The 57,303-nt window shown below is 43.0% G+C and overlaps 2 protein-coding genes across 2 annotated transcripts; one reads left to right on the forward strand and one right to left on the reverse strand.

Annotated features, from left to right (window-relative positions):
* The first annotated feature begins 4,887 nt into the window (after nucleotides 1-4,887).
* Nucleotides 4,888-6,551, forward strand: cfap300 (cilia and flagella associated protein 300). Its single transcript, XM_076106438.1, has 7 exons — nucleotides 4,888-4,997; nucleotides 5,118-5,199; nucleotides 5,401-5,470; nucleotides 5,613-5,770; nucleotides 5,863-6,035; nucleotides 6,179-6,245; nucleotides 6,420-6,551. Exons 1-7 carry the CDS (start codon nucleotides 4,888-4,890, stop codon nucleotides 6,549-6,551), a joined length of 792 nt encoding a protein of 263 aa, XP_075962553.1.
* Nucleotides 6,552-7,358: 807 nt separating this feature from the next.
* Nucleotides 7,359-52,091, reverse strand: kcnq4 (potassium voltage-gated channel subfamily Q member 4). Its single transcript, XM_076106222.1, has 14 exons — nucleotides 50,876-52,091; nucleotides 24,474-24,564; nucleotides 23,259-23,385; nucleotides 22,919-23,094; nucleotides 22,149-22,274; nucleotides 21,374-21,484; nucleotides 21,167-21,262; nucleotides 20,982-21,070; nucleotides 19,823-19,948; nucleotides 16,745-16,974; nucleotides 16,559-16,658; nucleotides 11,590-11,721; nucleotides 11,313-11,451; nucleotides 7,359-10,726 (listed from the first exon to the last, which is right to left on the reverse strand). Exons 1-14 carry the CDS (start codon nucleotides 51,175-51,177, stop codon nucleotides 10,529-10,531), a joined length of 2,043 nt encoding a protein of 680 aa, XP_075962337.1. The 5' UTR covers nucleotides 51,178-52,091; the 3' UTR covers nucleotides 7,359-10,528.
* Nucleotides 52,092-57,303: the final 5,212 nt, after the last annotated feature.

Here is a 57,303-nt window from a genome sequence, read left to right on the forward strand (position 1 = left end):
TGCTGTTGTAAACATCACTGTCGCTGCTCTAGAAACAATATTTAGTTATTTATAAATTAAAATGAACTTCTAATCCTGTTCTGAATTTATTTGTTTTTTAAATTATATATATATATATATATATGTTTTTAAAATCAATAATTTAGTTATGAAAAAGAACCGAGTATTTATAAAAGTCCTTGCAGTATAATAAAATCCACCGTAGTTCTCCGACATGCTTGGAAAGGGAGGGGTGAGCTATCTGCAACCTCGCCACAAGATGCCACTAAAACTTACACACTGTTCCTTTAACTGCTCACAACTCATGTGCACATGAGGCATGAAAGTTACTATATTTTAACAGTCAAATGTATTCTTAACTTATTTGGAAAGTGGATTTTCATCAAATGAACGGTAATCCCTAAATGATAATTTAATAACTCAATTATTTAGCACTATTCTTAAGAGTGTAAGTGCTTAAGCAAATCACCCTGCACATCACTAGTGGCACCAAACAAGGAGTGCAGGTGAAGATTAGCGTTTACATCTACTGCAATATGTATGTATATTTCACACTGTCCCTATTAAATAAATAATAAAGTTAAATAAAACAGTAAAACAAACATTGTTAACAATAAAATAGGCTGAAGTATCAGAAGAGAATCAAACACAAAGCAATAACAGAATGAAGGACATACAAAAATCGTATTTAGATATTCTCTCATTGTGTAAAAGTAAATATTTTGATTCTAAGGGTTGTCATCGCCAAGAGAACTGCAAACACAGGAGCAACGGCCACCTGTTTAACAGAGATAAACCAGAGATTCAATGTATGTATCACACGCTCTAAAATATCACAATATGCCATACAAACACAGGGGCAGAGCGCAGAGTGACAGAATAACAAAACTTCCTTTGGGACCCACAGCCTGCGCAGCCTGACCCTGAAGAGAATACAAAGAGCTCAGTAGCAAAGTTCACTCTCGTGACATCATGAGGAAAAGTTTCAGATACAGATACATTTATTATCTAAACACTCCAGCAGGATTTTTCCATTGCTCTACGAGTCTGGGCACCACTCTTTCCCTCGGTTCTTCTCTCTTAATAACAGTTGCGTATATTATTGTACAGTCTACTTTTAAGCATGGATGGAATATTGTACTCAAGTAAAAGTATCATTAACTAAATGCTTTTTATAGAATTCACTGTACACCAGCTGCATCGCCAAATCATGTCACGGGGTAAAGTGGAGAAGGGTCCGGCTGAGGCCTGCAGCTCATCACACTGCAGTCATCGCGCATCAACTCATCATCACCTGAACCCTAACCCCTCTGTAGCTAAAGGGGGCGTGGCTCAGCCTTCATATTGATCTCAATACACACCTGTAAAATGTTGTCACTGTCCCAAAATCTGTCCACAGACAGATATATAAACACCTGGCAAAGTACTGAAAAGTGCTTCTGTTGGTTGTTACCGCTACAGTTGGCGTCTCCAGGACCACATTTGACATGATGACACACGCACGCACGCACGCACACACACACACACACACACACGCACACACCCGAAACCAGCCACACACTGTCGCGGCAGGTAAACGTCACCAAAGAAATGACACAGAGATGCACATAACCTCCACATCAGCTGCAGACACACATATTACAACTGCACAGTTATCACACACACAACGTTTACCAATTAGCCAGACACAGTGCACCTGCTGATGACATCAAACACAATTAACTTGCGTCTCTTCCGGGGTGTCAGCAAGGCTGCTAAATGAAGTCGTACTACGGGATACGTTTGCCTTCAGGGCTTTCTGCCGGAGGTTTAGGCAACAAACTAACTTGATTAGGTTTAGGAAAAGCTCACGTTTGGGCGTAAAATAAACCGTTAAAGTAGGCCACTGTGACACTTTCTCTGCGCACGCACCAGTAAAACGAAACAAACATGTTTGCGTTAAATCATGCGCCAGCCAGAGACCCTTTCAGGAAGTGCTTATCAGATTGTACTGCGCATGTGTAAGGCCTAAGTACAAAATAAAATCCGTATATTTTTTTAAATACGAGTTTGTTACAGTAATGAGAGTAAATGTAGTTGCTTTTAAGTCAAATGTTCACACATTTCTCTCTGTAAAGTGTTATTCTCCTGTCATTCTGCGTTATTGTCTCAATCTGAACTGAACTCACAGTTCGTAGTGGAGATGATGACATGGCTTGAAGCGGTCCTCCTGAAGGCTTTTCTGCGTGGGAATGTTGTGAACTGGAGACACCTTAACCCTCTAACTTGTTTGAGTGACATTTGGGAATACGAAGCACAGCCTGCACTGACAGTCCAGGTCAGATAATGACATTGGGCCTGGAAACATGATCAATTCAGCACTTACCAACCTGGAGTCACACCAATGTGACTGAGTGCAGCCACAGGCCCTCTCCACCTGAGAGTGGTTTTACCTAAATATCGTTATCACTCACAGCACCTTGACATTCTCTTTTCCATCTTTCTCTTTCTTTTTCCACATTATCTCATCGTTAAAACAAAACACCTTCATCCTGCAGAGGCACGGGTGAATGACATTTGCCAACATAATCTCTTGTGCTGGTCTGAGTGCAGTGATGCAGAGGTTTCAGCTGTCCTGGAAACATATGATCACAGAGAGCAAACATTCCTCAGCTGTTACGTCGTCTCACCTGCCTCGCCTTCCTGCCTGCCACGTTTTTCTGTTTTGATCCTAATGAGCATGAATCAAGTGCAATTACCACATAGCCATCTGCAGACAATGACGAATAACACTTTTGCTTTAATGATGTGACTCAATTATGTCAGGCTGTACGCTATCAAAACATCAATTTGGCACAATTTTCTCTCCTTTCAATCCCCTCGTTGGGCTGTGACAGCTGGATTTGGCCCCATCTTTGGCCCGTCATACATCCTCTGCATTAAGCTTGTCACCGTCTAGACAGACTACATTATCCCAGGCTGTCTGTTTTTATAATGAAAGTATAGCATTTAAATACAATTCAGTTTATTTCTCCAATTATCATCAGTATTTTGAGGATGGTCTAATATGGCTAATAAACAATGGTCTTACATCATAATACATTTCATGAGTCTAGTCAGGCAGAAGAGAGACAGTGTTACATTTTAACATCTACAACCTGCAACTTTAACCATTAAATGACAAGACCAAAAGCAATTGAATCAAAGAGACAACACAACATGGTTACATTATCAGACTTCAGGGTGTCCACGCCGGATATTCTTGTCCCTCCTCATGGGGAGGATCAGGGTCTGCTTCCTATGCTGGAATGTGGATCAAAAGGATCCAACATCCTCCAACATCCAGGAATGTTTGGAATGAAAAGAGTATTTGAGCCAGGATGAATAATAATATGTGTAGGAATCTGTAGGGAGTTACAAGGAGTAGTCGGGGGGGGGGGGGCTATCATCAGCCTATCATCCTGAGCTGGTGAGAGGCTGCAGAAGACACAGTGCCCTTTGGATGTCATGGGGAAAGAAAGCAATAATCTATGACTGCCCTTTTTGCTCATGAAGCGCAGGTGTTCTTGTGAGATTGAACAAAATTTACAAGAGAACATTTAGTCATCCGAGGCAAATGTAAAGGTTGGGTAAAAAAAAGAGAAGACCTGGAGATAAATCTGTGCTTCACTTCAGGCAGCTAAGATTAAAAAAAAAGTACACATTAGCCAATACTGACTGAGCATTGATGAAGAAAAAGGAGAGGAATGTGAGACAGCGGGGCTGATAGAGTGGATGAAGATATAAATGCTTAATAATAAGCACATGAGTGAATAAAGCATTAATAGCCTGTACAACTGTCTCACTGAGCTTTCTGTTGTTGTCGTTATTGCCTTGTTTTTGCTGCTTTATCTGTCAAAGCACTTTGTGAACTCTGTTTTTAAAGGTGCTATATAAATAAAGTTATTATTATTATTACTATTACATTCTATTTTAACAAAACAATCTCAAATCAAGCTCCACTCACTCACTTGGTCTTGTGAACTGTTCAAACTTTTCTGAGCACATCAATAGTTGGACCTCTCACACATGTTGGTGCTTTCGACTGTGTCACATGGTCATCATCCAGAACAAGGAAGCCAGTTGAGTTGAGATTGTTTTGTCAATAATTGTTTCTTGAATAAAATGTGATATCCTTATAGCTGAGCAGCTTATTGTCCTAATTACAAGGGGTTACCGGGGCTTTTATTTCTCATTGTACGACAAGGTTGCACAGCAGAATTTAGATTGTAGTCCCAATTTGCGATAGGAAAGAAAACAAACAACAACAAAAACCACTATATTATATATGGAGGGTGGAGGATGAGTTAAGGAGTCTCACAGCCAGAGGAAAGCTGTATTAAAGTCTGGTGGTTCATCAGCTGATAAGGCAGCAGGGTGAGCAGCTTGTGTCTGGGTGGGTTTTGTCTTTAAATATAAACTAATCACCACCATAGCAGGACATCTAACTCACATTATGACACAATCCCTGCTGTGTGAGAAGAGGAAAGAGGGAGGAAAAACCCCAACAACAAAGCAGAAACACTGCAGCTAGCAAAAGCAGAGTTTCTAAAGCAGGACGAGGACGCTCTCTGGTGGCTGTGAAGAACACGTGCGCTTTGACTGTTTGGGCCAAAAGCGTCCGTTGTCTAAGCAACAGGTACACGAATCTTCTGAGAAGAGGGGGAAAAGCAAGGCCACCACTCCGCCAACATTCCCGTGTCACCGGCACAAACCGTCCAAAGAAGACGCTGATTGGCTGTTAGTGAGCACACCTGCCGCTGATTGGCCTGTGAACGCCTACAACTGTCCACGTATTTGCGACCACGAGTGAGTCTTCACTGTTTTTATTTTGTAGGCTTAACAACAACTAAGAGACAGAGTTAAAACATGGCAGGAGAAAAGTGTGCGTTTGAGCAAACCTTTTCTTTTAATCATCTTCCCTCCAAGAAGCCGTCCTTCCTACAGGACCGAGACGTTTTAAAACTCTTAATGAAATGGTAAAGTATGGAATTTAGCTAACTTTAAAATCCTCTGTCAGTCCAGTAACTGTAGCTGTGGGTTAGGTCTGTTAGCTCCTGGCTGTATGATCGTGTAATAGATGTGTGTGGTAATTTCAGGTCCATGCTGGGCAGGATTTCAGCTCGGTCCTACAGCTTTGACCAGTGCTTCTACCCGTACAACAGTGAAACGTTTGCACTGGTAAGACCCTTCGTGAGATCACAGTATGACCACTGACTGACAGTGATGCTGATCTTTCTCAACCCTGTTGTGATTGATGTGTTTAACCGTGTTTCTTACATGAGGAACTTGATGTTGAATTACAGGTTGTCTGTCCCGATAAAGAGTCTTCGTGTGTTCAATCATTGTTGAATGCTTCTGATGTCACTCTGTATTATGCAGTGTTTCTTCAGAGATCCCAACGTGGTATCCAGTCTGAGAAAGATGGAGGCCGGAGCCTGGGTGCCTCTTGGTATGTCATGACCTCCAGAAAGCCTTTCATTACTGATAGTAGGAAATTGATCTCATCTGCTGGACAGTATTTGCCGTCAAATCTCTGTGGAATGTGTTTGACTTGTGTGTGTGTGTGTGTGTGTGTACTACCTGTTGTGTAGACAAGCCCGTGGTGTCTGTTGACGTGGAGCCGGTGCAGTGCACTAAAGTCTCCATGGAGCTGTTTGACCCAATCTACTCTTGTGGGATCGTGAGGCCCTCTGGGCATGTAGTTAAATGCTTTCATGATGTCTACCCCGACTATGATGAACTCAGACAGGTCGCTCTCTCTTTGCTCATCCACTCGTCTGTCTGTCTGTCTCTGTCTTTACTTGCCATGGAGTCAGTCCAAGTCTCCCTCTGCTCTCCTAGATGTTGCAGGAGGAGGACTCTGAGCACCACTATGCGGTTGGGAAGGAGGAGCGAGGAGAGTTTCTGTTTCGCCTCTTCAAGCACCTGTGTGTCGGGGGAGAGCTCTGTCAGTACGAAGACACCATCGAGCCTTACATCAGCACCACGAAGCAAATCTACAAAGACCTGATCAGGTGGGCCGAATCTGACCGTGCATTTGCTGCCACACCTGAATCCATTCTGTCCAGCAATACAAACACTTTAACAAGTATTGATCAGGTTATTAAATACGTCACAATCTAATAATAACGTTGTAATTCTGCCCTTTACGACGCAGTGTTCAGAAGGATCCAGAGACTAAAAAGATCAGCGTTGTCTCCACAGTCCTCAAAGTCTGTGCCTATGTAAGTGACTGGTTGAATGCCTGTTTGTGCCACCTGCATGCATACAAATGCACAAATGTAATTGGATTAACTTGGGCTGCACCTTTCACAGCTGTCCTTCACACACACACAAGAGGCTTACTTGAAGTGTCCTCATTATTTACACAGATATAATGTATTATTAATCCCCTGTAGGATGAGTCTGGACCATGTTATCCCCAAAGACGAGAGGAGGAGCAGACGTTTGCCTATGTGATTGTCGACCCCTTCAAACGACACATGACTTTGTTCTACCACGGCTACGGTGTCGGAAACTTCACACTGTGACGGAGAAGAACTGGAAGTCGTCTTGTAGAGTTTTTTTAGATTCCTTGTGCACGTGTGCATGTACAAACAAGTGAGCTCAGACTGAGAGCCGTATCCAGAAACTAGTTGTACACAATGAATTCCCAGTTTGAGTTACAAAAGAGAAGAATTCATTCTTTTGTTCTATTTAAGTATGTCAATAAAAGGCTTTTAAACAGCCTTAAAATGACTCTATGCCTGTCTGTACATGATGTTGAGCCTTTTGTTGGTTCTCCCATTGTGTACTAATAATACCTTGAACAGCTAACATCCTGTTACAACTAAATGTTAGAAAACTCAACATTTCAATAAAACAGTTGAACATAAGATACGGTCATGATTGTGGTCCATCTTTCACTTTTGAATTAGGATTTAGAACATATTTAATTATAGCATAATTTTAATAAATGGATTACCCCCTTGCATATTAACTATTTTCCATGTTCTTTTCATTATTTTATGAACATAAATTCCTTGGGTATGTCCAAATATTATATAATATAATTATATCATTTTGACACCTGATTTCAACCCCCTGCAATAGAAGCCTGTCACTTTAAATGTCAAACATTACACGGTATAGGCCCTTTTCACAGCAGCCATTTTGACACATCATAGCAGGGTAAGCAGGTGTAATTGATAATCTAATTTGTGTGTCACGGCCGCTCATAATTAATGTCATTAACTACACCTGTGTTTACCCTGCAATGACATGTCAAAATGGCTGCGGTGTAAAGGGTCTATTGATTCATTGGAATAGTTTTAGACAAAAAGAGGCCAAAGTCAATGTACAGTCCAAAGAACTTTATTGAAACAAATAAATTAATAAGTTAGTCAAGTGAGCTAATTTTATCCTCAGCAGATACTCATTTGTGTATCTCTTTAAAAGATCAAATAGAGGTGTGCATTTGATTAGAAAATAACATAACCGCCATATTTCATCAACCAGTAGCTACATCAATTGGAGTCGTTAGACTTTGTTGGCTTTAGCATTTTTCTTATTGCTTTGATCGGTTTCATTTTAACAACAGTTCCAATACCTAAGAGCAGTTAAAGGGCAACGAGCTGGAATGTCAAATGGCAGCAAGTCAGTGAAGGATGGATGGTCGGGCGTCGTGAAGGAGAACAGGGTGAAAAAGAGAACGTGCAGATTGAGTCATGCATAGCATTCAGTCAGTTAGACAATCACTTACGGTTTCTCATACTTGGGTTTCTAGACTAGCGCCCCCTAGTGGCCTCAGAGGTAGTTGTGTGGAAGCCGTACTTCTCTATGTGACATGCTTATGGCAGGACGCATGCCTGCAGAGTTTCCTGCGACGATACGAATGTCCATGCCTCCAGATCTGACTGGTGTTGAAATACAGTAAGGGTGTCGATGCGAGGAGGTCCCGGGCAGAGTTACAATGATATGCTGAGCGTACGGTAAAATTCCCAGAATATATCAAAAAGTTGCAGCAGTCATGAAAGACTGATACCCTAAAAATTACATATTCAGAACAATGTATTAATAATTAAGTTTGAGACAGAAAGCTGCACCGTATCAGTTACAGAACGAGGACATAAAAGGCACAGGTCATTTCCTTTCATGTCTTTACTCAAGACTTCACAGGAGACATCCGTAAGTTCTTCTTTTCTTCTAATACCGGGGCCACAACAACAACAACATGCAATACAGTGGTCTCACGTACATGAAGCTCAACATTCCAGGTGACAATGAAGTGACAGCACTGTTGAGTCTAATAATGCCTCTAATAAGTCTGCGATAGTTTAGAATGAAGCTTCTCTATGAAATGAATGCAAAGAAGGATGTTCCATTTGATTCCTGATGGCATAAATAGATCTAAATAGAGCGACCAATGAAGTACATTCACTGTTTGAAGTTGAAAAATGGAGCACCTGAGTCAACTGGTTTGACTGGAACAAATGAACCAATCACTTGCAGGGGACGGAAGAACTGTTCTCACCGGCCGAATACAGTGTTGTGAATGTTTTCTTAGTTGAAGCTGGCAGCAATTATCTGATGACGTTAAAAATATATACATATGAGCTCTGCGAGTGGTGAGCGTGAACCTGATCAGCTGTGTGTCGTTACAGTTGTGTCATCCATGATTCGATTTGACATAAATGCTACATGTATATAAAGATCGTATCTAACTGTATTAAATATATTAACTTAAGTCCTACATTCACTTTAAGAACAATAATCATTTAAAAAAACAGCACTCTGCCATTATGGGTTACAAAGCAATCGAGTGCTTTAACATAATCACAGTAATCAAATCAAAACACAAAGATAAAGATAAAAAGACTGTGCCAAAGTATTTAAGTAAAAGAATCGCTTTCATTTTGAATGTGTGTATGTGTGTGCATTTGTGCACGCTCCAGTTTTGTCCATAAGCACAGAGCGTTAACTGTGCATCAAAACATCTCCAACAAAGAACCAGAAAAGACAGAAGAGAGTAAAGTGGACATTCAACGACAGTCAGTAACACCTGTGGGTGGCCAGACCTGCACCCTCTGCTTGTCGGGAAGCTGTGAGGCTGGAACCATTTCCTAAGACACGTGCATTCATGAGGATAACGGCCTGGAATTCATGCTGGACACCTCACAGGTTGTTTAAAACTGGCCAAAAAAGTTTCTACATCATCTCCACAGCTGCTGCGAGATATCACATGCCATCTGGTGACGGTGAGAGTGAGAACTATCCTGTAAGAGAGGCGGACCAGCTGCCATGGTAAACCTGATCCGAGGCGAGATGTGAGTGATGAGGAGCAGTGCAGAAAAATGTGACATGAATGCCTAAATTGGGGATCAGTGAGGTTTTATCTACAGTAACATGCATATCTGGGGGGGGGGGGCGGCAAGACAGAGAGGCGTGTTGAAAACACACATTAGGTTCCTGAAATCCTCAGAGAGATACAGTCACCTTTAAAACATTTCATGGGATCTTGGACCTGTGAAAGGCTCTATCAAATCCTTAAATAAGTCGGGGGCATTCCTTACTTAAATGCCAGCCAGACAGGGAATAACGGGTTTTTGCGGGTATTTTTGCAAGTGGGCTTGTTGGAGACAGAACGTCTGAGAGAGGGAATGGAGATGAAAACAAACAACAATGTACACTCCGACATCAGTCACTCCAATGTGTTCTTCCAGCTCAGTTTTCACGTGACAAGTTTGGGTAATTAAAGCACGATTTACACATTTAAAACTCCCCCCCCTTGTTTGGGTGTGAAGGTGTACCGTGGAGGTTTGGTGTCTGCCCGTCCAGGTCCGAGGGAGCAGAATATTTCTGTGTCAACGTCTCCTTCGGCGCTTAATCGCTTGTCTGGTGGTGTGAAATTTTGCAGGTGGGACTCATTACATTCATCACAGCTATCCTAAGGTACTGGACAAATGACTGGCATGACACTTGCAGCACTGTTTATGACGACTGAGTCAGCAGACTTTCATTCATTTGATTCAAGCAGCCAAGAAAAAAACTAAATGAGGGGGGGGGGGGGGGAAGACAAGATTTCTCCAAAGATTTACAAAACTTCAAAGCCTAAAGTCTGATTATCTACAGTTGACCCTTTAAAGGAGGCATAGACATATAGCATGAGCTGAATGGGTGGAAGTGGTTCAGTAGTCAAGTCATGTGCCCTCTCTTCATCTTCCTCCTCATCTAGTGGGTTGAGAGGTGTGTGTGTGTGCGGTGAGCAGCTTTGGCTGAGGCTCCTTGTCAGGTGGAGCCTTCTGGTGGCCTCTGTCTGTATCAGCTCTGGAAACACATCCACTTCGGGGGAAAAGAGTAGAGGGTGCCGATTTGAGATGGAAGGGTAAAAATCGTCCCGGACAGATATGAAATGATTGATGACATTAATGCCCGGCTGCTCCAAGTGAGGACTCAGACGCAGGAAGACGTACTGTAAAGGGTTTCGTGTCTTTGTTCGAACAGCCCTGGGAGACTGCTCGGCTCACTGTCATTCCAAGTTGCTGCTCTCAGAGATGTTGAGAGTGTTGGCGGAGGGGAAGAGGTCTCTTTGGTCCGTGGGGCTGTGGTAGTCAGACGTCAGGTCGGGGTCCAGGAGGGAGGACAGGGTGAAGTGGGACGAGCCTTTCTTCAGGCACTGGGAGTAGAAGCTGAGCAGGAGGTCCAACTTGTTCTCTATAGACTGTACCTGAGCAAACACACACATAAACGTGTCACGCTTCTTTGCTACGCTAGTTTATTGTTATGGTATCGACTGTCTCACTGAGCTTTCTGGTATTGTTATTATTGCCTTGCTTTTGCTGCTTTGTCTGTCAAAGCACTTTGTAAACTCTGTTTTTAACGGTGCTATATAAATAAAGTCATTATTATTATTATTATTATTAATATTCTATTTCATCAGTCTTTCCAATGAGATGAAGCATGTGGAGTTTTCTGTCCATGACAATAAATGTCCTTGGGTATTTAAATTTACACTACTTTTATATTACTGGACTTTTGTTTTGTTTTTATGTTTGTTTCCTGTCTTTTCTCTTATTTTGAACCTGTTTTTGTATGTTGTTGTTCTGTCCATAACTCTGGTACATAATGGTAAATGACATCATTTCCTGCTCTCAGTTTATTTCACTTCCTGTACTTTGTACGGCAGCGGGTATTTTTTTTATCGACCAGGGTGAATGAAAGCAATCCAGTGAGATTTTGAAGTTGATTCACATGTTTAACTAAGAGCACACAGTTCCACACATGCTATATAAATGAAACTCTTCCTCTGTTACCTGTTTCTCCACCTTGACAACACGTCCCATCATGCTCAGCTCATCCAGTGGGTCCAGTTCTGGCGGCGTTTTCTCTCCCTTTTCAGAGCGCGCTTTCTTATCGGTCTGAACGGCTCCTCGCCCAATTATCTGATCCACCCTTTCACACAAAAGAAACCAAACAGATTACCATCAATATGATGAGGACTTAGACTTACCGGACAATGCTATTTTTTTTTGAACAGTTTTTTATTGATTTGGCATAAGCTATTTTTTCAGAGCAGTAGTTGTAACATACCGCATCTGCAGGCTCTTGATACGGCCCAGCATATCCAGGTGTCCAGCTGAGTACTGCTCTATGACGTCCTTCACGTCATACGGACGCAGCGTCTCCTTAAACTTCCTCTTGGCCACAAGGAACTTTAAGATCCTACACAAACACAACACACTCACTGTTATCACTCCTCTGAACACCTTTAAAGGGCCTCACACTGCACACCCACATATGTGGACGTACAGTAAACCTTTGGAAAAATGCAGGAGCAGGACAAACGATGAGGGAGACCCTGAAAATAACAAGATTAATTACAGTCAGAGTGACCTTATCATTCACCAGCAGCCCCATAAAGAGAGCAGAGTCGCCCCCCTACTTAACCATGTGGATGTATTGTGATGATGACACATCTCCCAGAGACAGTCGCTTATCAGTGCTTGCTGTTTCAGCAATTAGCACAAATCCTAATGGGTAACACACACACACACACACACACCTCCATCGGAGCTTTCCCCTGTTCCTCCTCTTTTGTCAGTATGACAGCCATGTTTGTGCCACTGGTGGACCACAGCTGCTCCTACTCCCAGTGCACACATCACCACCCACATTTCAATGTGGGGGAATCACACCGAGGAATGTTGGCCCAGCACTACTGCAGCCGGCAAAAACATATCGCTGACATCCTCTTTTGCCAGAGTATGTCTGGTTGGGTGTCATGCTGTAGGGAGTGGAGGATGTGCAAGAGATAATGGGAAGGGAGCGAAGGAAATGTGTGCATGTGTGTGTGTGTGTGTGTGTGCCTCTGGCTTTCTGTGTTGGGTGGGTCATTCAATCCTCCTTCTTATCACTCATGAGATAGGCAGCTCGGAGATGCTTGTGCCGCAGAAGCACCGGAAACACCAAATGTATGCGAGACAAAACATGCACACTGAAGCTGTCATTGTGGATTGTGCTACAAGTCAGCTGGGGGAGACGGAGGAGTGAGAGAGAGTGGAAGGGATATTCTTTTTAAACTAAGAAACCCTATCTCGCACAGCCAGAGGACTAAATCCACTATAATACTCCCACTTTCCTTCACAGGAGGAAGAAAAGAAATCACATCAAAGGTCTGAGAAGCAGAAGATCAGGAGCACTCAGCTGTTCTGAGAAAACGTCACACTTACACACACACACACATCTGTGTACACAACCGCACACACGCACAAAAATACAAAAAAAAAAAATAATGCCACAGATGCCTACACCAACACACACTCTGGGTCAAAAGTATGTACACACCGACACAACTACACACACCTGGGCTTAGTGGGAGCAAGTGAAATCTGAACTTGAGAGAGGGGTCAGCTTCTGAAATAACCACTGTAACCTTTGTTGAGGTCTGCAGCGCTTGCACTTACAGCTGCCACATACAGCGCACCGTTGTGTGTGGTGACCAATGCTGCAACAAAGAAGGAGAGAAGGTGTGAGGGAAGGAGAAGAGGAGCGAGAGGAGGAGGAGTGGTGGTCTTCGGCTGGTGGCATAGCAGCCGTCAGCGCACTCTTCCCCACACGCAGCACTCTGTTTATTGATGACTCCTGCATTTGGGGTATTTTTGCAGGCGGTCTTTTTCTTATTTTGCTGGTAGATGCAGATTTTTTTCGCCAGGGTGGGTCTCAGGTTTGGGTAAAAGAAAGGCGGTGGAGGTGGAGGGGGGGACTTGGGGGACTTTTCATTTGGATCCTCCAAGGGTTTCTTTGAAATGCTGACTCTTTTTCTCGGTCATTGAAATGGCTATTATAATACATGGTCTGAGTGTGGCCCCCTCTCCCCCCCCAGAAAACGTCCACCTGTGGTGCAACAGGGTCAGTGGCAGTAGTACAGTACAGCTGGCAAGGCTCACTAAGACATATTATACCTTCCTAATGTAAGGAAGTTGAGACGTAACAGCACAGCAATGATTGGAGGGACAGGAAGTGTCATCTGTGCCCCAAAATGCTTGCATAGCTAGTGCAAACATTTTTGCAATTCAGCAAAGGTGATAGTCTCCAATGGCAGGGTTTAATCTGTGCCTTAACAATGACTGTTATGCTGACACCAATCCTACGTGGGCCAAGAAGGGTGAGCCACTGCAGGGGCGAGTCTGATTCTTCACCAGATACGACTACCTCCCTGCTAAGAGAACAAAATCTTCGCACATTCAATCATTCCTACAGAGAAATATACGACGTAAACACTATTTGAGTTTAAAAATATTACAGCTGATACGATACAAAAACTGATGACGATGACTAAGGATCAAATGGTTATAAATTGAAAGCATGTCCAAACTATTTGTTTAATAAAATAGGAGCTTCATCCAAGACTGCAAACGTGCAGAATTTTTTGTGTTTTGTGCAGTATTGGATTTGCGCGTGAGGAGAGTCACAGTAGAGAGAGCACAGAGAGATATCAGGCCTTGTGTTCCCATCCTCCCCTTCTTCTTCTCTTGCTTCCTCCGTACACAAACAGAACACTGAATGCATTTATCCGGGCAGCCAGGCACTGATAAACTACATGTGCCTCTCCGAAGTGAAGTCTCAGCACTAAGGCCTGCTGCGAAATTCTGTGTTTCACGAACATCAATCATGAAACTCACCAAGGCGACTGCATGTGTGTGTGTGTGTTACCACAGTGAAGCACCTGCTGTTTACACACCTGCACTATCTATAGGAACTCCCTCTCTTCTCTTGTCTGCAGCACAGAGCAGCTGAGGTCACAGATGTCTGCTGTGTCGAGTGCAAACCAGAGGTGAGGTCATATCATACCCTATCAGTGGCATAATGAAATCAAAAGACTATATCAGGCCGTGTATCTACACAGAAGAAACGTTCAGTTAAAAGTGATATTTCTGATTTCTTTGAAGTGGGTTAAATGAGATACTTATTATCAAAACGAATCCCTCTTCGTGTGCTCTCAACATCCTGCCCGTGAGAAGTATATGGATCTTTCAGTTTCTATATTCTCCCATTTTAAAAATGCCCTTTCTTTCTAAGGTTATAGAAAAAGCTGTTGCTCAACAATTGATTGCTTTTTTAAAACAGAAACGAACTCTTTGAGAGATTTCAGTTTGGTTTGGGGTTAAACCACAAAAATATAATTTTTACCTTGCAGAAGACAGGAGTTGCTAGTGCCTCGATCGGTTGGTTAGTTTGTAGTATTGTGTGACTTTTTAAAGGGTTAATTTGGATCCACACAGTCACACAATAACACAAACTAACTAACTGAATGAGGCAGCAGAGGACCAGCAACGTCCCTGTTCTGCGAGGGATGAATGTTTTTGTCAAAGGAGTCCCGTGGCTTTGAAGGGAGCATAAATAGATATAACGGCTTCAGTTCCCCGTCTGACAGCAAGATATGCTTATTATCTCCACAAGAAGGATGAAGCGATCGGTTGTGCGAAGACAGCACTGTTGATGATGTGATTATACAGTATGCATTCTAACAACTAGGACACCAGGATGCCCAACACAGGGTTTATTTCCAGGCACAAACCGAGCTTCACAGAGAGCATATGGAACCACACACACAGCGCTACCATGAGGAATGCTGTGAGGGAACAGCCCTGACATCAGGGACCCAGAAGGTAGTCGTTATAATCCGCTGTCATCAAACCTCACTGGAGACCAGCCTGGCCCCAGCACCAGATGTTTGCTAGCAATTGTAGTTTCTGCCACCATCAGTAAAAAAACTCTACGCTGCTACTCTGGGAGTATGTGCGTGCGTGTGTGTGTGTGTGTGTGTGTGTGTGCGTGTGTGTAGGGGGAGGCTGCATTCATGATATTGTTGGTAACCCTATGGGATATCTGCACATTTCAGAACAGAAGGTTATGTATTTGTGCATTTTGCACACGAGTAATTACTAATTATTTTAATTGTGGTATAGATTTGCCAACAGAGCATTTCGTCACTCACACACTGTCCATGATTTAAGAGTACCTAGTTTATACGTGCAAAGTTTTTGCTTTTCTTCATGACTGTGTACGCTGAATTAATTCAAAGTGTCTAAGCAGACATTGTGTAAGGACATCCATCACTGACATACTACTGCGACATTACATCAAAGCTTGTAGTTGATAAAGAGAATGACAGCAATCAACATCAGCAATGCTCTTAATCAATTGTTGTTACAGCTGTCCTTGTCTACGCTGTACAATATCATTGGTCTCTGCACCCTCGTAATGTACTGTGATCCTCCATCTGTACGGTATTTGTGCGTATGTGTGTGTGTGTGTGTGTACTTTACTATCACACCACATGTCTGGTCTGAATGAGCTGTGCTTGCTGAGTGACAAGGTCACACAAGGGAACTAACCCTGCCTGCAGGAGGGCTCAGTTACCTCTCCTAAGTGGACATTTCTACTCCGTCGGCCGAATCTGCTCACGCCAGCACCTAAATGGAGGTGCCGCATGTTCACCAAATATTGCAGGCAGTGAAATTCCACGAGAAGCGCCCATGTCTGAATACACATGCATGGGTTGTTCATCTGACCAAAGTGACCTTATTCTATAAATAACCAGAGGCTCAGCAGCTCCAGCTTGCACCTAAAGGAGCTTCGTGCGCAAAAAAAGGAGACACAAGCTTTTACTGCCCAAAAAGTCCTGCTAGAGGTTTTCACATGTATATACATTTGAAGCCTTTAATGGTACAATACTCTAAATGATTTGGTCGAGTTATAATTGTATTTATCTATATATGTGTTGTATTTAACTCTAGTTAAACTAGTTGTATCTATGTTTCATATGTCAAATGTAAAACGTTTTATCTGTTGGGTTTTAGACATTGCCATGGCCATACATACATGGCCATACAACTATTATTTTAATAACAGATCTCAACTGTTCCATTGCTATTAATTGGGTGGGTCCATTACAGGGTAGCAGAAGGACCAGCGTACGTGTACACATTTATAACAATAACAATTGTAGGTTTTCCACTGCAGGTATAACTAATATACTGTTGATGGCAGGACTCACCTGACAGCCCGTATGAGCGTCTTCACTGCTGGGATTACCTCCTCCATGGACACGTCACAATATGGTTTGTCTTCTACACTGTCCTCCCCAATCCCCTCTACTGAGCCAAGACAGAAGGAGAAACATTATCAAGCAGCAATGATCCTTGTGAGTGTAACGTGTTTGGGATATGTGTGCGTTGCCTACCATCAACAGGTGGACGTGGTTTGAGGCGAAGGGAGGTGCGAAAGCGCGTGCGGTCATTAAAGCTCCAGCTCTTCTGGACCTTCCCGGGGCTGGTGGCCTCGGGGACGTTCTCCTGGCTGGGAGAGCTGCGGACACTGGAGCCCGGGGGCAGCGGTGACGCCTTGCTCCTCATGGTTTGGGATGATCGGGAATTGTTCATCCTGATCCGATCCCGAAAGCCCATTTTACTGCTGACAGTGAAGATTACATCGTCAAACATCTGTAAGCGCATTATTCTTTTTGGATCAATTTAGGTTTTTCTCAATGATCACAATGTCCATGCCTTTGACCTTAATGGAAAACTAAGCTGTTAGTTTAGAAAAGAGTTAGTTAGTTAAAGTGAACAAAACATGGCCTCTGACTTTTACAACAATCATCAGAGAAACTCCACAAACAGACAAAACAGGGACACAAACAGACATTTACATATTGTCTCAAAGAAGGACAGACTAGCTGACTTATCATAAAGGCTGTTTGACCACAGGGACCAGGCAGTATTGCTAAAAAACTGATTCTGCCCTGCAGATTTGCTAATTTAATATGCCTATCATAGCACCTGATTCAGCAAAATCAGATTGAAACCTGATTCAAGACTTGCAGTAGTGCTGGGCCGGCGGAAAATGTTCCAACCACCGTCACAATAACGACACGCTTTCTTAATCCCTTCAACAGAGTGAAAAAGCATCAAAACATCGGCTTCAAAGTGCAGCCGTGCAGAAGGTGTCTCTCATTAAGCACTCTGTGCCACTCACAGCAGCCCAACGCAGGCCGGTATGTGACGTCATCTATTTACAGGAGGAAAGCTATTTGGCACCCATTCTCTCCAACAGATTGACTCCTAACGTGGCTGTAATAGCACGCTCTTGAGAGCACTCCTCTGCAGGCACTTTCATGTTGCACGCTGTCACGGATCCATAAGGCAAGGCAAACATCATGCACCACAGAGCAATTCCAGCCCGCTCGTTCACCCCCACATGTTTACGATGATATACTCTTTGTTGTGCGTGTGTGTCAGCTGGCCATTTAAATTAAAATTTAAATAGTTATGGGGGGGGGGGGTTAGTGGGAACAGCATTTCATACAAGCAAGCTGAAATGTTTCAAGCAGACTGGAGGAGAAGATAGAGGGAAAGAGCTTTGCATGCTGTTGGGAGAGCAAGCAAGTGATTTAGATGCATTCAGGACCATGAACTTCACTGAATCTTTCCAAAACGTTGAAAGAATATCGCATGCAAACAGAAACATTTTAGCACTTAAAAAAACCTTTTGAAAATACAGCACACAAACATACTGATTTTATTGAAAGGTTACATGACTAATCTCAAACAGGGAAGCGTTCTGAATCATTTAAACCGTCTCTCCAAGAAGGCTCTATAAATGATCCAAACGACTGAATTGAAAACATAAAGCAAGTCAAGGGCAGGGCAATTCTTTTGAATAGATGAAACATTTGATGTTAGCTAACTAGGAACAGGTGTTTTTGTCACATTGTCATAAACTATTGAGGACTTCCGTTGTGTTTTCAACACATGGTTTATCCTGACTTTCAAGCCAAACCAAGCAAAATCAGCCCTCGTTACTCCAGCAGGAAAGTCTTAGCTGGAGTAACATCATGTCAGAAAAGAGGATCACAGCATTTCTTCACAGCGGAGGATCCACTCAAGCATTTGTGGACCAGAGTATAGTGCCCGTTTAAAGTATTTAACTGATAAGTGCAGGATGTCGTTAAAAAATAAAACAACAGTAACAAAACATTTAGCGAGCCGCTGCACCGGTCCACAAATGTTTGAGTGTGTGAGGCGAGGTGTGGAGGATGCGCGTTAAGTGAGAAACAGTAGTGTTATCGATTTATAGCGTGCCCCGTGCACAGGCTTGCTGCCATGGATACCTCTGCTTGCGGCCAGCGTGAATCCGGAAGAGACCCCGTTTTTTAGAAAGGAGTTGACTGAGGAAAGACACAAGGCAGAGGGAGAGAGGGTGAGGGGAGGAGAGGAGTGGAAGGAGGGAGGGAGGGAGACGGGGGATGAAGGAGGACGAGAAGTTGTGGGACACAACCTGGGTATGAGGTGAACCCGTGAGGATAAAATGTTGTAAAGGACAAAAACCAGGGAGGGAGGGTGAGGTGGAGTAGTGAAGTGTGAGATCTCAATAATCCAAACAGCCCTTTTCCTTCCTGATCTAGTTCCTTTACCTAAAATTGAAGAATGTACTTCTGAGAGGCAGTTTTGGATTATGGAGACAAAGTCGGTGAGAAGTGAGGAGGTGGGTTTGAAACAGTAGGTTGGGAAGATTCAAGCAAAGGTAGTGGGTAATGTTTCAACGGAGTATATTCATCAAGACAGCCCATTAAACATAATGGTGTGACAGCAGCCCCTCAAATCAAAGACATTTTCTACCAGCTAAACTGTTATTATTCAGGTGCTTCTCTCATCTAATCCATGCACAAGTCCGATACATACAATTTAAATAATCAGCCCTTTACTATCTAGGCTTTTGTTTAAGGTCTATGCTAAAGATGTTATGAAATATAATGCAGCAAATCCACTCTAACTATGAATACCCTTTAACACGCAAGCACAGCTCATGACTTGAAGAACAAACCTGGATGGAACTTCTGCCTTCCTGAGAACAGATGAAGGATGGATGGCATGGAAAAGACACAGTGGAAGTAAAGGGAAAGAAAGGAAGACAGGAAGAGGCAACCAGTGAGTGAACAGCGGGAGGCGGGGGAGAAGAGTTTGAGCTAAGCAGACAAAGATGCAGAGGAGCAAAGGGGGGGGGGGGGGGGCCCTGCAACACAGTGGTCTCAAATCAGCATTAGTGAAACATTGTTAGATACACAACTCATCCATGCAGAAAGCTCCAAAAGCAGTCAACGTTGATTCTCTTTGTACACCTGTTGAATGTGTTCTCCTGTAAGTCCCTGTTGTTACTGTTTTGAGTGTGTTTGGGTGTCTGTGTGTGAGCACGAGTTGTAGGCAGACATTCGGCCACCTGTCTGTGTGTGCTGTGAGGCTGTGAGAGGTGGAGGTGTGCGTACCTGTCCCCTGACAGGTAGGGGAGGCTGTAGGGCCGCAGCCCAGACAGCAGCGTGTGGTAGGAGTTGTGGAGGACCTTCTTGGTGTTACCCTGTCGCTGGAGGTGACTGAACAGTAGCGTCAGTTCTCTGACACCCCCCATGTGCACAAATAAACAAAACAAAAAAACATGACAAATGAACAAAATATGGAAAAACTCACAAAAAGGCCAAATCAATGGTCCAAATGCTCAAAAGAAGAGGGATACTTGAGAGGAATATAACATACGTGAAGTTTTTTATTCAAAATATTGCAATGTGAAAGTTTTGACTTGATGAAAAGAGATGTTTCTGTTTGAGTTTCTCATGTTTCCCTCCTTTTTAAGCAAATCAAAATTAGTGAAATTAATACATGAATGCAAAATATAAGAAACCACTGCGTGGAACAAAAGTAATGAAAATCTAATTGAACAGCGGTGGCAGAAGCATTTAAAGGGCTTGGCCCAGAATCAATTAAAAATGATCATTTAGAAATTAGAGGAAACACCATTCCTGTTTACTTAAAGGGGACATATCATGCTCATTTTCAGGTTCAAACTTGTTTTGGGGTGTTTTAATATGTTTACATTTTTTAATGTTCAAAAAACACGTTCTGTCTGAAACGTTTCAGTGCACCTTTGCAAAGGTAGTCCTCAAGCCGTGGATGGACAGTATGTTCTCATGAGCCTGCATGTGACATAGGAGTCATATCTTAATAGCTTGTTGAATCACATGTTTGCTGATCTAGGCAGCCCACAAACCTGACTGGGTTGTCTTATTTCACAGTGTGTGCGTTGGTAGGCACTCCAGAAACCCAAATGTATGTGCACAAGCACTGAAAAAGAGAGTTTTTCATAATATGTCCACTTTAAGCGACCACTGCACAAATGTAACTGAATGGGGTTCTTTATGGACAGCAGGTCGCATTTCTGATATTTTTTGTGTGTTTTAATAATATTACGAATACATGAGCAGGAACAAAGAAACAAAACTTATTGTACACAATTCCCTGTTATGTGATGCTACTCTCAAATCGCTGTGTGTATTTATTACAACACGTCAAACAATTGAGCAAAGACAACAACCGATTTCTGCCGGTTGAATCCACGCAGCTCTGAGCATGTAGACGGATGCGAGGACTCACCTGAACGAAGGCAACATGCTGTCATAGAAGTACCATGTAGCTGTCAGATAGGAGTGTTTGGCATCTGTAGAGTAGAGACGCCATGCAGCCTAAAGAATTACACAAACACACACAAACATCAAGTGAAACTCTGCACTTGTGTGTGACATGTTACCACGGCGTAAATGACTCACTCCGGCTATTACCTGTATCAGGTTGGCAGCAGGCATCCTCCTCTTCTCAAAGTGCTTCTGTCGATGCTGCTCTTGAACCTTCAAAGCGAAGCCTGACCCCAGAATTCCCTGAGGGTCAGAGGTTAAATCAGAGTCAGGAGAGCAACTGCAGCCGGGCTGAGAGGCGCCACCGACAGGGCTGTGAGTAAATATATAGATGTGAACATACAGGGGACTTACAGCAGGCAGGGCAAAGAAGGACACTCCCAAAAGAGCGAAGCCAGCAGCTAGGAGCCGTCCTTGCCAAGTACGAGGGGTCTTGTCACCGTAGCCAATGGTTGTTAGAGTAATCTGGACGGGTAAAAAAATGAACCTTAGTTTGTACAAAAGAGGCCTTAACCCAAAATGTGCCAATTCAATGTGGTACTACATACTTTTAATACAGTTTTAAATATAGAAAGAGAAAGAAGAACAACAAGCTATAAAAAAAACATAGATAACTATTACCAAACCACGGAGGTGAGAGATATTAAAGAACCACTATGAAAATCTATTTTTCCTGGGAAAACTGACATTACCACCTCTTTGGCTGGACTTAATCACCTCTATACATATAAAAACTAAAGGTGAAATGTGGTGCTGCTTTTCATTGAAATGTCTTGCAACAGGACTTCATTCTTCTTAATGGAGCTCCTGTGTTCAGTGATACGTTCTTTAAGGGACCAGGATGTTTAACCTATTTATATTTTACCACACGGACAATGAAGAACATCTGGAAAGCTTGACAACAAGACTGAACAACACTGTACTGTTGACACCTGGCATCTCTCTGATTGGACATAATATACAGTTGTCAAGGACCATAATACAAATGTGATCTACAGTGTTATTGTTTGGTTGTACTATTCCCAGATGTCTTACGCATATTATATGCATCTCTATATTTGCATTGTTAATAAGACACTTTTGATGACCTTCAGCCTCAGGGATCCTGTGTGTATTATGCGGTACTCACAGTCCCCCACCAGAGGGAGTCTGCATAGGTGCTGAAGTCTGAGTTGATGTCTTTCTCTGCCAGGTACACGAGAAAGGAGGCAAAGATCAGGACCAGGAAACCTATGTACCAGGCGGTAATCAACTCCTGAGAGAGACACAGAGAGAAGGAATCAATCATCTGTCAGCAACAACAGCATGTTTACCATCATAATCCCTGCTGTCATTACCATATCACTATCATCATTATTGGCTAGATTCCCCGTCATCATCACATTTGGAATCTACTTTTGACTTGGCTGCACAGTTCTGCTTATACCGCTGATGCATCAATTCATCATGATCACCACCGCCGCTCTAACTGAGTTCTGCAGCTGACCGGACGGTGTCGGGTGTTTGGGTCAGCACAAAAACCAACAACTAATTGCCTAAAATGAGCAGCTAAAGGAGAGTTTGGTGTTTGACGGCAGTGACCGCAATCAAGTTACAGCTGGTCATCAGCAGACGCACCACATCTTCCTCAACACTGAGAGTTATTAAGTTATTTATCCCATTAGCAACCATCATGACCATCATCCTCAGCCTTTTAATAACACTCTCCTTCCTGCTCTTACAATAATCCATAAAGCTGTACAGCATGCGGCTACCATGAATTATCATACTTTATGTACATGTTTACTAACCGGTGTCTTTAAATGTACAGTAGGTCAGTAACATAAACCTCAGAAAGTGTGTCTTTGTAGTAGAGCATGTGTAAAAGGAGGACTATATTTAGCGGGCTGTCATTCCCACCTTGCTGTGAGCGTAAACCACTGAGCCCAGTAGTTTCCAGGTGCCTCCCCGACGGTCCATACGAACCATACGCAAGATCTGCAGGAAGCGCATGCTGCGCAGCGCTGACGTGGCGAAGATGTTGCCCTGCGTCCCAGCTGCTATCACTGCCAACGATGCCACAAATACTATGAAGTCTGTGAAGATGTTTAGAAAGGAAACACAAGAGTGAAGAGGTGAGGACACAACTTTCTAAAGAACACACACACAGAACTTTGACGTGGGTTTGTGTACTGCCCACACACACACACACACACACACACACACACACACACACACACACACACACTCACAAACCGACCTATGACACAGAAGGGCTTCCTGGCAAATCTCAGCCGTCCCTTCCATCCACGGTATCTGCAGCAACAGCCAGCTGCCCAGACCCTGATGAAGTACTCCAACCCAAACACCACGATCATCATAAACTCCTACAAACCACACACACAAAAACACACACACACACACACACAGGTCAGTGACATGCAGCTGTCAAGTGAGCGTAGAGTTTGACAGATCGCCCAAACAAATGTTCCCCCACTTACCCATGAACCTTTTTTTGGGTGTATGTATCAGTTGGTTAGCATGTGTATCAGTTTCTCAACAGAAAAGTGTCCCCTTAAACAATACATTCAAGTTATTAGTTATATTCAAAGCATCATATTGGTGTTTGTGAAGCAAACATCCACGTCAATATGGCAGCATAAAAAGTTAAAAAGCGAGTATCAAAGTCGGGAGGTACATTTCTTCGTGATGTACACGTGCTATGCTCCATTTATCAAACCTTTGTCATAACATCATTTGACCTGGCTGGTAAAATAAAGGTTAAAATGTTACAAAGCAAGCAATTTATGCTGTTATATTTTATAAAAGATAAAAAAAATGAATATATATCATAACACTCCCAGACTATTAACACGCATCTCTTTTAGTATTTTTCAATATCTCTTTGTTTCTCTTACTTTCAGGTTTCTCGACTGTACGGACAGTTTAAGGTGCACTGAACCAATCTGTCATTAGGGCCAATGTTTGTGTAAAGTCCACTAATGGCTGATTGCCTGCTAATGGCCGGGTGATTGATCGAAAGAGTGAACAGAAGGAATGTGAAAGTCAAGAGTCTGACTATTTAATAGCATGTAAAGATGATTAAGGTGGGAGGAGAGGGGGGGGGGGGGGGGGGTGTAGAAAGAGGACGAGTCAGGTTAAGAAGGAGGAAGCGAGTGTACATTACCTTTCATGAAAGCAACTGGAGCACGGAGTAAGAGGGGGATTTATGGGATAGCTATTAAGATTAGTGTGTGTGTGTCTGTGATTTCCTGCGCAGTCAACAACACCTGAATCCTCCCACCTGCTTACACGGCTGTCTGTGCCTCCACTGGCAAACAAAGCAACACGTACGCAAGCACATATGAATGCACTGCAGTAAGTGAGATGGCGTGTATAAAAGGAAGGTGTATGGATGCTGAAGTCGTGTGCGTGCGTTTGTGTAGCGAAGCAGAGAGAGGGGGAAAGGTCGTACCAGGATGAAGAGGCCTTGGTTGGCAAACTTCTGGTGGTCGGGGATGGTGGAGAACACAGACAACACCAAGCAGCTGAACACCAGCAGAAAACTGAAACGCAGAGTCACACACAGGTCAGAAAACACATTCCAAAACACACACATGAAAAATAATCCTGGGTTGATTAAATCCCTGCAGGGGGAAAACAAATGGACAAAATAAAACTCATTAAAATATGCTTTGTTCACTCTGAGTGATTAACCAACAGAGGAAAACAAAATTGCAGATGAGCAGGAAAAGATTTATTGATCCGTTACGTAATACAAGCACGTCAAGTCAAATACGGTCAGTCCACAAGAATCAGAACAACGTAGCCAAGTTTAGTAACTGGATGAAAGGCAGCATCTATAGTTGTACTGAAGTAATTTACTTTTGAAAGTGTTAAGCAGGATGTCTGTTAAAATGAACAATAGCAACATGGGGATGACTGGTACTTCTTTCCCAGGAAGACTGGGACCCTGTAGCTCTGCTGGGACGTAAATCACTGTCCCACATACGTAAGGGCCACTTCAGTTAGAGAACTACTCCAGAATAAAACACAACATCAATTCTGGTAAAATGTGTCTTATGTTCGAGGGGCTTTCATGTTAGTACACTTTGTCTCTTTCACGACACAGGAGGAGAGGGAAGTCTCGACTAGACAATCTCGTACATTACAGTACGTTTGTTTCAGTTGAGGAACACATTTGTCAACATCTCTTTAAATTACCAAAACTGTTATCACACACATTTCTAGTTCATAGTGCATTTCTCACGTACAGCTATTACACCAATAACGCGCGGGTTCCCTTGTGGTCAAATCTTTTTAGGAACAGGTTACAGACCTACCTCAAATAAACTAAGGATGATGCATTAAGTATAACTTCAAAGTTAAAACATTTACGTTGGAAATAGTGAGCTGCTGAAAAGAAAAATGTTGGCACTTATGTGGCAACCGCCACACTCTGTCCCACTTAAACAGTGGAAAAAGTTATTGTGAGATGTTTCAGACGAACTGTTGACAGCGAGATTAAGAGGGACCAGACAGCAGAGAGGTTTCTGCAGCAGGAATTAGATTTCAAACAGTCAGGATGTAAAGCCCACATTGTATTTTTTCTGTCAACAAAGATATCATTTGTGTTATTTGTTGTTAGTTTTTATAATTTGTTCTTTTTTTTTTTCATGGAGTTTTGTGTTATTTATCACATCGACTTTTGTGAGAATCATGTGCGATGATGGCTGGTTGTTTGTAGGAAGTGGGAAGGAGGGGTTGACCGAAAAGAAAAGATCACTGAGGGCAGCCTGGAGAACAATACTGGGGCTAACTGGTGTGAAAAAACACCTTCATATTACTGTAAGTGACACAGCAACATTATGTAATCAGGTGGTCTCATTAAGATCAAGAGATACCTGAAAACAACCAGCATTTAAAAACAATATAAAGTTAGACAACAGCGATGGCGTCACAAAAATAAAAAAAACAGATAATAAATGTCAAAATGTCTACCTGTGGTTAATAATGCAGCAGCAGGTAGATATAGTTCTGTATTTCCTATATTTTGTATAATGGCATTACCTTATAGTTCTATCTACAAAACCTTTTCTTTTGTTACTAAAAACACGGTTACAAAACGAGAGGACTTTCATTCGCTTTCATTGAGATTAGCTTTAGACAAAGCAGTCAGAACGCTAACATATTGTATACTGTAGTCAAGTGTTCATCCCAACAATGTTTGTCAAGGACCGAAGCAGCTTAACAACAAGTCTGTGACCAGAGTACTGTGGTATGACAACATGTTGGCTAAAAAGAACAAGAGCTGAGAGAGGGAAGGGAGTCGCACACAAACACACAGCAGCACTTCCCGCCTTCTGTGGCGTGTGAACAGCGAACAGCAAGGCAGGATTAGCAGGTGGCAGCTGCTGGTCCAGCTGGTCGAGATGTCAGAGCCCAAAGTTAGAGAACACTTGTTGGACGCTAAACCAAATCTCATGGTCTCACACAATGGTGCCCTTTCTCTGCGATTAATGCGATCGCCTTACCATTACTTGTTTGATCCCACCCTCTAATACGACCCACAGAAGCGTTTCCTAAATATGCGTCTCCACCAGTGGCAGGAGATCAGCATGCCTCATTCACATGTCCTCAACATGTGGCTAACGTTGGGAATCTTTCGCAGTTTGGTTTAAGGTTTAAGTTAAAAAAAATAGTTGGTTACATTTTGGAAAAGATCGTGGTTTGGGTTAAAAGTGCATGAATATAATCCCAGAAGTTATCTCACGGTGTGTGTCTAGTAGTAGTGAGTGTGTCGTGTAGTGGAGTTGGTGTGTTGTGTAGTAAAGTGTGTGTCTTGTAGAAAGGTTGGTGTGTCATGTTTTGAAGTTGGACCAAATGTCAACGTTGAGTTATTTTAACCTACGTACCTAAGTTAACTTACGTCACATGCTTAACTTGTATCAGGTACTTAACTAACATCACGTAGGTTAACGTATCTACCTAACCAAACTGTGACTGTTTCGAGGGCGTATCATGTAGGTGTGTCTTGTAGCACTATGCAGACGCATATAGACCTACTTTTCTCAAACCCGACCTCTTTCCTAGGCGGACTTTGTCGCTCTTTATACTACTATTAAATCACCTGACTCCCTCCTTTGCTCCTGTCATAATTACTGCAGCCACCAGAAGTCATCGTCAACAATAAACGTGAATATGGGTCGTAATAAGCTGCTTGTACAAACAACATATGTGGTCGTTTTTTGGGGGGGGGGGACAGTCTCGATCAGCAAGGGTCTCACTGGGCTAATGTGTGTGAAATAAAATGCATTTTAAGCACTCGCATTAAAAAGCTGCTTTAAAAACGTGTGCGAAACAAATACTGGACTGTATGTAATCTATAGAATTCCCAGACAAATTCCCACCGAACAAATCTAAAAGTGACAGAAAAACAAGACGTGAAACTCACAAACGAAATAATACATCCATCAGCAATCATTTAGAAGAAGAGGAAACAAAAAGAAAGACTTATTTCCTCTCAGACTAAAACAGTGAGGGTCTAAAACTGGGTTCGAGACACCCCTAAATTGATGCACGTTAGGTTACGGACCCCCATTTGATAGGATTTCTCTTCAGGGACCTTCATCTCAAAAGATTTTGGTTGTTAGATATGATTAAGACCAGAATTCTTTAGTTGGCAACAGTTGAGGAGAAACCTGAGGAGGTGAAACCTTTGATCAGAAAAGTCCCTCTTCTTCTAGTGAATTTTAAAAAACAGTGAAAATGAGCTATACCCCATTTACCAGATACAGTCGGTCTGAAAAGCCTGAATTTTGCGCGTTTCATCTTAACTGCATCCAAAAAGAGTGTTTGGTCATCACATGTGTGAGGAGTCAGTGAAGGAGCAACTTCTCCGACTGTTTTTGTTTCGTCTGCCTGGCCGGCCACAGTTTCCAGATGGCAAGACTCAAATAAAAAGAGAAAGTAGATCTTAGACAGCTAGAAAGACACCTTACACCAAGCGTGAACAAACAGACACCCCCAAATTACTACTGTATATTTCTCAGCCCAGGGATGCATGCATGAGGAGGCTTTGTATTTCAGCCACAGCGGAGTTAGTTTGTAAAAAACACACTCGGATAACTCTCTGCAACAAAATGCATTTTGGTCGTTCATCAACTGAGTAATGTGCTGACTAAACTGTCTGTCATTTTCCTCTCAATTAACTTAAAGCGCTGTGTGGATTTCCATAAGGAGGTGATTAGTCGGGGCAGCATCTCAGGTGGTTTCTTTCACTTGTGCTTTATGACAGGAAACAAGTCACGGGGCAGATCGCCGCATCGACAGCTTGGCTTTTTTATGAAATGCAGACGCGACATTCCCGTAGAAATAAGTTACATTTTCAACTCTACATTTTCCCGAATGTAATGCTGTCGCTTACTTACAGAAACTCACCGCAATGAGTTACTGCCAGCACGGGTCAAAATATCTGTTTATGCAGCCAGTTTGCATAATCAGAATGTAGAAATCTGCTGGGTGTCGTCTAATAACCAGCCCCTCAAACCTCATCTCATTCAGACCACAAGCCACAGGCAGGCCTCAAATCACAATCTCTGTCCTCCAACCAAGTACATGTCAAGTGTCCGGTGTCGTTTAAAGTGGCACTGAGAGTATATCAAAGATGACTGATGATTATTGATATGGTATTTCTAGAATAAGGCGGGTTGTATTCGACAATTCAACAACGTGTTAATCCATCTCTCCTTACTTCAAATTGCCCTGGCTTGTGGCTCTCAGCCCTAAGGATTGGTTGCTACTGAAAACATCACCTAAGCACAAGATCTAACCTAATATTAGTTATTGTTTAAAGCGACCTCTACATCATTTATGAATGGACATCCACAGATGTTGTCCCCTTTGTTCACGTTGTCTTAAGTGTTCAGCTGAAGCTCCTTTATACTGAATGTAGTTCAGTGACCCGGGAGCGTCCGCCAAGACGACGCCTTGTTGTTCCCAATGAATAAATAAATGTACAAATAAAAAACATTAATAAATAAATAGATAAATAAATGAAACGGATGAGGAGACATTTAGGCCAATGCATTCGGAGTCACATTTCTGCTGAGGGCACACTTTCACCCCAGCACCCCCATCCCTCCCTCCTTTCAGGGAAATGTCAATTAAAAGCAAAGCATCTGTCGAAATCCACCAAATCAGCAAGGTTGGTCTCATGGGGACACCGGGAAAGAATCTGCTCAGCCCTGAGTGCTTTACTGACCTCAACAAAATATATTCATGTTGAAATATCTCAATAAAGACATCAGGGTTTAGAGACGAGAGAACTTAAACATCAGCATAAATATTGCTCTCATGGCCAACACAATAAAATAAATCATTGAATATCTATTTAGAGATAAATATCACAATGCCTCGGCTCTGCCTATTCAACACAAGACACAGGGTCTCATCCGCTACAACTGGTCTGACCATGCGACCCAACCTGGAGTGAAGGGAGTGAAGTAAAAGTGTCTTTATACGCAGTCTAAATGGACATGTTGATGTGTAGATATGCACCACTGGTTATGTAGCAAATCAAAAAACGCCATCATGATACAATGAATAAAATAACCAAGCCGCTCAAGAGGTTTACTGTAAGGCTGTCTGCATTAGTAATTGCTCCAGAACTTTTAGAAAGAATAATGCATGCTCTGCTATATACACAGAATATCTGACTTTTCTCCCAAAAAGCCGGCCAAGTGTAATTTGTCTCATGGACACTGTGGAGAATCAGGAAAAGTGCAAGCACAGTGAGACAGAAAGCACAGTGAGACAGAAAGCACAGTGAGACAGAAAGAAAGAAACAGAACACATAAGTCTTCATCTATACTGTACAATTGTTACTCATTCACATCCCAGATACAGTATCGCTGTTACACACCAGACAGTGGGGCAGACAACAAATAAATGTACAGCCGCCTAACAGGGCAGCCAGATTGATTTTAATGGAAGCTAGGCTTGGTGCTTTTACTGCTGTTTTCCTGTCAGCATACATAAGTGAGACGGAAGATCTCACATTACTTAGACTGGACTGTGAGAGATAAATAGGCATAACCAGTGCTAATAAACATATGTGACATTGTGTATTGCTGCATCACACAGTGTGTGTTTCTGTATGCGTTTCCAATGCCGGTGCAGCGGAGCTGGACTGTGGGAGAGTGCACCTCTGATTCAATCACCGCTGGATGATAAAGCAGCTATCAGTTACACACAACAGAGGAGGCGGAGGGAGAGGAGAGGGTGACGAAGAAGACAGAGAGAGAGGCAGAGAAACAGATGAAGCTGAGGTAGAAAGATGTGAAGACAGATGGTTGACGAATCAAAGAGAAAGAAAGAATGATGCCATGAAAAGAGTAAAAAAGGAAATCAGAGAAAAGAAAGAGCAGGTGAGGGATGAAGTTAGACATAAAGTGAAAGAGTCCTGCATGGGGTCATGTCGCTTTACCTGTACCTGTACATGTACGTGAAAGTGCACGTGTACGTGTATGTGCGGCGCCGGCCCTGATCAATGAGGCTCTCACGACCGCTTTCAGGGAATTCAGGAATTGATCCCCCATCTGTGCACACGCTGCAGTTGCACAAACACGCAAACATAAAGAGAACACGCACACAGTCTAATTATTGAACTCACACTTGCAGTGACACCTTCCACAAGGACACACACAGGTAAACAAATAGACCTGCCTAAACAAACGTAGCAAAAAAGCTCAATTAGAACATGAGCTGTATTTATACCAGAGGCTGAAAGACATATGTATACAAACCTATGTGTCAAATGTCACCTTGGAAATGCCGAACTTCACACCCTGACTGTCATTAGTTCCCTTCACAATGCTAACAGCGACTAAGCGCTAACAAAACAAGCCATAAAGAGAGGAACTATTGAGCTCTGTCCGGAGAGGGGGGGGGGGAAAGGGAGGAAAGAGGTGAGTAAGCGGAGAGTGAGGAGGACGAGTGAGTATGTCGTGAGCAGAGAGAGGTGAGGGGGGGGGAGAGGAGAAAGAGAGGAGAAAGGTGGAAACAGTAGAAAGATATTAATAGCGTTTCTCTCTCCTTAAATAGCGACTGCAGGTAGAATGTGCGCAGGTAGCTGCAGAGCACATCGCAGCACAGCTCAAAACAGGCCAGTCTCCCGGCCCGTTAGTCCCCCCCCCCCCCTTCTCCTCTTCCTCCTTCTTCTTCTTCTGGAACAGCAAACTTTTCATGGCGGGAACAAAAACTCAACACACAAAGAAATATGACATGAAAAGTGCTTTTTCACGAGGAAAGAAGCTGAGTGAGCGATTCAGGGGCTCTAGTACTGGCGCATGCCCCAGGAAGAGAAAGAGGAAGGGGGGGGGGGGGGGGCCTGACATGAGAATGTTGTGTAAAAATATTACACCTTCAGGAATATTACGTGAATAGATCAATTATTTACATAACTGAGAGAAACAGTGTTGTGTCACAAAGGTGCAGCCTTGGCAGTTTGCGTCACAAACGCCACTAGCGCCACACACTTTCACACAAATAATTTGCTTTATTACATAAACAGGCTCTTCACACGCCACAAAAGTGCCACACGCTCTCCATCACAGGCACACTACTACTGTTCAGCCAGACAATCTCACACACACACACACACACACACACACACACACACACACACACACACACACACACACACACACCAAAGCGCCACAGACTGCCACGCTGTTCCATTGTCTGCCTGCAGATGATGCATTTCAAACAGAGTGCCAATTAGACTGATACATTTTCCTTGCTGGAGAATGTCACTCCCAGTCACAGCAGCCTTGAAAGTATCTGCCATCTACACACACACACACACACGCACACACACAGTGCCTGCATACAGTCAGCCAATGTTACATCACATCATAATTGAGTCCTTTCTTCCCTGCTTTTGATTCATTGAAACAAATCCTTTAGTTGCATAAAACACCAGGTAAACAGAAGGCTTCTTCGGCTTGTTGAGTATTGGTTCCTGACCCTCGCACACTGGGATATGGAAGTATCACACACAATGGATTAAGACTGCAGTGCTGTAAAACCAAGTTCCTGGAGTCTTTTAAGCAGCTGTGAGGATTTCAGTGATTTATTGGTGCCTTCAACCAGAACAAAGAAACGTTTCAGCGACTCTTTTCCAGAGAATGAGGCTTAATTACGCAAAACAATCTATGAATTCCAAGTGTTCCAATTTCCAATAACACTATTTTAATGGTCTCTTTTGGATCTGGCTGTTTACATTGTTTCAAGGCATTATTCCAAACGCAATCATTTTGGAATAATTAGACCACAAACAGGAGAGAAAACACTTGATTACTTTCATTTCCTTCTCTTGGTTAAACTGTACAAGCAATTTTCTGAAGTTTTTAAAACATGTTAATCGAGAAACCAGTGAAAATTATTTCACTTTTTTCCACTGCAGTCAGCGCCTTAGCCAGGCGTTTAGAAACTACAACCCATCCACCTCCTGCTGAATATTTGTAAACAACAGTATAAAATATATATTTCAATGTTGAGAACAAACATAATCACGTGGGACAGCTAGACGAAAATATCTCCATCAGAAACTTCATCCATTACGATCATGGGGGGGGCTGGAATCAATCCCAGCATGCACTGGTTAAAAGGGCGTGTACACCTGGACCAGTGGCCAGTTTATCTCAGACAGAAACCTTGGAAATCCTGGGGACGGTGTACAAGAAGTTGTGGTGACACTTTCTAACGCACAGTCGCAGTAAACTCTGGTTAACGTGGATTTGAACAAAAAACACTGAGATATGTTTAGGAAAAACATCATCGTTGTGCTAAAAACATAAACTAAGTAAACACCGGTCTCCTGGTTGATAGGCTTGTGTTTGTTTGACCTTCACGCCCGGTGTAGCTTTTTTCAGTCTTTATACTCCGTCATCACACTCCCGGAACATTTTCTCTGAGCGTCTAATAATGACGCGGATGAGTTTACATTGAAGGTACTTGAAAGCCTCTCATACAGACACTAAAGGGTACCTTGTGCGTTGGTATCACATGCGGAGGGGCGTGACAAAGCGTCTGTATTTGACGGCCTGGGAATAAGAACGGGAACGGGAACAAGTAACACTTATCTTGGAATGTAGAACGTCAAGTATCAAGAACATCGTGTAAGAAAAACGGATGTGCACTGCAAACTGGAGAAATTATCTTTCATTTGAAAAAAGGAATATAGAGACTCAGCTCAACATGACAGGAGTAGCAAATAATAAGTCAAGTGTGTATTCAGAGTAGAGGAACGTGATTTGTGATTCTGTGCACACTTATATACTGTAATGTCATTTAGTAAAAAAGTACTACACCACAAACTACAGTCTCAAAAATGACAAGGAGTTATTGTATCTCTTGTATCTGCATCATGAGTATTATAAAGCCTCCTCTCATCATCAGCTGGATTTATGCATCATAATCAAGCAGCATTTCATAGCTTCTTGAAACACGAACCCTCCAAGTTTGTATCTGTGCAGAAGCGGCTTACACACACACAGATGGTTAGAGACTGAGGAAATCTCATATCTAACCAGTAAATGGGGCGAAATGAAAGTGTAACCACAGAGGAAGGATAAATCCACACTGTGCGGAAGGTTTCATGGGTGTGTGTGTGTGTGTGTGTGTGTGTGTGTGTGTGTGTGTGTGTGTGTGTGTGTGTGTGTGTGTGTGTGTGTGTGTCTAACGGGAACTGGATTAATAGTAATTACACACAATTTCTTGCTGATTGGTGCTGCTTTGACCTGGTGGGAGCATCAGATGGGGGCAGTTTATGACATCAGGACAATTCAGTGTGAAATTGTCCACATAAATAATAGAAAATGTGTGTGATTACGGAAAGAGAGGCTGGGAAAATGAAACCCTTTGATTTATTTGCCCCTATATTGACATCAGTTGTCCACTAAGCTGGAAGAAATGGTGTCCATCGTAAAGACCTTATAATCAGGCGTAAGCAACGACCCGCGCGCACACACACACACATCCTCCCACTACAACCCAACACAAATCAAACAGATGCACTCCATTGTTTAAACTTCTGCTCTTTGCTACATATGGACTTGTTGTCAGTGAATCGTACTGTACAGAGCTGCCTCGGAGATGGGACCAGGGTGGAGGTGAAGTGCTGAGAGAGCTCTGACATTTAGCTGCGGTATTGTTAGCCCCAGCTAGCCAATTAGCACAGAGTCTTCAGACCTTTTAGTAGGTGTATGGGCCCACACTTCACACACCAGTGTGCTTGTATAGCGCTGACATTTCCCCATTGAACCAGTGAGTGAGCTCAACCTTCACACAGCTTGGATCAGCGGGGCTGGAGGTTGGGGACGGGTCTTTGTTGAGACCAAGTAGGAAGCAGAGAGAACTCTTGGTTGTACCTGTATCAAAGTATTTTGCACTAATTGAAAAACTTCAACTTGAAGACATATCAGCAGACCCACCATGTGACTTGCCAAAGGTTCATTGGAAGTGAAACCCACCCCGATCCAAAACTCCATTACCCCCCCCCCCCCCCCCCCCTCCTTGACCAGAGCCACACCTGAACTTCAAGCCAATCATCATTACTCTGCAGGTCTAATCTTGTTACCGTAGCAGCGGGGATCTCCAGTGATGGATTGCAGAGGGTCAGGGGCGTCTCTCGAGGATTGAGAAACAACAAAGAGAAAGCGGTGACTGTAACATTTCAACTCGGGGTTAATGGGATTGGGATCACCAGTTTGAGGCAAGGGGTGTGAGAAAGTGAGCCGGGGTCACGCACAACCCTGGTGGTCAGCGGATCTTCCGGGGCTGACATGATTTACAGAGAAACAATGGTTGTGGTAATCTTAAGGCCACTGTTACTAATACCGAGCTTTGAGGGCATTTAATAAACGATCTCTGGCCAACACATGTTAAAATGCCACATATTTTAAGGTCATTCTCAAAAGACAGTTTTGTTTGAGACAGTGGACAATAACGACTGACCGATAATGGATATCAATATTGGAATTTAAATGTTTAAAAATCACTGTAGTGCAACCGCTTTCTTAAACGTATTTGTTTTGCATTTGATAGAGAACAGGTTCCGTAAAATCATAAACGTCCAAATGGCACACGTCCCAGACCACAAGGACAGTGAATATCTACTGATATATTGGCCAGGCAGTTTAACATTCAGTCAAAAGATCCTCAGTGATCTGTGCCTTCATCTAACTGCTACACAAACATTAACTATTAACACCTAAACAGTCTGACTCTTGTGTTCACTGGAAAAATACTTCATCTTAATGGCTTGTGTGGACCAACAGCAAGTAAACAAGGCTACATGCGCAGCAAAAGTCTTAATTTGTTCCCCGAGGACAGCGAACATTGTACCATCTCTGCAGTACTACCCCTCTGTTGTTGGTAACCAATGCAACGACCCCATGACCCTAAAGCTGGAGCTCCTTCTTTGATGCTGAACCGTCAGTTGGTATGGGACAGATACGCAGTAGCTATAGGAGTGGTGTCTTCTGTGCCTCGTTATCTGTCCGTTGACGTTATCTCTGCTGTGATTACAGTCAAACACTGGTACCCAGGTCACGTCACATGGAGGGGCTGCACTGTGTTACTCCTCAGTCCGGTGTCTATGCTGCACACTATCCCTCCCTGTCAGACCAACTGTTTGAGTGTCTGTCCCTGCGTGTCTTTGTGTAACTGTCAGTGTCTTTATGTTATGTGTATTCATAAGACAGAGTCCAGAGCCACGTGAGAAAGGCTTACATCACCCACTACCCCTGAAAACACCCCCACCTACAGCACAACCAGTTGTTTTCTCAAAAGCCCCGAATCTTTTAGGCTTTTAAAATACCTTCAGTCGTGTGTCATTATATGTTGTTCTATTGTCCTAATATTAAAATTCAGAGTATTGAAGACCACTTTAATCAAATAAATTGAATTGAATTAACTTGGAATTGGTGCGGATCCTTGATTTGCATTAGAGCAGTCCAGATTCTGATGAGATTTAGATTCAAACGAAGCACAATTGTCAGATAAACATTCATTCTGTGAACTCTACTCTAACACAGTATTACAAAAAATAAGTTTCAACATTAGTAATTCGGTGTACGCCAAATTCCTACCCTACCTATGTATGTTATGTAACTTAAAGATAGTAACATCACACCATTTTTGCACGCATTTGTTGTGTTATGGTTTCAGAATGATGAAGACAGTTAAAGAACTATTAGATGCAAAGTAGGATGTAGGCTCTACAGGATGGCAAGTATCATGTTTTCCCCAAAAGATGTACAATTTGTTTTAGGCATACAATTATCAAGTGGCTTGAAAAAATTGCATATAGTTGTCGTAAATGGGAAAATATCTTCCCCCGGACCACCCTAGGTCTGGGCTGAGCCCTCACTACTTACAACCTGTTGGCCAATACTAAGAGATTAAGGTTGGGGAGCTGGTTTTATTCCTTGTACATTGCACAACATCTAAAACAGTGTGCAAAAGAGCACAGATTAAAAAAAATGTTGTAGGGTAAAGGGTACTGCTCCTGATGTACGGCTGCATCCGCTTACAGCTAACACGTAGCAATGTTTTTATCAAACGCAAACTGCACAACTATATCACTCTGTTAACCTTTGTTCACTTACTATATATAGCACAGGAAGTACGTTTTCAAAGCTTGGACATGGCCTTCTGTTTGCCTACATTTTGGGTCATAAATATCTCATCTATGAGCAGTGTCGTTTTATTTCATTCCCCTCTGACACACATGCCCTTGCGGAAAAACCAAAGCATGAAGCAGGATGAAGAGTATTCGTTAAGTTTACACTTTCTCTCCTCATAACAAGTCCTTACTTCGTGTTACTGAATCGGATACTCAAACATAACTCAGTGCCTACCACACGAGACTGGAGACGTCAACATGTGCTTTCAAGATACTGGTATCACAACAACTGATTAAGTGTGTGAGATTATGACTGAATTACATAGAGATAGTGTACCTTTGACCCATTTACTCCACTCAAATCACTGTTGTTACATTTTTTCCTGTCTTACACTCACTTTTCTATTCTCACCCTAACTTCTCTCCTTTCTCCTCCCTGTGTCCTCTCCTCCTCCTCCTCCTCCTCCTTTCTTTAGTGTAGCTTAAGCAGAGCCAGGATCAGAATGGACCACTTGTGGGCCTCTTAGACACACCCTCTTCCCTCTTTAACTCATTACCAATTAGTTGACAAGCCAGGGAGAGGAAGGAGAGATAACACTCTTCTGAATTATTCATCCCTCTGCTGAATCTCCTCGTACCTCCTGATCTCTCTCTCTCTGCCCAGACGTCTTAGATCTTCTTCTTGATTCTCTCTACTGTCCATCCGGTCTCTCACTTGACTCATTATTATAGACTACTTCCACACTAAAGGCCAGAGTCTGCTTTAAAAAGAACTAGTTTGTACAAAGTGTTCAACCACCTGAGCAAAAGTGTTTTCCAGGGTGGGCCGAAAAACCAAAAGGCAAAGTTGTCTGTAATGCGGTTTTAGACACTGTGCAAACATCGGCAAACAAAGCTAATTATTTAAAAGAATTTATCTCTTTGTTTGCCTCCTATCAACACTAAACTGTTAATTTCTCACGCCTCAGTGGATAAATCGCAAAAACGGCAGCTATGTGTTTTAGTGCGGCCGGGGAAAAGGCCTGTTCAGACACAGTTGGCACCTGTAAGTCAGAAAGGTAAGGAAGCCAACTTGCTGTCACCAACTCTGTGATCAGTCATGTAAGTGTCATTGAGATGTATTTATGGTATTTGTTAAATGACTTGCCGATTGTAAAACAGTGATTTGATCAAATTTCAGCGTGGACAAAGCTCTTTACTAACAAACCCGCAGGTGTAAACGCACATTATTTTCACTCGTAAGCGACATTACAGGACTTGGTCATAGTTCGGTACATGCGCTCTCCTCCTGGATGCGGTAAGCTTTTATCTGGCATTACGCTTGGGACGGCGTTATATGCTGCGGTGATTTGTAGCTAGTGGGACACACACACACACACACACACAGCTTCCATTCACGTGATAGGTATCATTAAGTACTCTATTAGCATCTGTATCTCTTTAAAGGTACTGGTGTTGGCACTGGCATCATCATTTTTGAAAGGATACTTAGCCCTAATCATTACACCCCTACTTGATTGTACAGTAACAGAATGTCTTCCTTACTGCTTCTTTCAGTTTTTTTGGCCTTGTCTAAGGAGCACTCTGGGACACAGGACGTTGTTCGGACGTCACGGGACACCACAAGGTCTGGCAGCCGGGGGCTAGAATGATTGATTGAGCGGTGATATTTAGCAAATAGAGAAAGAGAGAGAGAGAGAGAGAGTGTTAAGAAGAGACAGAGGAAGAGAGAGGGGGAAAGGATATACAGTATTAAGGTAGTAGATGTATCGGTAGAAATAGGAGGAAGGGGGGTGAAGACAAAAGTAGCAATGAGCACATGGAGTGAGTATCAGTCAGACACAGACAGAGATAATGAAAATGGAGGACAAGAGACAGAAAGAAGTGGTTGAATAATGTATTGGACAGACGAGGGGGACAGTGAGACGAGGAGAGCCAGAATGGAAAAGAGCAAGAGATGAGGTATCGTCTGTGAGGTCTCATCACACACTTGCTGACATTGCTTTAATCTCGGGGCCAAGAGAAGACTACAGGGCCCACCGAGACACACACACACACACACACACATACTGTCACAGGGTGAACATGGTTGCCGGCATGTGGGAACAGATTTACTGTGTGTTTGTGTGTGTATGGAGCAGCGTTAGCAGCTGGTTGTTTTGCAAAGGGAGTAAAAAAAGAAACAATCTAAAAGTCAGGCAGAACTCCTGCATGACATCATAACATACAAAAATGAGGACAGTTTGATGTGGCAGGTTTATGTGTATATTTGTATTTCATACTTAGCTGAAATATATTTAGTATTTTCAACAAAAAAACATGTTTGGACATCGACTGAAACCTTTTCATCACCAATATCTGTTGTAAAAAGGGAGTGTATTAGTGAGATGTGAGGCCAGAGCTGCAACACAAGCAGCAGCAGATGTAGGGGACATGGGGGACAGGATGACTTTTGGACAAAGTGTCTCCCCCCCACTCCTTATAGTGATGCCTGTTAACTTCATGTAGTGAGCAACCAGGATAAAGATGAGGAGAACAAATAAAGGTAGTGGAACAGAAGGAGAAAGAACAACCAGAAGGAAAGACAAGGTATAAAACAGAGGAACAGATGAAGCTAAGAGACGTTCTGATGTAAATATACGGAGGAAACAGATCAGAGAAGCAGATTACAGCAAAAGGAACTGAAAAGTAACCGTCACACCGGAATAGAGGAAATGACACCGGCTCAAGAAAAGCAATGGTGCGCATAAGGCCTTCAGAGGAGGAGGAGGAGGAGGAGGAGGAGGAGGGGACAGAGCGCAGACAAAAACAATCTCAAAGCGAGAGTAATTATGGCTCCGTCGTTAACATTTGATTATTGTTTATGCTCTGCCCACGATGCAACTGGCCAGGCATTTACACACACACACAATCTCCATAAACCTACACATGCATGAATGCACACACATTTTGCAAATGTGCGCACGCCAATCAAGACCTTACCTGACAGCATGCACACTCAGCCATATGAGCAATGACATACACATACACACACACGCACACGCACACACACACACACACACACACACACACACACACACACACACACACACACACACACACACACACACACACACGTATATGTATACACACATTGCAAAGCGCTTTCTGCAGTCGAGGCGGACCTTATTAATACGATCCCACATTGTGATTTTGTTTGAGCTCCGTCTCCATGGTGCTGCTTCCTCACATGTTTATAGTGACTGCCGTTATAAATTAAAATGATCTTAACAACACTTAAGATGGGCCTTGCATGCTGGTGCAGCCAGGCAGGGACAACAGGGGAAAGACACAGAGACCGAGGCTATCCCAGGATCTAGAGAGACAAGAGACAGAGACAGACAACAAGCAGAAAGAGCAGGAAGAGAACCGGGAGAGAGAAAGAAAGAACAAGGTTTGCTCCAAACTGCAAGTAAGATGTAAAGCAGCTCTTGACAAAGGTATATTGAAAAACCTGAGGATGCAATCAGGCAATACAAATCAGGCTGCACAGTCATGCAGCCTCCTCATCCTGAAAACTATATGCAGAGCCCTCACGTGCCGGATGGGGTAAAGTTACAAACACTGGGACAGAGAATTAAATCCAACACCAGAAAAATAACAAGCCAGAGAGACGCAGTGTGATGTACAAAAGTTGTTTGGACCTAAACACGTCAGAGAGACCGGCCAGCCTCTGCAGAGACATGCACTTTTATATAGCTTATATCGTAACATTTTACAACAGCTTAAATATACAAAAAAAACTGGGGCTGAGCGATGTAACCGTATACATATAGCAGGGGACCATATTAATGTGTCTACTGTTAGAGATTTTGCCATAACACTAATCCCAAAGCTCTCCATTTAGCACGTCTCGGTATATTCGGCCATTGTGGGTAGATCGATGAGCAGGACTAATTTATGACATTGTAGGATTTTACAGATGTTTGCATCAATGTAATGAAGTACATTTTATTTGTCAGGTACTTTATTTGCTGGTCTGGCTAAAAGCAGACGGACAATTTCTCAATTGATTTTCCATAAAGTTAACAATACCACAATATATATCATGTCGAAGATATGAAATAACACACATCCTGGTAGAGGATTTCATCCATATTGCTTATATCACTGCTACTGACAAAAAAATCTTTTGCACTACAACTTTCTGAAACTTGATATTGTCTCTAGATAGCTTCTGAATATATTTAGATTTCTATCAGCTTCCTGCATCAGTAGCTCAACTTGTCGATTCATCATCGCATATCCTTTAATGCCTCAGAGTCATTGTCATGTAGACCAGTGAATGAGACAAGAAGCGGGCTTTCCCACCTATGTATAAACTAACATGGTAATTCCTTATCAGCGCCTATACAGTTAGTTTCCACATTATTCAGCATCTGCTTATAATCGGCGGTGTGCAGGTGCAGACTTCCATTAGGGTCAGGTCTTAAGTGTGCTGCTGAAAGATAATGGCAAGGCTAGAGCTATTGATTTATTTCTGCATGCCCCTTTTGGTCTTCGCAGCCACTGGCGACACACAGACCCCGTTTCCTAAGTCCTCTTCGTCTCTTACTCGCCAACGAACACCTTGATGAACACACACATCCTGCTTACCCTATTCATTCAAGCCCTGATACTTCTTATCATTGAAAATAAAAGTGAACGGTGGACGCGGATCATCTCAACTGATTCTGGACGCTGGAGAAAATCCTCCTAAAGTTGCATGGATACTGCCGGGGATGTTTACTGTGCAGATGGTGACAGTGTTCCTTTTACAGTTCTCTGGAATTGTAGGATTAAATAGAGGAGCGTTTACAGAGGGTGATGTTAAATAGTAGCCCTCCAATGGCTTGTGACACAATACATTTCCAGTCACAAGATAGTCAGACTTTACTGGCAGGGCCGTCTGTCATCGCCCCAAGTCCGAATTGTCTTGTTTTCCCTAACAGCTGGGCTGCAGGGTTTCGACAGTCCACTGTAACATTGATTTAAAGCAGGGCAGTGTGAGAACCCGATCGGTGGCAGCGTAGTAAAGTGTAAGCTTTACAAAGAGAAAAGCTCACAGATCAGCCGGACAGAGAGGTGTCTGATGAAATGTTGCAGTTAGAAAATAGAGGGAAGGTAATGTTGATCAATCAAAACAAATCAGGATGGAAGGCGTGCAGTGAAATCTTGTCTGACGATGTCTCGCTTTTTTTGCGCTTATGTTGCAAACGCACTGATTTTGGACAGAAAGTGAAGAAAAACTATGCCTAAAACAACTCTCACTTAATTAGCAGATGAGTGAGGATACTGACATACTGTTTACTCTTTTCTGCCATTTTTACAACTTTGGAGTGAATAAATGGAGCCTGTTGTTTAGCTTAGTCTCTCTTTTGAGAGCTGGTTGGGCAGCTGGTAACACGTTTTAACATTAATGATGTGAAAATATTTTTTTGCATGTGTATTTGTCTCCCTGTATGGAAATCTGGTTTCAACCCGTTTCGTTCATCTTGATTGTCAAAGAACATTTCTGTTAAAAAATGTATGAATTAGAACCAACATTTCTGAAAACAGGCTCTGACATTTTGGTGTTGTGAGAACTTCTGTCACAGAAACAAATCATCCCAACCGCATGCAACGTATTGCAGTACAAATGTTTCCTAAAACTGAAGTTATCCCACCTGCTCAGCATCACTGTGTACACGGAAATGTGTCAGCAGCTAAGAGGAACGTGTAGTTTGAACAATATGGTCTCCTGAGAACACGCTGGGGATACACTGGCAAAGATCCCAAAATACTTACTAAAATCCCCCACCAACGGTATTTTGTTTAAATGAATGACTGCTACAACAAAATGACACAACAATTTGTCAGTATTTGCAGCTCCTGTTGTGCATCTACTTGAGCAGAATCGCCACCTCTGCATAAATCGCAGATGTTATATATTGCAGAGAGACAGAGAGATGTAATAAAAAGATACACAGTGCAAGGGAGCTGGGACACTGCTTCTGGATTTTTCTGGTAGTGAAAGTAGATCTGATGTTTAGAGGGTCTTGCCTAGTCAAAATAAACTCTTGGCATTTCCCTTTGACCCTCACGAGCACATGCCACAGTATTCCTGGCCCGCTTCAGCGACAATAACATTATATAAACACAGATTACTGATTAGATGGTGTCAACACCGCTGCTGATCCCCCATCTGCAGGAGAATGAAACAAGACAATTGTCTGTGGCTCAGGGTCTCTGCTGAGTGTGTTTTTACATGTTTCACCTTCAGCCTTTTATATTTGTTCTGCACTGTCAAGTAAATAAACAACATCATGATAATGCTCTGTGTGTGTGTGTGTGTGTGTGTGTGTGTGTGTGTGTGTGTGTGTGTGTGTGTGTGTGTGTGTGTGTGGATATACGTGTGCATGTCTGAACGTGAGCAGAGAGAGCAGGACTGGATATTGGGGGGAAACCTGATGCCTGATCGGCCATCCCAGGACAGACAGTCCCCTCTCCAGGGAGACATATTTTGCCCCGAAAGGAGAAATTAATTCACCAACTAACCTCGACTCTCCTCTCTCTCCATCTTACTCCTATTGCCCTCTCCTAACCTTCTCCCACATGCACACATGAATCACTTGCCCTGTTATAAGCCCTTCCCTCCTTTGCGGGACGACGAGGCCATCAACACCTCAGAAACAGATGTTTTCTTTACCGTTTCTTGACATACCGCACGCTCCTGACATATCCTCCCACATTTTTCTCTCTCCGTTGGCTTTAAAGAGACTACCTTTCAATCCCCATTAGCAAACATCTGCCCTGCTGCAGTGCCCTTGAGCAAGACACTAGATCCCTTCCAGCTTCGGGGCTGCTGTTGCGGTAGGGCACAAGCGGAAAGAGAATTTTCCGACAGGGATCGATAGAGTATCACATTACCATGTTTATCATTCATCCTTAGCAAAAATCAAGCTCCCTCCTACTCCTTCCTCCTTCTTCTGTTTGTCCTCTGTGTCACACTTTGGTGTTGGCAGGAAGCAAGCCACTCGATGGAAAAAGAAAGCCACAGCAGGGCAGGCAAGGTGGTTAAAGCAGACGTCAGGACACGTGACATGATATGAGACCTTCAGCTGGACTGTGACAATCACACAGGCCGGGTGTGAAAGTGATGGAAAGACCCCAAGACATATACAAGACGTTCACCTTTTAATTAAACAACTTTTATCTTTTATACATTTTATTATGTCCCTGATGAACTGTTGTCCTCACAGGAAGCAGCAGCACCAAGACATCAACATATCTTGACTCAAAAATGACCTTGTGTCTGGTATCCAAAATGATGTCTAAAATCTCAAAAAAAATCTCAAGAGCACAAACAAAATCATCTTCTCACTCTGGACTTAATCTGTTTATCAGCTCGACTAGACGTTGGTTCCTCCTTTAGTCAAATCAAAGGCCAAAGATGCTCTATTGAAGAAGAATTAGCAGGGTACTGCACTACTGGTGTGTCCCTAAGACTCTAAATACTTTACTAACTTGTAACTTATGCATGTGACCATTATTACCTATGTATCCATTTTTTATGTCTTAATCCTCCACATTTTCAAGGCATAGCTGATCGTACCTCTCTCACACACACAGACACACACACACACAGAGCCCTTTTAAGAACAGACATGAGCAGCCAATCAGGACTGAGAGTAAGAGAGGGAAAGAGATAGAGTGGCAGTGAGGGAGGGGAAGTCAATTAAACAAATGAGAGATTATATTCCCACTCAGGAGAGAGAGAGAGAGAGAGAGAGAGAGAGAGAGTGAGCAAAGGCATTTGTGCCATAAAGGATTCTTAATGGAGCAGAATTCACACAACCTGCTGAGGTGAACAGATAAAAAAAAAACAGCCGCGGTAATTGAACAAGCATCTAATCTGCAGTCCTGAGCAGGTTAAAACCCCCGCACAATGTGTTGAGTGGCTTTCACCCTTCACCATTTTGCCACCTCCCGCTCCACCCTTCCTTCTTAGTCATCAATAAAAAACAGTGGTGTATAGTAACGAAGTAGAAATACTTCGTTAGTGTACTTAAGTCGTTTTTTTGGATATCTGTACTTTACTTTACTATTTATATTTCTGTTGACTTTTACTTTTACTTCACTACATTTTGCAAAGAAAACTGATACTTTTACTCCGATACATTTCCCCTGAAACCTTCGTTACTCGCTACAAAATCAAATCTATCTTTAGAAACAAAATGAATCATGAGACCAGCGTCGGGGACTGTGGTGACTGCAAGCAAGCAGGTTTGGTGAATCAGTGGTCCTAGCTTGTAAGTTAAATCATTGGTTAATCACGTTAATGCGCAAAACAAGTGCTCTCAAAGCCGCGGTGTTTAGATTCCCAGTGATGCCCAGGATGCTACATGCTATAGCTAGCGGGCGACAACACGAGCAGAATTCCACACAGGACGCGTGGGATGAGGAGAGGTGGATGGGTCAAACAAACACTGGTGTTTCCTCCAGGAGGCCGCAGTTTGTGCCGTGTGTGAAACGAGAAGCCGATGTTGATTTATTTGTGACGTGACTTCCGTACTTAAGCAACGCCACTTCCGTAGATATTTTAACGCAAACCACGATCTTTTCCTAAATCTAACTAAGTAGTTTCATCGCCTAAACCTTAGTTGTTTCCTGTGAAGATGGAAGTTTATTTTGAAAAGACAGTAGGCCTATGCATGTAACAAGCGAAAACTGACTCATGTTGCTGGACTTTTGCAGGAAAAACGCACGAAAAGTGAGGAGTAACTTTTCGTAAAATATCAAAAAAACGGGGATGAATTTATATCATTGTATAAAGAGAGTGACATGAGAAGATCAATCTCATGTCTGTAAGTTAAATCAGCTATAATCACTCTTTTAAAGTGATTAGTGACTCGTCTAAAACATTTTAAAAAGGAATAACTTCAATAGAATCATTCTATACATTGTAGCTTCTTTACATTCTATTATAATGTAAAGAAGCTACAATGTATTAGAATTGTCTTTTGAAGATGAACAGGACATGTTTCAGTTTCAAGTAATGACTGGGTTGTTACTTTAGTATCGATCATGTTTTGATATTTGAGTCATGTTGTGGATGATCAGATGGAGTTATGATGGTAGCAGTCGCCCAATTGCAGATTCAGCTTGAGCAAAACCTTTGCCTATTGTGTTCAAATCAGGCCCATAGGAGTTTACAAGGCAGGTGTCCTTTCTCAAAACACTGACCTGATGCATCAAGTGGATATGTTTTGCTGAACACAATATTATGCATTTGCCCTCTACATCCTCTAGTCGGAATGAGCATACTTATAAACGCACTGTTACAACTCCTTCATAGTGTCATATTGCTTTTCGTGGAATTATGATAAGTTCATAGTAGATGCAAAAGTATACTTATGTACAATATATTATGTTGAACATTGTTGCTCCTGGATGGATCACAGCCAACACAATTATTGTCAACACAGCTCCATGTCCTTGGTCATGGTGCCACAGCACTTAAAAGAATCAACTTCATAATTCTCATAATTCTGACCCTTTGATTTTTTATTAACAGCATTTACTTGTACTTTTACTTTCAATACTTAAGTACATTTAATATCAGAAAATTACTTTTGATACTTAAGTACAATAAATATCAGAAACTTTAAGACTTTTACTCAAGTAGTATTCTAATAGGTGACTTTTACTTTTACTGGAGTCATTTTCCAGTAAGGTATCTTTACTTTTACTCAAGTATGGCTTTTGGGTACTTTATACACCACTGATAAAAACACATTCATGCGCTGACTGAAAAAGGCAAACAAACAACAAAACAAAAAGCTATTTTCGGACGCTACTTAGATCATCAATAATTAAAAAACTTCAACACCAAATGCGTCAGTGGTTTTCGGGAGGATGCCAAAGCGAGGGATTTCAGTGGGTTTTGTGTCGCGTGGTTGAAATCCTGGAAAAGCAGACCAGACTGTTTGCATGACCGAGGTGAGAAAGTAGATTAGCTGACTTAGACCGGGTTCAGAGGGAGGGAAAACTGCAAGGATAGAGGGAACACATTCAATAAGCAAGCTGCCTGGGCCAAATGAGTTTCATAATGTCAAAAAGGCAATTCACCTTTTATGTAAAGCTTGCAAGCTGCATTCTGTGTGCAGCACCGTGAGCACAAAGGATGCGTGAAGAATGAACCACGGCCAGATACAGTAGATATTTCAAACTGTATTTTCGGTAGATCACTCAAACCATCAGCAGAAAGGTTACGGGGAGCATTAGGCTGCGAGTCCTGTTGTGGGTATCTCCCTCCACATCTATAAATAATGTGGCTTTAGGCTCAAGCTCTCATGAACAGAAACCATCACTGGTGCTCGTGCCCTACAAGGTTAAAGTGAAGGGATTCCCACACGTCATGGAGACAGAAGGCTTCATCTGGCAAAGATTCATGAGAAGATTACTTTGTGAAGCTACTGTTCAGATCAAAGGGACGGAGGAAAAAAAAGAAGTCGCTTTCCGCTTCCCTGTCAGATTAATGATAATTTCTTTACAGGCATAAACAACGCGTTATTAAAAGCTGCAACAAGATTTGCAGGCATTAAAGTGGTCTCTCATTCATTCAATTACTGCAGAGTGATGTGTATTTGTGTGAGTTTACAACCACATGTGCAGCTTGCAAGAAAGACACCTTAAAGTGGTTTAGTGTTGAAGTTGCAAGAGACAAATTTAAAAGAGAATGACCAAAACCGAAGCAGCGGAGGCTGAAGATATCCTCACTTCTTGTCCCTGGTTTGGGTAAAGCTCCATGAACACTTGATGCTACGCTTTCTGCACCTTTATTTTGTAACGCAGGTTTCCTTCGAAAAACATCAGAATTAACCATTTTAGCACGTCATCAAAAATGCCATATGTTTACGTCCAAGCGACAAAGCCCTCGAAAGCACTAGTTTCTCAAAAACTCAATTAAACTGGCAGGAGGGTCAGAACAGAGCTCCTCATAAAACAACGACTTGTAAAGACATTTCTCTCCACCTCACTAATACTGATGCCCGAGGTCAAGTCTAAAAACTCTAAATAATACATGACCGGTATATTTTCACCCTCCTTAGAACCATCAATCACTCTGGCTGATCAGTGCTGGGTCTTCATTTTCCTGTCCGTCCACATGGACTATTACTGAACATTTCAGGCTGGGGGTACTAAGATGGAGTGTGACAGCCAAGATCAAGAGATGACATGGCTTGTTGGGTTTCCACAGTACTGGCATTAGTTGGCACAATGCAGTGGGACCTGGTTGGGGACTGGTAGTCTGGCACACTGGAGTTCCACGGCCCCAAAGGACCTGCTGCTGGGATGAATTATTACGGGCAAAAACATGTGATGGTCTATATGTGGCACTGCCAATGGTGGAAATGGGTTAGAGGTCAAAGGTGAGGGGAAACACTGAAACCGATCCCTCTGAATGTAGTCGCTCATCTGCCAAGCTCATAGGGAAGGTTTGGGAAGTTCTACAAGCAGGTGTAACAAAAAGAAGCGATTCAAAGGTGACAAAGAGTTATTTTACCGTGAGTGAGCGAAGGGACCATAACAAGACACTTAACATTTAACGCACCATTTGAACCAGAGCCTCGGCAAACGCAAGAACCTGCACTGTCGTCTCAGCAACGGATCGGGTTGGTGAAAGGAGGAATTCTTATTCACAGAGGTTTCCAGGAACACTATTGTCTCTTTTAACAAGTTACCGCAAGTAAGTCTGTTCATCTAACTAATGCCAAGTTTCCAGGAAAGGAGGGGAGAGGAGAGGAAATGAGAGGAGCGGAGAAACTGAATTAGCATACAGCTGTTAAGAAGTGTCTCTTCCACAGCAGCCAGTTGAAATACAGATGTAAAACAGTTTACAATAGTGCAACCTGAGCCGTTTAGAGGGCAGGATGGTAAAGTTACACAAGATCTTTATCTAGAGCGGAAATCTGTCTCTATGAGGATGCATCTTGTGTGCAGCTGTGACCGAAAACAAGGAGGGGTGAGGAGTGTGGTGGGACCTGAGTGGGTGCCCGTGGAGAGACATTACAGTGGAGAGCTACTTCACCCCTTTCCCCATTCCCGCTCCAACACACACCTGTGACGAGAGGCTCTCTGGAGGCAACGCATCTGTTTCAGCGTCCCCCATTACAATGCAGGACTAATTAAAGGTTCAGTGGAAGTTAGCAAAGCGCCGTACACACAGCAGTGTGCGGCTTAATTCAATTACAATAGATCAACGCCGCCTTAATTGAGCTTCACGGTACAATTCATTTTCCCCACGCATGGTACAGCTCTCAGCACGGCGAGCGCCTCACATGTAATTAATCAAAACAAGTGCACAGCTCAGGATGATGCTGTATCATGGGAATGATGCACTCTGCTTGACATATGTGCACTCAACACACATCATGTCAAAGTGGAAGGATTTTTTTAAATACAGGGTAAGATTTTAGTCGCAGGTAGATTTTGCAATCTGTTAAGACGGCAACATAAAACAGGACATCACTTCCAAAGTCAGTCCAGCTCCGTCTTTGAGGCCGTGGCATCTGAAACATGATCTGGGCACCTCAGAAGGGCCTGCCCTGCCTCTCTGCCAGAGAAATAACAATGATAGCATGGCTGCCATCCACTCTGACACCCAGTAACATCAGGGAGAATGTCACCCGCAACTACCCTGCAAAGGACATGGCTCTTAATGAGAAACACACTGAAACAAACATGTGACTTCTGTCTGTTGTGAGTGCAGAGACATGTTTGCAGTCCCATGGGAACGGAAAAGGCAGAAGCAAATAGAGAGAAGTGAAAGAGCTGAAGGGCAGCGCGAGACTAGCCTTTGCTGATCCGCACTCACTAATGCGCCAACGTTATATGACGAGAACACGTATGAGATGTTCTGCAGTGGGCTTTCCCCGTTCTAAACACATGATGGCATTGGCAGGAAGACTGCTGCTCTTTTCTAAACAATGACGGTGAAAGCACGGCCCGGTCCAAAAGAGCTCCCACACATGATGTTCTGTCCACTGCCAGGAGCAACTGGAGGACAGCTGCTGTGGCATAACTGTCCTGGGCTTCACTTGAAAAGACAGCGACATACACAGACACTCTTAGAAAACTGGAAATAATCACGGAGGGAACTTTGACTTTTTTCAACACTACCAAGTGTTTCGATTAAGTTGTTAAAGAGGTTACATTTAAATCTGACACGGGTGCACATTCAACCAAATGACAATTCAGAACAGTTTGGTTTGGACAAATACGTGCTGCATGTTATTCCTGGGCTGTTTGGAACAGCCATCGCTACCAGTGAGCTCGTACTTTTCCAGTGTTTACATGTTGTATACATTATAGAGCATATGGCACACGGGTACTTTGAATGGTAAATGGACTGTACTTGTTTTGCGGTTTTCTAGGCTTCCGACCACTCAAAGCGCTTTAACACTACATGTCATTCACACCCGTTCATTCACTGATGGCAGGGGCTACCGTGCAAGGTGCCACCTGCCCATCAGGACTAACTAACACTCATACCCATTCATACACAGCTACGGGAGCAACTTGGGGTTAAGCGTCGGTGACAGAATACTTTCTGCAGTTGCTTCAGTTTGAGTATGTTTAGTGCAAGATTATTCTTCACATGGTTAAAAAGCCGTCATGTAATTATTCATTCAGAATGAATTCAAGTGTTTTTTTACTAAGACATTATTTACTTCACTTGTTCATAAAAATGCTGCAACAAAAAAGTTCAGTCTCAATAAAGTTTTTAACCACACTTACAGTGAGAACACTGTTATTTTTCACTTTCAAATTCAGTTTATTCAGGGTCCTCCTGATGATTTAATCAGACACAGAAGAGGGGAATTAAACAGGAGACCCCGTGTTGTGATGATTAATGACATGTAACTGTGCTAACTGCCGCATAAGCAACTCTGCCTGGTTAATTGGTAAATGCATCAAATGACTGCTGGCGTGCACTGATCAAAACACATGATTGGAAACTAGTGTAATGTCGCCTATGTCGCAGCACGTGGCTTCGCTCACTGACTTTATTAATCTTTATAAAGTTTTTAGCTGATAAAAAGCCAAATGTTGAGTTTTGACATACGCTTCATTTGGTCACTCACCACAATAAAAACAAACGATGACGATGATGGCACACTTACATGAACGCATGGTAGATGAAAGCCCATCCTCTTGGTCTTTCCAGCACGTTGTACATGCAGTTTTGAAACTTTCTGAAGCGTTTGTTTGAAGGGGGGGTGTTGGCCCGGAATCCAGGCCGCCCGGGCAGCGGGGTGCCCAGCAGACCCGTGCTGTGAGACGCGTGTCCGCGCTCCGGGCTGGACGGTTCGCTTCTCTCCGTGTGAACAGCGGCGAGAGCCACAAACTCTACCCGCCTGTCGTCGTTCGAAGCCGGGGGCACGAGCATTCTGATGCCGCCGTTCTTTGACGGACTTTCTAACATCCTCAGCTTGGCACGATTAAACTATCCGGTAGGATTTGACACTTTTCACTGGATCATCCGCAGGAGCGCAGAGCAAAGTTTTGACCAAGTCATAGTCCGGTTTGTCTTTCCTATAAAGTGGACTAAAACTACTCTGCTGGTCAAAACACATGAGTGAATACCATCCCCTGCTGTCTCGGTTTAATTACTTCAGATGTAAAAGTTATCTGTAAATCAAGTCACGGTTGCAAAAGAACAGATGCATATTACTTAAATAAGTGCGTCGCACTAAAACGTGACCTTCAGCGACCATTGTTAAGAGTCAAATGTGAGAGGTAATCAGCGGGGTGCAGACGAGTAATTACGCATGCACTAACTCCGAGAACAGAGTGAAAGACCCGTCACCCCTTTGCAGAAGTAGCCCAAACTGAACCCAATCAAGTAACGCGTATTACCATAAATACACATGGAACGTGCAGTCATAAATCACTAAAAAAGCCACAGAGCAGGTGAGCGCAATGCTCGTGCGGTGAATCTGTGTCCGTCAAAACCAACTGTGTCCAAGTCTTTCATTAAGTTGAACTGTTCTTGTAGTTTGAATTGTCAGAGCGAGACTCGCCCCAGTCGCTAATACATCAGCCTGCTCTCCCCTTCTGGTGCGTCTCTCTGGTCCAGCGCTCGTGCGCTCCGGCAGGCGGGGTGGAGCGCGCAGAAGTGAAGACCATCAGCATGATGCCAAGGAATCGCAGAGGACCAACTCTAAAAAAACTCTGTCGAAAATGACAAATAAACGCTTGCCGGTGTACGCATGTGGTTTGCAAACGCTTACAGAGATGAAAACTCTCTCTCACTCTCACTCTCTGGTGAGTTAAGGTTCAGAAACAGAAGCGCGGGCGAGAGGCGAGGACGCGATGGGTAGACGCGTGGGAGGCACGCAGTGACGGGGAGAGGATGCCCGGACGGTGGTTTTCTTGTTTATGAAGCTTTCCCGGAAGAATGAGGTTTATAGAACTGATAACTATTATAAGAACTGCTGCTTGTGCATATATATGTAAATGCTTAAATTACAAATTATCTGGGGAGGATCCAAGCGCATCAGCTACCTTCCTTAATATTTCCAAAACATACTTTTTAACAGTGATTGATTAATTGTTTCAAGCTAAAATGACAAACAGCTTCTGAAATGTGAGGATTTATTGCTTTTATCTGTTTTATTTCACGGTAAATTGAGCATCTTTGGGGTTTGGACTGTTGGTCTGATAAAACAAGACATTTCTAAGACGTCATCTTGAGCTCTGAGAAATTGTAAAGGACAATTTTCACTAGGGGCAGACATTTTGACCCTAACATTTAATCAATAAGTATCTTATTGACTCTTATTGAAATCGTCTACGAAAATAAATATTAGTTGCAGCTGAAGTCTGCTCAAATATTGTGTTTTTATATACAAACAAACAAAACAACAGATAACATGGATATATACTTTCAATACACAAGATCCATTTGTAAAATGTCACCTCACATTTCAGACTGATTTGTCATGTTAACCAGTCTGAAAACCGTATTAAAACATTGCTGTTAGAAGTGCAGCCGTCAACAGTTGACCCCATCTTATAGGCACCAGTGAGTCCATCAGTCAATATGTGTGACTCTGAGTAAAGAGTTAAGGATTAGTGATGTTAAGCTATGTAATGGGAGCGGGCCCTGGGAATAATGTGTAGGTTAGTGACTTGTGAGAGACTCCAGCTGCATTCCCCCTCGCCATTCCACAGACCGGCATGATCCATAAGCAGCAGCAGCAGCAGCCACAATGAACGCACATACTTGGCATGAGTGACCTTCCTGTTGTTGTGTAACACTGTGGAACATTAACGCTGAACGCATGTCTATGATGGGTCAGTTCCTCTGTTTGATGCATGCAATAATGTGTATTTATATTCAGCAATTACTTTCATATCTTCTGCTTAACTATCAAGACAGTGATATCATTGAGTAATGAGTCACACTCGAGTGCGGGGACCGGAGATGTGAGTGATGAGGTGCTGGAAAAAGAGAGCAGGTTTGTTCCTCTGAACTCCTCATGTCTTGTCCTCGGCAGGAATTTACACTTTCAGTCGTCTGTTTTTATCTGAAAAGAGACATTGGCTCAAAGACGTGTATAATTGTGAATTACCTTTGGCATTTGCTGATGCCACTTTTGGTGGTCAGATGATACACTGAGGCCAGCGGGAGTTTGGGGGACCACCTCAACAATGCATTCCTCGGAGGCCCTCTTGACAGGCGAGGTCTCCGCAGGGCACAGTGCTCCATAACGCTCGTATTTGTGTCATAACCACAAGCCTCTGTGTGTGTCACAGTCATAGATTTAGAAAGCTCCGTGCACCGAGGTGCTGTCGCTGTGTCCCCCTGCACCTGTCTCTGCTGTCCCAAACGAATGTAGCCGTGGCATCGAGCCCCCTCCCACAATAAACACATTTCTGACATTTTCATTTCACAAAATAAACTTTTGTTCCTAAAATCTTTGACCCTGAAGTAATTTTATGAAAATTGTAATAAATAGATTAATTCTATGGTTGTTTCAGTTTACTAGACTTGACTACGGTATAAATGAGGGAAGCAGAGTATGCTAAATTGCTGAGTGCATAAATAAATAACCAATTTTAAAGGCACAATCCATCTAATAAAGGTTAACAAAAGTGTCACCCCATCATGGTTCCAGACCTCTGAATTGCTTCTCCGATCCCTGATTATTTTAAACAGCAAAATTACAATTCAGTCCGATTATCAGGAGATGTCGCCTCAACACCAAAAGGCAAATGACAACAATGGAACCAGCTATCCAGCCCAAACTTACTGTTTGTTCTGGACGACAACTGAATCAACCTGACTCAAGTTCTGGTGCTGCTAAGAGGTTTATTTCAGGGGTGTTAGGAAATACAGGAGTGAAACCATCTTGTATTTTGAATTATGATCAGTTGAAAAGCACATAAACTGCTGATATTGAATCTATAAATGAAACTCTTGACTTATCAGTGAATTTACATGCTGAAAAAATGAAGGACGGGACCTTTAAGCAAAGGTGAAATTCACACCTACAGGTGTAAACAAAGGTTTTCAACCTAGAATAGTAATGTAATGTAAATGACAGAAAGATTAAGGGACAGGGGATCTAATTTGAGAAGGTCATCTAATAGTAGAGTCTCGTGGAGCCTAACCACCCAGTGATGAAAGAAGGAGGTCCTAACTAAACATCAACACAACGGCATCCTGTACTGGGAATCTCCCGCTACAGCTCCCTCTCCCTCAGCGTGGTTTCCTCTCCTCCTCTAAGCAGTCCAAACCAGGCCAGGGGGGCGACGGAGGAGGAAGGTGCCGACGGACAGGCCGGCCCTGCTCTTACCCTCAGGGATTTACATCAAAGCTCCACCGAGGCAAAAACCATGCACTCTTTCTATTTCTATTGCTTTCACCCAGTAATCAACACTCGGGGCTGGGCAGAGTATCCAACGTGGCCTTTGGGATAACGGCCGCCCAGTGACAACACACAACAGCTGAGCAAGGTCAGACTGTAAAATGTGAATGTGGAACGGGTGGCTGGATGGACAAATGTATACAACCAGACCACAAGGAAGGGCGCAAACTCTCATATACACAGATCTGATGGTAGTCAGGGTGGAATCATAGTCGGGCATCACCCAGGGCAGACTACAGGGGCCCAGTGTTAGCAGGCGGCTGTTGTGTTCCCTTCACGCCCACCTTTTTTCCTCGCTGTGGTTTTTCCACTGCACTTCTCACTCCGAGCATTCACTCACGCCCCAAAGAGCCGGCTGAGCTACGGGAGTCGACAGCCACTCAGGGAATCTATGGGAACTTTAAAATACTCGCATCAGCAATTGTGAGCTACGCATAGTACGGTACAAACTGGCTGCGTCCGACCCCACCAACCTTCTGTTTCCGCTGTGCACTCGGACGTTTATTTACACCACTTAATGGCTTTCCCAGACCACACTTTTGTTTGTTTTTATTTCATCGTCTTTCTCTTCTTTTGATCAGTTTCCTCCCCTTTAACAGATTTTCTACATGGAAAACATCAGAGGGACTAAGAGCGGAGGACTGAATTGTTGATATAGTGTCTGTTGTGTTGGGTTTATGTTGTTGTGATACGTCTGGTTATAGTCTCAGGAGAGATGAAATGATGACATTGTGTCAAACGGTGCTGCGCTTGGAGCAGGAATCCCCCCCCGCTGAACAACGCACTGCAACCGTCTTGTAGACGCTGTAAAAATGTCAACTGACGTGAGGCAGTGTTCCTGTGTTAATCAACCTGCCATTCTGCTTCATGAATATATTAAGTGTCGACCACCACATCCAGTGAGTGAGTCAGGAAATTACACTAGTTCCCTCAGTGGCCCATTCATGACCAGTCAAAGGATCCTTTGTAACTTACTACCACTCTGAGGGCTTTTACAGCAGTGACAGAGCATGCAGCGTGTTGTTAAAGTAACTGCAGGTTAGACACTACCTCACTTCAGTCAGGCAACAATAGTAACCCACACAACCCTGAGCTATAAAAAGAGAGAGCCAACACGCACACGCAGCAGTACCTCGTACAGTACTCGACTCCTACAGTGTCGGTCCTCCTGAAGGATTAAGTTGGGGCGGCTTTTGCTTTATGAACACAATGTTTCTTAATTGTCCTGAATGATTCAGTGGTGTATTAAGAAGGCCACGCTTCAACTGTTGGACTCACCTTCAAGGCTCCATGTCAGCAGCTGTAGTTTTATCATTTATCATTGTGCAAATAATATAGTTTTTTTTTAAAAATCAATTCAGACTCAATACATGGACATAGAGTCAGTCCTTTTTAGTCGAGAATCAAACCATTTAATAACCTTGTAAACAAACTTTAATGTTTTCTCTCGAATTCATTGCACTGATTGATAGACTTGTTGATCTACGTCACCGGTCTGTTGCTGCTCCTTGTGAAGGGAGACGCACACTAAGAGGATTTCACTACGTGGATCACTGGACATTACTCTTACACAACACTGTAATGCCAGGACCTGGGAAAAGCTTGCATCGTGGGATGACGGTGATTAAAAGAAACTCTCCCGACACCTCAGCGAGGCAGAAAAGTGGATCAAAAACAAAGTGGACGTCCACTCCTGTTAGGGGGGGGGGGGGGGGTCGTCTGTGACTCGGCGTTGTTGCCCAATCACAAGGTCCAGACTGCAGCCAAAGGCAGTCAGCCCTAATTCATCTCGCCAAGGTTGCCTTGATCTGACCAGACGAGCCGGCCAAGACAAATACCACCAGACAATCCTATTCATGCTCGACTTAAGCTCGAACATTCTCACAATCCTCACTGCTCTTATTAGAAAAAGCCGAGCATGAGTCTGCACTCATTAGTGCCGTTATTGTTCAGTGATTAAGTCGATTAGGAAAGGGCCCTCTGGTTTGACTTATGTCTGCTTGTGGCTCCGACTACTGTGGCTTAACCAGAGAATTGAGTAGTTAGCGGGCACAGTGAAAGGTATTTGGAGGGGGAAAACACCTTTAAAAGTGATACTTGCAACTTTTGAACTGACACGTCGTTAAATGTGAGACATTTTACTTGGTGTTAAGTGGGACATCTTGATCCCCCCCCTGCATCTAATTTTCTGTTTCACCATAAGTACTTCTCCTTTTAAGATTTAGGTCGGATAAGGAATGCAGTCTGATCTCGCAGGAGCTGAGCAGTCTCCAGCCAAATAACTCGTGACTCTATTGTTAACCGCTTGTCCTTTGTAGCACATGAAGCTTTTCCTGCACTCGAGGAGAGCGGCGGCGGAGTTGTTCATATAGTTTGGTGATTGGTGGTTTGGGTGCAACGTGGGCACATATTGATTGCACATTTGTGCTATGCTTCTTAAACAATGCTCTTGGTGAAAAATTGTTAACCCCTTGTTCGGCAATAAATCAGGCGCCCTAACACGGGATATCAGAGGCATTTATGGTTTGTTAGATCAGTGCTGCCCTCTTATGGCCTTTTGGGGAAACAACACAAGCCTCACACTAACACCAATATTTTCTTCAACATTTAAAATGTTTTTTTTTACCTATTAGATACTTGTCACTATAAAAGCAACAAATAATTGATCATTTTGG

Source organism: Anarhichas minor, unplaced genomic scaffold, assembly GCF_050575085.1.
Source record: "Anarhichas minor isolate MPS153535 unplaced genomic scaffold, ASM5057508v1 ptg000033l, whole genome shotgun sequence".
Classification (NCBI taxonomy): Eukaryota; Metazoa; Chordata; class Actinopteri; order Perciformes; family Anarhichadidae; genus Anarhichas; species Anarhichas minor.

Bases quoted from the DNA above. Each gene is read 5' to 3' on its own strand.
- kcnq4 (XM_076106222.1), bottom strand. From the start codon at position 51,177: ATGTTAGAAAGTCCGTCAAAGAACGGCGGCATCAGAATGCTCGTGCCC. The intron at 21,071-21,166 runs GTAATAGCCGGA...GTAATTCTTTAG, and splicing joins CTGCTGCCAACCTGATACAG to GCTGCATGGCGTCTCTACTC. The intron at 10,727-11,312 runs GTAACAGAGGAA...GTGTTTGCTCAG, and splicing joins TTGTCAAGGTGGAGAAACAG to GTACAGTCTATAGAGAACAA.
- cfap300 (XM_076106438.1), top strand. From the start codon at position 4,888: ATGGCAGGAGAAAAGTGTGCGTTTGAGCAAACCTTTTCTTTTAATCAT. The intron at 5,200-5,400 runs GTAAGACCCTTC...TGTATTATGCAG, and splicing joins ACAGTGAAACGTTTGCACTG to TGTTTCTTCAGAGATCCCAA. The intron at 5,771-5,862 runs GTCGCTCTCTCT...CTGCTCTCCTAG, and splicing joins ACTATGATGAACTCAGACAG to ATGTTGCAGGAGGAGGACTC.